General features: G+C 43.2%; 1 protein-coding gene across 2 annotated transcripts; it reads right to left on the reverse strand.

Moving 5' to 3' along the window:
- Positions 1-35446: 35446 nt before the first annotated feature.
- On the reverse strand, positions 35447-52149 carry LOC136486711 (plant UBX domain-containing protein 11-like). 2 transcript variants are annotated; one of them, XM_066483673.1, is made up of 11 exons: positions 51987-52149; positions 51764-51889; positions 48516-48615; positions 47455-47507; positions 47267-47348; positions 45799-45864; positions 45635-45702; positions 37850-38062; positions 37259-37754; positions 36021-36275; positions 35447-35892 (listed from the first exon to the last, which is right to left on the reverse strand). In XM_066483673.1, the coding sequence occupies exons 3-11, from the start codon at positions 48613-48615 to the stop codon at positions 35684-35686; spliced, it is 1542 nt and encodes a 513-aa protein (XP_066339770.1). In that variant the 5' UTR covers positions 51764-51889; positions 51987-52149; the 3' UTR covers positions 35447-35683. The 2 variants fall into 2 exon arrangements, with proteins under 2 accessions (XP_066339770.1, XP_066339771.1); XM_066483674.1 differs by having other exon boundaries at positions 51764-51903.
- Positions 52150-72089: the final 19940 nt, after the last annotated feature.

Here is a 72089-nt window from a genome sequence, read left to right on the forward strand (position 1 = left end):
GGCAAGGGGTTCATTCTCTAAGTAGGCATGTGCATAGGATGAGTACATGAGATTTGCCCCTACCATAGGATTGTACAACATATCCACCCAATTCCCTTGGATTTTACAACGAATAGGAAGGGAGGAGGCGTGAATCTAAATTTCTTCAGAAGAAAGCACTCCCTCATCTACCCATTCGCTACTCATGATAGCGGTCAACTCCTTGATTGATTCCCTAAGAAGTTCTTTATCTAGAGGATCGCAAGGAGTGACAGGGACCAGTGGCCTCTTTTGGCAAGCGTAATTTGAGGTATTTCTGAAATCTTCGAAAAACTCATCTTCGAAATACGGAAGGTCCAAAGGTTGGAAACCTTCCTCAAGATCTTCTGGTTTGGGCAAGGGTCTCTCTAGAGATGATATGGGTTCGACCTCAACCGAAGAGACTTCCTCATGGCTCAGGTCAGGCTCTACACGGATGGGTTCTAGCGGTCTAGGAGAGCTTCTCCTTTCACTATGGTTTTATGGGTAAATGAACCTCCAGCAGCTATGTCTTGCTATAGGGCAGATTCCTTGCTAAGCCCTAACCAGAAATGCTATAAAAGCACATGGTTGGGTATAGACAAGTCTAGGCCAGATCTTGTTAAAATTGAGAATTTGTCCCAAGCTGCACCTATGGGTTCCTTCTCTTTTTGTTGGAGGCTGAGGATCTCTTATTGTAGGGCAACGATTCAGGATATAGGGAAGAATGCAAGACAGAATATGTTCCTTAGTTCTTCCCAATCGCTAGCTACCTTCCCTACATTGTGAGCATACCATTGTTTTGCCCTCTCATCAAGTGAGAAAGGGAACAACTTCCACCAAAGAGTTTCTTGTGACATGCCTGAAATGGTCAAGCAAGCATAGAGTTGCTCAAACTCACTTAAGTGATGGTAGGGGTTTTCATAATCCAACCCCAAGAAGGTTTGTTCCCGAACCATGGCTATGAAGCCAGGGCAGAGTTCATAATGTGAAGGTGTGATTGGCTTCAAGGATTATGGAGATTCTACGAACTCACCCTTGGGAGAAAAAAGGTTTTGAATGGTAGGTTGCTCCATTGAAAAATAGTAAAAAGAAAAAAAGGTAAAAACAAAGGATACATGGGCAAACTAGGTTTGGAGACTAAAACAACAACCGTTCCCCAACAACGGGCTAGAAATGCTTGTTGGTTCTTCTTAGCATAAGCACAAAAGTCCACAAGCGCACAAAAGTACCATTGTAGCACTTCACCCGAAAGTATTCAGGGTATCGTATTTTCCCAAAGGAACAGAGGTGTAAGTAGTCTCTTGGCTAGTTTACCTAGGAGAACAAGGTGAAGTGTAACTTGGGTAGTGAGGTTCTTCTAAGGATAGAAACCTTAAGCGAAGGTAACTTTGCTACTACAAACTCACTTTGGGCACTGGAGCGCACCTAATCTGGCAAGCAATACCGGTGTATAGCTCTACGCCATACCCAAATGTGGGGGATTACAAAGGACAGACAGGGCTATCACCACCTACCGCCTACCCCTCAACCGTGGGATCTAAGGCAAACGAAGGTAATGTGTAGCTTAGACATCACATCTACACTAACCATTGCTACTCTAGCATTGGTCAGGAACTTCCGTCTTTATTAGGAGTCCTATACTAGAGCACCCACCGCGAGGACAAATGATGAACCCGCTAGTAAGTAGCAACAATGATAACTTTACTAACAACCAGGGAGATCTTAGTGTGTGTCCTGGGTGTGTGGTGAGGGTTGAGTCGATCGGGCAGGATCTTACGATGAGTCATTGGATGAATCTTGCCGAGGAGATGCGACCTGGGTATCCCCTATGAGAGGTACCTATGGCGGGTGCATGTGAGATGAGGAGGTCTAGGGGTGGAGTGTCTTTGTGGGATGAAGCATCGGGATGGAGGTGCTAGCCCATCGAGGCACGGGGTGTTGGTTATCCCCCTGAGAAGATATCATGTCCGGTCCCCCTAAGGACTAGTATGTCGAGAGAACCGGATCATAGGACCCTACATGCACACCACTCGTTCCTGAATGGGCGGGGGATGGATGCGGACCAGCTAGGATGGTGCCACAACTACTAAGTTGGAAGTGGATAGTGTAGGGAGGTACGGGCGTGTGGCCCACACCCTCCTAAGACATCATAGTGTCCTCTGGGGCCTGGTACTATGTCTCACAGTCTCAGCATTTCAGTGGACTCTTGGGTGGCCCATGGCTAAGTGGTAGGGTGGCATTGTACTGGTTGGAAGGTAGCCTGGTATCAACCTAGGTGGGGCACTGCCAATGATGGTGATCTTGTGGTTCCAGGTGTACACGCTCTGTAGAGTTGATCGATCTATACGTATAGTCATGTCCTTAGATATGGACATTCCTATGACCTATGCTTCCCTTGATTAGTGAACGGAGTCCTTTCTTCTCTCCCCCCTAGGTTCTTGTGTTGGATTCTGGCTTGGGACAATGAGGCAAGGCACAAGAGGGAGTCGTCCTTGTCGCCTAGAGAGTGTGAGAGTGGTGAGATGTGTGTGATGGGATGGGAGAACGTGTGGATGAGATGGGTAAAAACTTGATAAATTATTATTAAAACTTACATACTCTCATAGGAAACTATAGCCACAATAGGTCTTTTGCTCTACTCTTGCATTCCACTACCACAAAGCTAACACAAAGCATAGGGTGGGAGACAGTGGCTAGTACAAATCGTACTAATAATTGTTTGGTAGGTTCCAAGTCTGAGTACGACTACCAGGGAGACGGTTGGGAGGATTAGAGGTCTTGTTCCTGCACTCAAGTTTGGTTCGTGAAGATGGAATCAACGCCCGCTGCCATTCTACTTGATGCTATTCAAGATGCTTCATGCTCTGAGTGGTTCTGCCAAGTGGTGATGTAATAATGAGTAAACCTTGTTTTTTGTACTCTCTTAAGACAGGTATTCAATGTATGACTATGATATAGAATGTTATTTGATAATATGATGGGATGATCACCTGGGACTATCATGTTATACTTCAAATCTGTGGATTTCCCTTCGTAGGAAATCGGGATCGTTTCAATAAATTTGTCAAAAAACTAAAATTTTGACAAATTTCACTTCTTCAATGATGAAAGTTGTTTGTCATGAAACTACAAATTCCTAGTAGTGGGATATGGAATCAAGTACACAATTGCTCCACTATCCACCAACATGTTATGGACCGGTGTGCTGTTGATGTGACCCTTTGCATGCAATGTCTTGAGATGGTTCGTCTCATCTTCTGGCTTGTCAAAGATAGCACTCTACATAGCAAAATTGAATTGAACCATCCTTGCATGATCTCAAATAAAATCACCCTTGGATGAAAAATAGACCACATTGACATCTAGGCATTTCAGGGATGGCTCATAGTCAACCATCTCATCATATTGACCCTCTTGGAGCTCCTTAGAAACTGCAGAAACAACAAGAGAAATAGCGGGGAACAAACCACTTGGAGGCATATCAGTAGCTGCCAGAGCTAACAAAATTGGCCTGGCTAGTTTCGACCCGGTCTAGCTGGTTCCAGGCAGTGGAACAGAGGGGCCAAAGAAACTAGCCTAGCCAGTTCCTGCTGCATCGGCAGCCTTTGCTACATTCTTTGATGTTGGGGGAAAAGAGGATGTGTTGCATTGAAAATTTCCTCCCTCATCTTCTGTAGCCTTTCTTTCTTTTGTTGGTGATGCCTGTCATGTTGTAATTTGCACCTTTTGGTCTTTGCCAAATGTTGACACCTATGGTGGCATATACAGACAAAATCCACAAGCGCACGGGTATCGAAGTAATTTTCACCCAGAGTATTATCGAGTATCGTATCCATGGGGAAACATGTGTGTGTTGTCTAACAACTAGTTTGTCCAAGGATAGCAATCAAGGTTTAAGGTATGAGTAAAGAGGATTCCTATGGTTATGACCCTATGCAAAGCAAGGCTTATGATTCTAGTGTTCACTTTGGGACGCCGCTTAGATGGTAAAGCACCGCTAATAGACAACTCTACTGATGCGACTATGGTCCTACTAATTTAAGAAACTACTCAATTCAGCGTGGACTACAAAGGATAGACGAGGCTGTCACCTCCCGCTATGAAAGCACTAGTTTGGTTTTGGTGAATTAATGAAACCCTAAGTGCTAACCTAGTTTATCAAAGTGATCATGAGATAGGTAGCACATTCCAAGTGGTGAAGCAAATGAAGATCATGACATGATGATGGTGATGCCATGGTGATGATCAAGTGCTTGGACGTGAAAAGAAGAAAGAGAAAAACAAAAGGCTAAAGGCGAGGTATAAGTGGTACGAGCCATTTTTTATTTGGTGATCAAGACACTTAGCGAGTGTGATAACATTTAGGTTCGATAGCCGTACTATTAAGAGGGGTGAAACTCGTATTGAAATGCGATTATTAAAGTGCCACTAGATGCTCTAACTCATTGCATTTGCATTTAGGATCTAGTGGAGTGCTAACACCCTTGAAAATGATTGTGAAAATATGCTAACACATGTGCACAAGGTGATATACTTAGTGGTTGGCACATTTGAGCAAGGGTGAAGAAGACAGAGTTGAAAATGAGTTAGTCGTGCTGGTCACAGAGTGACCGGACGCGTCCGGTATGGCGACTGGATGTGTCCTATATTAATGACTAAACTCTGGCTCAGAAAGCGACCGAACGTGTCTGGTCGCCACACCAGACACGTCTAGTATGAATCTACAAAGTCGATGTTCAGTGTAATAATTGATCAGACGCTGGGAGCATCCAGTCCGGAGTGACCGGACGCGTCTGGTTGGCCCAGAGTGGCTCTGGGAGCTCTCTAGACTCGACCAGAAGCTGCATCTCCTACATCTGGTCAGGAGTGACTCGACACATCTGGTCAACCCTAGGAACTCTCTAGACTCGACCGGATGTTGTGGCTCAGTGTTCGGTCAATTCTTAACAACGTGTCCGATCACGTGGTACTTGTAGCAGCAACGGTTACTTTATTTTAAATTGGACACGTGGCGGTCAGGTAGCAATTGGACGCGTCTGGTCAACATACGGGATGCATCTGGTATACATGATCGGTGCGTCCGGTGCACATGACCTTAGTGTCCAGTCGACGCACAGTCAGCCCAATAATTGAGCCAACGGCTCTATTGTTTGGGGTGTCTATAAATATCGTTTGGCTGGCTCAAGCTCACTCTCTTGGCCATTTGCATTGACATAGCAACCTTGTGAGCTTAGCCAAAGCCCTCCCACTCATCTCCATCATTGATTCAACATCGTTGTGAGATTGGGAGTGAATCCAAGTGCATTGCTTGAGTGTTTGCATCTAGAGGCATTTGGTGTTCGTGTTTCGCTGTGGGATTCACTTGTTACTCTTGGTGGTTGCCATCACCTAGATGGCTTGGAGCAGCGAGGATTGTCAAGCGGAGGTTGGTTATTGTCTTTGGCTCTGATCGTGGTGATTGTGAGGGGTTCTTGACCTTTCCCCGGCGCAGAGCCAAAAGGTACACTAGTAAATTGTTCGTGGCATGTGTAATCCTTTTCTTGTGTTGGTTGTGTGGCACCCTATTGAGGGTTTGGCGTGTCACAGAACCATCCACTTTATAAGAGCATAAGTACAATAGCAACCACCAAGGCAGTCAAACCATCACACTTGAGCCCATATAAATCCGGTAGTCCGTTGAGTATCACGAAGGATCTTGATTCAACTAACATACAAGCCAAGATCGTACATGATTCAACATAACCAGTCACATGTTACATCATAGCTTAGAAATATCTCACATACATCGGAGTTCCCATAGTTATTACAAACAAAGTTTAAAGTAGCGAAAGCAAAGTAGTTTAACATCAACATCACACATAGTTTAATACAAAGCTAGTTTCATAGTCATCTCCAACCAAAAGAACAAGGATGAGATGGTATATAGAATGATCATGCACATGGTCCTATTCCTCATCCACTGTAGGAGCAAAGCAGTTCTTGTAGTAGCCGTGGTACATAACATTATCTGCAACAATGGGAATAAAACCTTGAGTACGAGAAGGTACTCAGCTAGACTTACCCATCCAACTAAAATACTAAGACACCAAGGAGTATGCAAGGCTTTATCAGTAGAGCTGGTAGACTTTATTTGCATAAAAGCATAAGTAGTCCAATATCTTTCAAACTATGAATCACAGATTATTAATCCTATCTCATACTACATTAGCAACTATCATATGCCAAACATGTTGGTACCATTAAGTCATCACAATAATAACCATATCTGGTTGAGTTCTTGCATGATCTTATAACCAACACTTCCATCAATTACTATGATGAAGCGTACTCCTGTCAAGTTCTCACTATCCAGGAGAGACGGTGATTCGAATCAATTCCTACCCAACTAGGGAATTATTCCTAACACACACCCATACTTCCCCCATCGGGGTAGCATCAGGTCACCTTTGGGACAACTCAAGTACAATCACGGGTAAGACCAGCGCCGCACCCTTAAAGATACAACCAATCCGCCAGGAGGCTCAGCACTCTAACCCACCCTTGGGCTTATGCCATTGGCTCTTCGCACATCTTTACTACCTCCAGGGTGTGCTCTTTAACTGCTCGTGTCCCAGGCCTAAGTCGAGCTACTTGGCTTCATGGTCAAAACGACTTATCTAGCCAACTATGTGAGAGGCATGCGTTCAACATGACAAGATGACCTCCAACGACCAGTCCTTAAACGACATAGACAAAATCACTATGATTACCACAACATAAGACTATGTCCGGTCTCTAATTATTCAACATCATTAGGTTATGTTCCACGATAGCATAATATAGCCAACCGTGATCAAGTTATCACCTATAGCTCATAGGTGATAGGAAATCACCCAACTTCTATCGTTCTAAGCATAGCTAAGCATAATAAGCGTTCCTGGACTTAAACAGGATTCAAGGTAGATATTTCTAGACAAGGAAAGGTAATATGCAGCAAGTGTTTCTAAACAACTCCTATCACGTAATGCATCAATACGAATAACTTTAGGTGACATTAATAAAGTAGGTAGACTTATAATGCTCTAGGGCTTGCCTTTCACGAACATTGCAGGCTGGTGATCCGGGCACTCGGGAAGGTGATCAGCTTTAGACTCTCCTTCTCTAGGAACCTCCTAGTGCCGCACCTCTTGGTTCTCCTCCTATGGACCGACGTTGAGTTCCACCAACGTGATCTCCTCGGTTGCACCTATTGCATGCATATGCATAAGTTCCATGAATGCATAAGAAAGATCATGGAGGATGTGATAGTGGAATGTACATGCTGCGATAATGAGGTTAACTAACACAATGATAACAATGCTAACTCCATGTTTACTAAGTAGGTGCATATCTCTTCTATATTCATTTCCGATATTCTACACAAGACAATTTCAGAGCTACACATAGCAGCTAAAAGTTTACATCATAACTATAGTTATAATTATCCAAATGCTATGATCTTGGACTTTATGGAAAGCTTATAAAACTTCCTACAACTCTTATTTAATCACCAAAAGCTAATTCAAATTCTATCCTAACAAAAATAGGCAATCTTTCCAATTTTGTCCAAAAATTCTAGAGAACCAGTATTTTGGGAGACCAACTTTAAACAGCTATTACTCCTAAACAATTTGGCCTATTGCCCTAAAATTTTGACACAAGATAGCTGAAAAAGTTATCTACAACTTTGTTATTAATCATTTCTACAGTAAACTTCATTTTAACTATGCAACATACACAACAACAAAATCTGTCCAAAAGCAACTCTAAATTGAATTATAGAGTAATAATATTTTCATTGCATATAAGCATTCAAAATTGGACATCACCAAGTATACCAACAGTTCAAGAATATCAAATAAACTCAAGAAAACATAATGGTCAATCCTAATCTATTTATTTAAATGCCTTTATTAATTTAATTAGATAATAAGGTGAAATAACAAACATATATGAAATGTGGACAATAAATTCTCAAAAAACTACAGTGGCTTACAAGTGCTCCCAATAGACTACTGTAAAAATTTCATACCATTTGAACATGTATAACATCCTCTACAAAAATGACAAGCTAGCAATGTCTATTTTAGTGAAAATAGTTAACCCTATAGAAAAGTGTCAAAAAATAGATTATATATTTTTCTTAGCTTCATCCTAGTGCCATACTACTGTACAAAAATTTTCATGGCCATATGTTACTTATTTTTATCCCTATAATTTTCCTCAGAAATTACCATTTATTAATAGATAAATATAAAAACCTTATTCTCAATAAGTTTACAGTAAGTTTATTATTTTTCCTAAATAGAGCAGGTCAACACAAGACCAAAAAAATTGGAATCACAATTTTATCACTTTTCTAACTCAAGATATACATTTTACAATATAGCAAACATTCAAAAAGCACTTATCTAGCTATATTTTATTCACCAATAAAAATACTAGAAACTGTAAATTTCATATTTTTATAAAATACTACACTTCATGAGGAATATAATAAAATTTGGTTCACCAAAATTAGACATCTACAACTCAACTTATGATTTTTCAAAGTTGGCATACATTTTAGAAATAAATGCATTAGAATTTAGATCTACAGCCACTAACAGCCGGGGCCCATGTGTCAGCCGGGCCCATGCGTTAGTGGCACAAAACAAAGCACCGGTGCTGACTGGCCAGAGTTCGCCAATGGCGAGCTCTTCGACGATGGCACCGGCACCGTAAGGTTCCCCATGACCTTCCGCACGCACTGGTGTATCAAGTTGGGTCGATTACTGAAGCTAAGAGCGGCACGGCGGGCGGGGGTCGACGGTGTGCCACCGGAGTTGGCCGAGATGGCACAAATTAGGGTTCGGCCGAGCTTCTACACCCTACGACAAACCTAGCGCACACATAAGTATGGCAAATGGTGGTCGGAGGCGATTAAGTGACCCTAGCATATGTAAGGCAATTAAGTGACAACACATGCAATATAAGTCAACATAGAGATACTATTTGAGATGCTCATGCTCATGAATGCTCAATGATGCTTGTGCTCATGCAATGTCAAGGCTAAATGCATGCTTAACACCTAGGGTGTTACATGGCATGTGATGCCAATTAGCGCATGAACCTCTAAGTGAGTGAATCACCACAACGAGGACTAGCTTGTTGGCAAGCAAGTGAACCTCGGTAAAAATCATTGTGTGATCATTTGATTCCGAGGTGATTGGTATTCATTGGTATTCATTCTTGTGATTGATTGGTTTATTCCTCGACATGGGTTTGAATTCCTTCTTTTTCAATCTTTTGTCATGCCATCTTTTTGTCCTCTCCATATAGAGTTTTGCATTATGATATGCCTTTTCTTGCCATTCCTCTAGCTCAGAGAGTTGCATTTTTCTTTTCTTTCTAGCTGCTTCAAAGTCCATGTTCCACCATTTTATGGCCCAATGAGCTTTGAATTCCAACTCGACAGGTAGGTGACATGTCTTCCCATAGACCAATTGGTATGGTGACATTCCAAGAGGTGTTTTGTAAGCTATTCTGTAAGCCCATAGTGCTCCATGTAACTTATCTTTTCATGCTATTCCTATTGCATTGATAGTCTTCTGCAGAATGTTCTTGAATTACTTGTTCGATGTTTCTACTTGTCCACTAGTTTGAGGATGATATGGTGTCACGATGTTATGATAGACCCCATGATCGGATAAGAAGTGTCAGAACTTTCTATCAATGAAGTGAGGACCTCCGTCGCTAATTACCATGCATGGAACTCCAAAGCATGGAAAGATAGTCTCAGAAAACATCCTCTTGGCATTATTGGAATCTGTAGCTCAACATGGTAAAGCTTCAACCCATTTTGAGACATAGTCGACTGCCACCAAGATGTATTCGCATTGCTAGGATTTTGGAAATGGTCCCATGTAGTTGATTCCCCAGACATCAAAGAGTTCAAACTAGAGGTTGGTGGTGAGTGGCATAGCGGCTCTTGCATTTATATTCCCATGTTTCTAACATGGGATGCACCTCCGTATAAATTCTTTGGTGTCATTGTACATTGTTGGCCAGAAGAATCCACTTTGCTAGATCTTAGCATTAGTGCGAAATGCCCCATAATGTCCTCCATATGGTCATGAGTGGCATCTTTCAATTATCTTGGTTGCTTCCTCAGCCAGAACACACCTCCTGAGTAGTCCATTGGAGCAAACTCGGAAGAGGTACGGTTCATCCCATAGGTGGAGGAGACTTTCATGAATGAGCTTCCGCTTATTCTCCCTTGGTGGTACATAACTTGCAACCATAAAATTAACAATATTTGCATACCAGGGGTCAGATCCTGTGAACTTTAGGAGCATGTCATCCCATAGAAAATCATTGATGGGCAACTCCTGTGGATTCTCGAACTGCATTCTTGACAAGTGATCGGCTACAGAACTTTCTATTCCTTTCTTATCTTTAATTTCTAAATCAAATTCTTGAAGCAAAAGGATCCATCTTATAAGCCGAGGCTTAGCATCTTTCTTAGTAAGGAGATATTTAAGAGCTACATGATCAGCATAAATAACAACTTTGGCTCCTACTAAGTAAGACCTAAACTTGTCAATAGCAAAAACAACAACCAGGAGCTCTTTCTCAGTTGTTGCATAATTAAGTTGAGGTCCTGACAAAGTTTTACTAGCATAAGAAATTGTATGATGCTTTCTATCTTTTGTTTGACCCAAAACTGCCCCCACAGCATAATCACTAGCATCACACATGATTTCAAAAGGCAGCAACCAATCAGGGGGTTGAATGATTGGTGTAGAGATGAGTGCTTTCTTAAGGATTTGAAAAGCATTTAAACACTCATCATCAAACTCAAAGGGAGCATCATTGGCTAACAAACTTGTAAGGGGTCTAGCAATATGAGAAAAATCTTTTATAAAACAATGATAGAACCCTGCATGACCAAGGAAACTTCGTACCCCTTTGACATTGGTAGGAGGAGGTAGTTTTTCTATTACTTCTATCTTAGCTCGGTCTACCTCTATCCCACATTCAGAAACCAAGTGTCCAAGCACTATGCCCTCTCTAACCATGAAATGGCATTTTCCCAATTAAGGACTAAGTGCTTTTCCTCACATCTTTGCAAAACTTTGTCTAGATTTTCTAAGCAATTATTGAAAGTTTTTCCATAAATAGAAAAATCATCCATAAAAACTTCCATGATTTCTTCTATCATATCAGAAAATATATACATCATGCACCATTGGAACGAAGCTAGAGTGTTGCATAATCCGAAAGACATCCTACGATAAGCATAGGTTCCATAGGGACAAGTAAAAGTAGTTTTGCTTTGGTCATCAGGATGGATTGGAATTTGATGATAGCCAGAATACCCATCAAGGAAACAAAAGAAAGAATGCTTTGCAAGCCGTGCCAACAACTCATCGATGAAGGGTAATGGAAAGTGATATTTCTTTGTTGCCTTGTTAAGTTTTCAGTAATCAATACACATCCACCATCATGTGACTGTTCATTGTGGGATTAATTCATCTTTTTCATTTTTTACCACAGGCATGCCCCCTTTCTTTGGTACAACTTGTACCAGGCTTACCCACTCACTATAAGGCACGGGATAGATTATCCCAGCACGCAAAAGTTTCAAAACCTCTTTCTTAACAACTTCTCTCATCGCATTGTTAAGCCTACGTTGGCGCTCCCTAGAAGGTGAATATGCTGGATCTATGGGAATGCGATGGGTGCAAAGGGCAGGACTAATCCCCTTGAGGTCTTCGAGTGAGTAGCCAAAAGCAAAGCGATGCTTTTCTAAAATGATAAGGAGCTGGAGGGTCTCGTCCTTAGAGAGTTTATCACTAATAAGCATAGGAGACTCCCTATCATTGTTTAGAAAAGCGTATTTCAAACCTGAAGGAAGGGGTTTGAGCACAATGGGGGGTTTTGGTGGCTCTTGAGTTTCATCCAAAGGGAAAGGATCTCGTGGTTCTTCTTCGTCTTGGAGGAAATCCTAGGCAATTTCTTCAAGATTTTTGTCGGAAGTTTCTAGGAGAGATGCTGCCATAATCTCCACCATTGGATCTTGCTCGGGACTCATCTCTATCTTAACATGCAATGAGCAAGTGATGGGAATAGATAGGTTTATGCTTTTCCTGAGGCTTATATTTATACTCCCCTTTCTTCCTTCATGGAGAAGTCTCTCTATTGGATGCCCTATCAAAAGATCGAACTCCCAAATATCGAAAACATAAAAACTAAGATACACCTTGGTTTCGTCTACTTTGATAGGGATGAGGTGAAAAATTCCTTCACTAGGAAGGATTTGCCCTAAGAGACTTTTTAAGAGTTTGGTTGTTTGAGTTATTTGCATATTTCCAAAAAGTGTATTTGCAAAAGATTTAGATGTAAGATTTACTCCAACAACCGGATTATAAAAAGCATCAAAGGAGGTTTTACGAATCTGACAACGAATGGAGGTAGAGGGATAATCTAAACGAATGACTTTTGGAGAAAACTTGGATTCTCCCAACCACTCATTGCTTATGATCGTTGTCAACTCCTTTACGGTCTTTTTAAGATATTTCTCTTTGGTTGGGTCAGGAAGATGTTGGTTAGGAGCTAACGGTGCTAAAGATTTCCTTATTGCATAATAATTCGAGGTGTTTCCAAAATCAGAGAAGAGCTCATCCTCGAATTCAAACATATTTTTCAAAGGCGGAATTTCTTCCTCCTTCGGTGGTTCGGGAACTTGGAGGATAGTTGAGGCTTCAAGTGGAGTAGTTAAAGGTTCAGGCTCAACTATCAAAGGTTCTTCCTCAGGAGTTTTCTCAACTACATCTTCTGGGTCATCATCACGCACGCTGGTGTAGGGGACGTTATCTAGGATTTTTCTAAGGATGTTTCTCCCTTCACTAGCAGAGCAGTGTAAGAAGGCGCTTCCAGAAGTTGTATCAAGAAGCTGTGAGGTCTCCCCACTAAGACCCATATAAAAGTGTTATAAAAGCATAGGGTCTTGAATGGCAAGGTCAGGGCCAGAATTGACTTGGTCATTAAAACGTGCCCATGCTGCACTAAGAGATTCTTTTTCTTTCTGTTTAAAAGATAGAACCTCCATTCGAAGGCTAATCACTCCAGAGATGGGAAAGAAAGATAAGCAAAAGTTAGAGCATAGAGCTTCCCAATCTCCTTGTACACTCCCTATGGTTCAGGTATACCAATGTTTAGCTCTTCCCATCAAGGAGAATGGAAATAGCTTCCACTTTAAAGTTTCATGTGACATGCTGGCGATATGCAAGCATGCACAAGTTTGCTCAAACTCTCATGGGTGGGTATATGGGTTTTCATCGCCTTCTCCTGAGAATGATTATTCCTGGACCAAATTTATTAAAGACGAACGCAACTCATAGCTAGATGTAAGGATAGGTTTCGAAGATTATAGAGGCTCTAGTTGTGCACCCATAGGAGCAGCAAATTGATTGATAGGCGTGATGTTATCCATGCTTAAAGATAAATAAAATAAAATAAAAGATACAAGGACAAACCTAGTTCGATGAAATCATAGCAACTGTTTCCCCAGCAACAACACCAAAAAACTTCTTAACACCTATGGTGGCACACAGAGACAAAATCTACAAGCGCATGGGTATCAAAGTAGTTGTCACCTGGAGTATTATCGAGTATCGTATCCATGAGGAAACATGTGTGTTGTCTAACAACTAGTTTGTCCAGGGATAGCAATCAAGGTTTAAGGTATGAGTAAAGAGGATTCCTATAGTAATGACCCTATGCAAAGCAAGGCTTATGATTCTAGTGTTCACTTTGGAACGCCGCTTAGACGGTAAAGCACCGCTAATAGATAACTCTACTGATGTGACTATGGTCCTACTAATTTAAGAACTTGCTCAATTCGTCGTGGACTACAAAGGATAGATGGGGCTGTCACTTCCTGCTGCTACCACACAACCAAGAAGTAGGGAACAAACACAGGTAGCCGATAAGCACCATGCTTTTGCTAATGATTACGACTCTAATCTAGAGATCTAACAAGGACTAGAGCACTAAAAAGAACTATGAACCTATGAATGAAAGAGAACAAAACTTACTTTAAATAGAAATCAGTACCAAAAGTATCTTAGATGTACACATGGAAAAGCCTAGATCTGGCAAAGTACAAGCCATAGAGGTAGCACCGACAGGCCGGTACCTCCTCCCAACTCCTCCCTCACTATCTAACTCACTATTTTCTAGGTACAAGACTATCCTATAGAGGACTAATCATCTCTTGAGAGCTGGCTCTGATCCTGATGAGGAGGATATGAATTAGGGTTTCAGGATGATCTTAGGGAGGGGGGTATAGGGCCATATATATAGGGGGTAGCGTCAATTCTGGAACCTCAAATCAAACCGACTTGAATAAACAACGTAGATGTGATCTTTAAGGTGGTGGAGAACCGACATAGCGAGGAGGGGCTGACAGGTGGGGCCCACTAGCCAATGAGCCTACACATGGGGCTAGCTGGTCCCCCATGTTAGCCTCTCATGGTCATCTTCGGTGGAGAGTCCTCTGGTGTCCACTAGTACCTTCTAGAGTTATTTACGCCGCAGAAAAACATGATTTACTTTGACGAATAGGTCCATCTTGATGGTTTTCTGGATAAACCCTGCTGAAAACATAGATTCACAAAAACTCATGAAATTTATTAGTTTAAATCCCTAAACCTATATTGGTGATGGAATTAAGCATATATGCAGGTTATGTTGACGGTTTATAATTGATGTTAATGACCGTCCACACCAAACTTGGCAGACACCACTTGGGTTGGCAATACTTGGAGTCCCTCTTACTACTCCCGGCCTCTTATTAGCAGCAGCACCTATGGGGACTTCCTTCATCACCACTGGAGTTGGATACTCAATCATAATTGGATCATTGATTTTGACAATGGGTACCTTCACGGAGCTGATTGTGATGGATGTGTGAGGACCGACTTCTTCTGTAGGGGTAGCAGAAACCTTTTCCTCTTTTTTAGGCACATACACTTGCTTGATTGGTGCCTTCCTCTTCTCTTGATCCGACAATGTTCTCGATGTAATTCAATGTTGTTGCCTCGCATTAGAGCTTGATTGATTGAACTTCAATTGGCTAAACACCAAAGGACGTGCATTAAGACCAACAACACCTCCTTGCATTGATTGCACAATAGGTATCGTTGGTGGATATGGCACTCATGCTCCATAGGGCCCCCACATGGGATATGTGGAAGGTTGCACTAGAGGACCCCAACAAGACACATGAGGAGCTTTCCTCTACTAGTCTAGTGCCAAAGCTAACACATTTTTTTTACGATGATTCATCTTGCTTTGGAGGTGAAAGCTCTCTTTTTTAAGGGCTGATTCATGGAATGGGTGAAAGCCCTAGTTTGGATTTGGATAATTGATGAAACCTAAGTGTACTAACCTTGCAATCTTAGTGATGTGTGAGGTAGGTTGGTACACCCAAGGTGTGGAGCAAGAAGGCACATGAAATGATGATTATGGTCACATGAAATGATGAATTGACCACATGTGATGATGATCAAGTGCTCCAACTTGGAAAAGAATAAAGGGAAAAACAAAACCCTATGGAGATCAAGGCAAATGTATAAATAGGGACTTTTGTTTTGCCGGTCAAGACACTATATATAGAGAGAGTGATTGGGTTTAGGATAAATGGTCATACTATTAAGAGGGGATCTCTACTAGACATTCAGTCATCTAGTGCCACTAGGTGTTGGACTTCATGCACTGCATTTAGACCTACTACACATCAGAGAGCAAGCAGAAATATTCATTGAAAATGTTTTTGAGAAATGCTAACTTGGCTCTAACATGTTTTGGACAAACACTTTGAGAGTTACATCGCTTGTGAGAAGTTGCTCGGGTTACCGTGAATTGAAATGTGGCAAAAATAGGCTCGGGGTGCTACCTCTGGGGGCACTGTCGTAGCCTATCTGGTGCGCCGCCGCCCCTAGGGCAGTGGCTAGTAGGGCTCGGTCCTGACTAGGAGCAGTGGAGGTGGTCAGTGTCGTTGATGGTGTACACCGCCATGTGCAGGGCGGTGCACCGCAAGGGAGCATCCAGTGCCACCACCAGGGAGCATCCGGTGCCACCGCCAGGGAGCATCCGGTGCCACCGCCGCTTTTTAACCGAGGCTATGAAAACTAAGTTAGGGTCGAGGGGGCAACGCCCTGGTCACTGCCCTCCCTAGGGCAGTCCACCGCCCTATTTTTCCAAAGCGCAGGGTTTTTGGGGGGTTGGCCTGGGTGGTCACTTCCACCCCTAGGGTGTTGCTACTGCCACCCCTGTCTAATGCCCAACTAGCTGTTGGAAGACTATTGGAGGGGGACCGCCTCCCTTAGGGTGGTGGCACAACTCCCTGTCCGGTGCCCTCGGAGAAACAGCTCCAAGGGGTATAACGGCTAGTTTTGAGTGTGAGCTTATAAATAGAGGTGGTGGCCGGCCTTGACCTCTCTCTTGGCACTTCATACTCTTGAGAACACCCTTTGGGAGCTGAGCAAACACAATCCACTCACTTGCACACTTGATTTCATCATTTGAGTGAGATTGGTGAGCCTCTAGTGTATTGCATCAAGTTGCATCATCTTGTGGCACTAGTTGGGCACATTGGGCTGGTCGTGATCTTGTTACTCTAGGTGTTTGAAAGGTCCTAATGGCTAGGGGGTGAATAGCCTATTAAAAAATTCTACAACAATACTTAGCAAACCGGTTAGACAAATATGAAGCGAAGCAAGTGTTGCGCTAGCCTACCAAAAATGCAAGCCACCTACCATAATTCTAGTTTGTATAGTCTCTATCCACACAGTGGCTATGTCACTATACTAAGTTAGTGTGCTCTCAATGGCTAACTAAAGAGCCTCACTAACCAAACTAACAAGCTCTCACGACTAGTTACACTAAAGAGCTTGATAACTAGTTTGCGGTAATGTAACGAGAGAGAGAGCAAGATGGTTATACCGTCGAGTCGAGGAATGAACTAATCAATCACAAGAATGAATATCAATGAAGACCAATCACCTCGGAATCAAATGACGACACAATGATTTTTACCGAGGTTCACTTGCTTGCCGGCAAGCTAGTCCTCGTTGTGGTGATTCACTCACTTGGAGGTTCATGCACTAATTGGCATCACACGCCAAACCCTCAATAGGGTGCCGCACAACCAACACAAGATGAGGATCACACAAGCCATGACCAATTTACTAGAGTACCTTTTGGCTCTCCACTGGGGAAAGGTCAAGAACTGAAAGTGCATCTAGCCCTTTAGTGGGTTTTGGATGATTGAATGACAATGTGATTAAAGAACTAACCCATTTGCTAAGTGTGGACAGGTAATAGGTTATCTCACAGGTACTTAATGAAAGCCAAAATGATGTGTTGTTGTATAAACAATCTAGTTCAAGCACAAGACAACAATGCAAATGGAATTCATGCAAATGCTTGTTTATTGTGGGATTTCCATGTACTATGTGAAAGCAAGCTCGTGAGTTTTAGTTAATGAGACATGAGGGATTGCATATGGAATGGTCTCATATTTGAAGCTTGCTAAATTGAAATGAAAAAGATAACAATACATATGAATGGATGATTCAACACAAGATGTGACTTAATGGCTTGAGATGGTGAAGATAGCAAGGAAAGGCTTTGAGGTACTAAGCAAGGGTGAAGGGCAAGCGACGGCTTGGCGGCCGATGAACCTAGCTAGGGTGAAGAAGAAAGTACTTGCATTTAGTTGAGGTACTAATCAAGCTAAGATGGTCATATTGATGTGAAGGATCAAATCTATATTGGACAAGTTGATTAAAGTGACTTGATGCATTTGGAGTTATTCATATTTGATGAATGGAATCAAGTCACGTGCTCAAGATGGCTATGCTCAAGTGACAAGATCAATATTGACATGTTGGCACCCTCACTTGATGAAGATTGAAAGACACGGCATCAATTTAAAGAAGATCAACTCAAAAGGTTTAATTTCATTTTTCTTTTGATCTTGAGTTAATAGGTATGCCATACTATTAAGAGGGATGCAAGTTTAGGTGGTCTGAGGAAGATAGAGTGCTCAAGCATAATAATAAAATCAAAAGAGAGACACTCTAGCACTTCACGTGCACAAAGAATAATTTTCTGTGACTGTCGGTGTCGGAAGTCCCGACGTAAGCCGGAACTCCCGACAGTCGGAAGTCATGACTCTTGCCGGAAGTGCTGACTCCCAGTCACAGCCTGCGCGGTGACTGTGGACGTCAGAAGTCCCGACGTGAGTCAGAACTCACAACAATCAGAAGTCCCGACCCAAGCCGGGAGTCCCAGCATCGATGGTTCTACTGACCTGCTCACTGTGCACGTCGGAAGTCCCAATGTTCGTCGGAAGTTCCGACCGTCGGAAGTCCCGACGTTCGTCGGAAGTTCCGACGTTGGCTGTCTCTGGTGGACTTTGACCTCGCATGAACAGTGTTTTCTTCATACGTCAGAAGTCCCGAGATCTGCGTCGGAACTCCTAACGTAGATCTGAATGGTTAGATTTTTGTCTTGGAGTATATATACCCCTCTCCTCCTTTCTAACTGTTGTCCACTCATTTCATTGCAACGAACACTCGGCCAAAACAGCCCCCAAGCATTCTAGGCTCGCCACTCTTCTCTCCTTTGCCTCCAACTTCAATTCCTAAAGGGTTTGAGTGATTGGAGAGTGGATTGAGTGAGAAAAACACTTTGAGCAAGCTTGAGCACTTGATTTCTTCGTCAAGCCGGTTTGATTTGCATTTGTTACTCTTGGGGATTTTCCCCTAGCCGGCGAGGCGTCACCCAAGAGCTTCCATCTTGTGGAAGAGCCTTAGGAAGTATGTATTACCCTTGATTTCTAGTGAAGAAACTCAAGTGACCTTTGTGGTATCCTTGAGTGAGGCAAGGAGTTGGAAGAGACTCCGACCAAAGTGGTCACCTCAACAACGAGGACGTAGGAGCTCCTTTGTGGGGCTACCGAACCTCGGGATAAATTCTTGTCTCTCGCGTGCTTGTTGTTGTTGTGATTTGCTCAAAATTACTTGTATTTGGTTGTCTCCCTCTCTCTAGCTATTTCTTAGGGTTTGGGACTCGATCTACGGAGTGGTGGCTTATCAATGTCAAGAGAGTGCCCCAACACCTTACCTTACCACTAGGAAGTGGGTTTGTAAGATATCGGCATCACAAAGTTCATTTTAGCACTTGTAGTTCATTTCCCGTAGGGGTCGGAAGTGCTGACAGTTTACGTCGGAAGTTCTGACCCAAACTGTCGGGACTTCTGACACGTTGGAAGTTCTGACCCAAACTGTCGGGACTTCTGACACGTTGGAAGTTCTGACCCAAACGTTGGGACTTCTGACACGTCGGAAGTTCTGACCCAAACTGTCGGGACTTTCGACATTAACTGACTAGTGCATTTTGTTTCAACTCTTTGGTTGCTGCTGTTTGGCTCCCTAGGTTTATCTAGTATCTTTTATATACTTTGTGGCTAACTTGTGAGGGGTGGTATTACTTTGTTTTGGAGTTTCCATTTTGGAAACTCCTATTACTAATCATTTCCGCTTTTAAAGGTGTTGATTTTTTAGAAACGCCTATTCACCCCCCTCTAGGCGGCATCCTAGGTCCTTTCAATTGGTATCAGAGCGAGGTTCTCACCTAAAGCTTCACCGCCGTGAGAAAAGGATGTCGACGCCTATCGAGTTGGAGCCGATGCTTCTCCAAAATTATGGTTCAAACTTTCTACCTTGGTCAATTCATGTACTCAATGCTTTTAGAGATATTAGTCCTCTTGTTGAGCATATTGTGTTTGCAAGCATACGTCTTCCTATAGTTGATTGGAGCAACTATAAGAATTTATCAAAAGAGGAAGAAATATGCGTGCAACTCAATGCTCAAGCTATTAATATCATTTTGAGTACATTGAGTGCAGAGGTTCAAGATGAGGCAATATTCAATGGACAACCACCTCCTGAGAGTGCTCATCTCATTTGGACCAAACTCGTTGAGGTATATGGAAAATCCAAATGCGATGATGCACTTGAGGTTGAGTCAATGGAAAATATGTCCATTATGTCTTCATGCGGTGAAGAAGCCTCACAAGACCTCAAGAGCGTCGAGCCAGAGCTAGAGGTGCAAGCCAAGGCGACTGCGCTGTCTGCAAGCACATACCGGACGTGTTCGGTATCCCTACCAAACGTGTCCGGTATGGCTAAGGCAGCCGGACAGCAGGCAGTCTGTGATGATGAGGCTCAAGCCCGGTGGCGGCCAAGTGATGAGTTAACCTCAGTATCTCATGATACTCATCACTTGTGTCTCATGGCCAAGAAAAGCAAGAAGAAGACTAGCAAGAAAGATCAAGCCAAGGAGATAGCACGAGTAGATGATCAAGAAGAGAGTGATATTGAAATTGAAGATAGCTACACTCTTGATCATCTAAGCAACAAAGACAAGCTCATTCTCATGAAGCTAGTTGAGAAGAATGATGAGCTAGAGGAAGAGAATGAGAAACAAGAGCAATCACTTCAAAATCAAGAAAAGTTTCTCATCTCCAAATTGCAAGAGCTAAAGGCCATAAATGAGAGGTATGAAAAATTATCAATTGAGCATGCTTTAGTTACTAACTCCTCTTCTAGTGTTTCACAACTAGAGAAGGAAAACTTTGAGCTCAAGGCAAAATTAGATGAACTCTCAAGCAAATATAATGTGCTACAAGCAAACTATGTTCATCTCAAGTGCTCTCATGAAGAATTAGTAGAATCAAGCATCATGCTTGAGGTGGCTCATGAGGTTGTGATTACAACGGTAAAATCATCTCAACCTCCCACTCACACACTCACTTGTACACAATCTCAATTGAATATTTCTTGTGCTAATGAGTGTGCTTCTCAAGCAAGCCAATCTTCGATTGAGCAAAAATTTATAGAAAATGTAGAGCTTAAGGAAGAAGTGGAAAGGCTAAGAAATGATGTGATTCGATTGAAGGGTAAGGAGAGAGCACAACCTTCGCAAGATAACCATGTTAACATGGTCAAGAAGCTTGAGAAGGGTTCAAACCTTGCTTCCTCCAGATCCCAACAAAAGAATCACATTTCAAGCAAGGCCAACACAACCAAGAGCAAGAAACATGGAAAAAGACTATGCTATGGTTGTGGAGTGAATGGACATGAGATTACCATGTGTCCACACAAGAGTTGGGCCGACAAGTGTGAAGTGGCCGATCAAACGGCCTCAAACAAGTTGGCCAACCAAAGGAAAAGTGATGGACAAAGCACTTATCTCATGTGCAAGAAGTTGGGGCATCCAACCAAGAAATGCCCAATGTACAAGGAGGCAAGAAAGGAAGCCCAAGTTGCAACAAGAAGATGCTATGGATGCAATGAGATGGGCCACAAGGTTGATGGATGTCCATACAAGCAAAACAAGCATAGAGCAAACAAAGGTCGCATATGCTATGCTTGTGGAAGAAAGGGGCATCTAAGCTATGATTGCCCAAATGGTAACATCCCTAAGCCGAACACATTTGTTTATGATAATATGCTTAGGAAGACCACAAATGGAATTAGCACTAGCAAGGTGATGTGTTCACCACAAACTAGTACTAAGGACATTTGGGTGCCTAAGCACTTGTTGACTAACCCAAAAGGACCCAACAAGAGTTGGGTACCAAAATGTGCTTAGGTTGATAATGTAGGTACTTGGTGGTGAGATGAAAGCTTCGGGGTGGTTGAGCAAGCAAATTGAAAATATTCACTCAATCTATCAATCAATTCTTATCATAATCTCATATATGGTTGACCCGAAGATAAATCAATGACCATATCATTTACTTCATCTCTACCATTGGTAACAAGTACCTAAAAACCTTATAGGATAGCCACTTTGTGTTTAGTGCTCAAAGGCTCACAAATAAGCATATTTGTGAAATAATCGGAAGTGACTAATTAGTTTCATTTAATAATTATCATGTTTGCCATGTGATGCTTTTAATGGCTCTCTAGTAGAGCAATGCATTTGTTCAGATGCAGGCATACAAGAAGTACTAGAGCTAAAACGAAGAATTACAAGCAGCGCTTCAATTGTTTCTGTCCTGCACCTACCGGACGTGTCCGGTATGGCCAGGGCAGAAAGGAAAAGTGTTTATGTTCTTCACATGCCGGACATGTCCGATATGTCTACCGGACGTGTCTGGTATGGCAGGAACCAGAGCACTAATTGGGATGCAATTGAGGTTTGATCCATATGATTTCATATATCCTTAATTTGCTCAGAAGCTTGTGATCTATCAAACCTAAGTGGGTTGTGAGTATGTCTCAACGAAATTTAATATGGCAAATTACTTTGTGTTAGTCAAAATAGAAAATTGACTCCCAAATTCTTAAAAGAGTAAAGTGCTTGTTGAAAGTCATTCAAATTACTTGTGGTACTTATTTAGGGGGAGCTCAGTTTCTATTTTGCACCATTGTGGACTAACAAATTTATCTAGCATTATTTGTAGTCCTTTGGATGAAAATTGATTTCATATATGGTATGATTATTTGACAAGTGAGGTCAACATGATGTTGTCATGCCATGTATTATCTCAGTGGTGATATTGTGGGCTCAAGGCAAAGGTATGTATTTACATACATGCATTGTAAGTGCATCTAAGGCCCTTTATATGCTAGTGTGTGCATTAGTGTGACATAGGATAGATGTTTTTCAAAATCCCTAACTAGCATGTGTAGGTGGTGTGGTTTTTGAAAATCATGTGGTTTTTGGGTCTTTGTGACCTAGTCATGTCATATTGTGATTATTGCTACCCTTGGTTGATTATTTGCCTAATCACATGTGACATGGTTCTCTCAAGTCCATAAAAATCCCTATGTCCGTCTAAAATCTCTCTCAAGTTTTTGAAAATCATAAATTTGCCAAATATTCAAAAAAGAGAAAATCAATTCTTGGCTAATTCATGTCCCCTAAGTGAGAATCCTAAGCCTATTTCAATTGATGCAAATATTATGCCTAGGAAGGTTTGTTATTGTACCTTATTGGTTAGTATTGTAAAAATTCCGCTATTCATACTAAGGCTATGCCTAAGTATGTTGCATCTAACATGAGAGGACCCAAACTAGTTTGGGTACCATCGAAAAGTGGATGATCGTTTGTAGGTACCATGGCATTGGAGACTTGATTCAATGAAATTATTATTGTTCATCTTATGTTGAGTCAAGTATTGAAGAATAGTGCAATTCTATCCCAATGCCAAGTCAAAATTGAGTGAAGTCCATATGCTATCAACATACAAGTGTCATATTCAAGTTGTGGAAATTTATTGATATATTTGAAGGCATGCAAATAAGTGGAGTTGAAGCTTGCAAAGATGATCATAAGCTATCAAGGTATATCTCTTGTTGATCAAAGTTTATTTGGGTGCATATGAGTTAATTGAATTGGATATATATGCATATGTTGCTTGCTATGAGATGTTTGAATGGATTAAATGCTTAAGTAATCAAGTTTGAAGTTGGTTTGATTGGATATGTTCATAAGATTTCTTCTAGTAAGTGGTTTGAATGGACATATGTCTTGTGAGAGTATTCAAACAAGTTGATTTCAAGTTTGGTTCAATTTGGAGAAAAATAGCTCAATTATTGAAATCTGTCTAATATTGAAAATCTGAGCTAGCAGTGATCATAGACATGTTTGAGTAACCAAAACTATTTGTATTGGCTTGAAATTTGGTCTGCATGCTCTACACTTATGGTATTAGTTTCTATGCAAATTTCATGAGATTTGGATAAGTGATACTTCGGATTTGGAGTAGATCTCGTCAGCTATAGTGCAGCAGTTTTCAGCATGTAGCAGTGTGGAAAGATATGAAATCTGGTAGCAATATAGAAGTCAAAAGAAGCTAAAATTTTTTACAGCTACTAGAAGACTTAGTGTGTCACATCTTCACCAAATTTTGTGGTTTTTGGATATGTACTTTGGGAGATATGATTTATTCTTTGAAGAGTACAGAATCTGCTAGGAAAGTGACAATTATTGGATTGATCAAAAGTCACTTAGATTCAAAGGTCCTCAAATTAGAATCATATCTATAAGTGATTGAGGTACCTATGTTTTGGTTTTGGTTTGAGATAGAAGCATGACAAATGATGAGTACAAGACAATTTGTTTGAAGAGTGTATCTGGTACACATTTGGTACTCAAGCTAGAGATCAAGACCAAGACCAAGATCAAAATTAAGATGAAGTTTAAGTTCTAGTGATAATTGGAGATCTTTTGATAGAAACAAAAGGACTTAAACAAGTAGAAAGAAAAGGACTTAAAGAAGGATTCAAAGTTATTCATCAAATTAAGTCCAACAATATGGATCAATCAAACAAAATCTTTCAAGTGGATCAAGTGATTTTCTTTCAAGTTATTTCAAGTGAGTGTCAAGGATGGTTCTTTGGAGAGAGGTCACTTCGCCCTAGGCTTGGATGGCTAAAATCAAAGTGGTAATCTAAAGGGACATTTGAGGTACTTGGTTGAAGAAAATCAAGAGATTGGTCTAGAAAGCAAGCAACACCCAAAAGAGAACAAGTCATGAAATTTCAAGTGGTATCATGAAATTTCAAGTGGTATTACAAGTGGTGCATCTTTTAGTTCTCTCAAGCAAGCAATGATCAAAGAAGAAGCAAGCCAACCACAACAAGAAGAGTGCACTTGATCATTAGTGATTCTCAATTCATATGGGTGAAGAATAGGAATTCAAAGAATTGGTATCTATTGGTCTTCACCAAGCTTATAATTAGACTTCATGGTGCTATTGGAGAAATGAATTGAAATCTATATGACTATCTTCCTCTCCAATATAGCAAAGGTATCATTGTATTGTGCATGATCATTTTTTCATCCCTTACTAGTATGCGGTTAGTGCATATAGTACATGCTTATAGGATCATGCATTATAAATGAAAATTTTTAGATTCATAGACTACCACTATTGCTTGAATGATTATATGATCTAGTGGTTAGTGTATGAGTTTGTTCATGAGCTAGTAAACCCATGTACTTGATCTATTTTGAATTGCAAACAAGTGACAAGTACAACCTCTTTAAGATGACAAAGGGGGAGAGTTTAATACAAAGGGAGAGATTAGTACAAAGTTTGAACCTTAAGCACCCTTTGTGCTTTGTGTGACAGCTTGTAGCCCCTTTGTCCTTAGTATGTCGTTGTTGGACCTTTGTGGTGATAGATGACAAAGAGGGAGAGAGACTGATTAAAGCTTCAGGATAGTTTCATTTGCTTATCTTTGTACCTGAAGATATGTACTGCAGGCTATCGTTTCTTGTTTTTGAGCTTCATTGATGTATCTTGGATTTGAGATAGATTGTATCATGTGAGAGATGAGACTTACTTATGCTTTATCTATGTATCTCTTGAGACATGATCTTTATTTATATTTTAGTGGCTTGTGGACTTGAGAAAATGTGTAATGAGTGCTATGTGTGAATTACTTGTGTAATATTTATTTTCATAAGGACTATGCATGCTAGAATGAAAATATTTGATGTGATGCCTTTATATTTATTCTTGTGTGATATATCTTGTCATATGCATCATGGTTTCACTTTGTCACACACACATGCACCCCACGGATGCAATGATTTAGGGGGAGTCTCCTATATGTTTTAGTATGTGCAATTGACATTTGAGGTCATTTTGTGAATTCTAATCATAAGCACATATTAAGGGGGAGCCTCTCATAAATCATTAAACCCAAAAGTTTAAATATTTATATCATTTTGTAAGCTTTAATCAAGTTGTCATCAATCACCAAAAAGGGGGAGATTAAAAGTGCATCTAGCCCTTTAGTGGGTTTTGGATGATTGAATGACAACGTGATTAAAGAACTAACTCGTTTGCTAAGTGTGGACAGGTAATAGGTTATCTCATAGGTACTTAATGAAAGCCAAAATGATGTGTTGTTGTATAAACAATCTAGTTCAAGCACAAGACAACAATGCAAATGGAATTCATGCAAATGCTTGTTTATTGTGGGATTTCCATGTACTATGTGAAAGCAAGCTCGTGAGTATTAGTTAATGAGACATGAGGGATTGCATATGGAATGGTCTCATATTTGAAGCTTGCTAAATTGAAATGAAAAAGATAACAATACATATGAATGGATGATTCAACACAAGATGTGACTTAATGGCTTGAGATGGTGAAGATAGCAAGGAAAGGCTTCGAGGTACTAAGCAAGGGTGAAGGGCAAGTGACAGCTTGGCGGCCGAAGAACCTAGCTAGGGTGAAGAAGAAAGTACTTGCATTTAGTTGAGGTACTAATCAAGCTAAGATGGTCATATTGATGTGAAGGATCAAATCTATATTGGACAAGTTGATTAAAGTGACTTGATGCATTTGGAGTTATTCATATTTGATGAATGGAATCAAGTCACGTGCTCAAGATGGCTATGCTCAAGTGACAAGATCAATATTGACATGTTGGCACCCTCACTTGATGAAGATTGAAAGACATGGCATCAATTTAAAGAAGATCAACTCAAAAGGTTTAATTTCGTTTTTCTTTTGATCTTGAGTTAATAGGTATGCCGTACTATTAAGAGGGATGCAAGTTTAGGTGGTCTGAGGAAGATAGAGTGCTCAAGCATAATAATAAAATCAAAAGAGAGACACTCTAGCACTTCACGTGCACAAAGAATAATTTTCTGTGACTGTCGGTGTCGGAAGTCCCGACGTAAGCCGGAACTCCCGACAGTCGGAAGTTATGACTCTTGCCGGAAGTGCTGACTCCCAGTCACAGCCTGCGCGATGACTGTGGACGTCGGAAGTCCCCACGTGAGTCGGAACTCCCGACAGTCGGAAGTCCCGACCCAAGCCGGGAGTCCCGGCATCGATGGTTCTACTGACCTGCTGACTGTGCACGTCGGAAGTCCCGACGTTCGTCGGAAGTTCCGACGTTGGCTGTCTCAGGTGGACTTTGACCTCACATGAATAGTATTTTCTTCATACGTCGGAAGTCCCGAGATCTGCGTCGGAACTCCCGACGTAGATCTGAATGGTTAGATTTTTGTCTTGGAGTATATATACCCCTCTCCTCCTTTCTAACCGTTGCCCACTCATTTCATTGCAACGAACACTCGGCCAAAACAGCCCCCAAGCATTCTAGGCTCGCCACTCTTCTCTCCTTTGCCTCCAACTTCAATTCCTAAAGGGTTGGAGTGATTGGAGAATGGATTGAGTGAGAAAAACACTTTGAGCAAGCTTGAGCACTTGATTTCTTCGTCAAGCCGATTTGATTTGCATTTGTTACTCTTGGGGATTTTCCCCTAGCTGGCGAGGTGTCGCCCAAGAGCTTCCATCTTGTGGAAGAGCCTTAGGAAGTTTGTATTACCCTTGATTTCTTGTGAAGAAACTCAAGTGACCTTTGTGGTATCCTTGAGTGAGGCAAGGAGTTGGAAGAGACTCCGACCAAAGTGGTCACCTCAACAACGAGGACGTAGGAGCTCCTTTGTGGGGCTGCCGAACCTCGGGATAAATTATTGTCTCCCGCGTGCTTGTTGTTGTTGTGATTTGCTCAAAATTACTTGTATTTGGTTGTCTCCCTCTCTCTAGCTATTTCTTAGGGTTTGGGACTCGATCTACGGAGTGGTGGCTTATCAACGTCAAGAGAGTGCCCCAACACCTTACCTTACCACTAGGAAGTGGGTTTGTAAGATATCGGCATCACAAAGTTCATTTTAGCACTTGTAGTTCATTTCCCGTAGGGGTCGGAAGTGCTGACAGTTTGCGTCGGAAGTTCTGACCCAAACTGTCGGGACTTCTGACATGTTGGAAGTTCTGACCCAAACTGTCGGGACTTCTGACACGTTGGAAGTTCTGACCCAAACGTTGGGACTTCTAACACGTCGGAAGTTCTGACCCAAACTGTCGGGACTTTCGACATTAACTGACTAGTGTATTTTGTTTCAACTCTTTGGTTGCTGCTGTTTGGCTCCCTAGGTTTATCTAGTATCTTTTATATACTTTGTGGCTAACTTGTGAGGGGTGGTATTACTTTGTTTTGGAGTTTCCATTTTGGAAACTCCTATTACTAATCGTTTCCGCTTTTAAACATGTTGATTTTTTAGAAACGCCTATTCACCCCCCTCTAGGCGGCATCCTAGGTCCTTTCAAGAACCCCTCATAATCACCACAATAAGAGCCGGAGACAATCACCAACCTCCGCTCGACGATCCTCGCTGCTCCAAGCCATCTAGGTGGCGGCAACCACCAAGAGTAACAAGCGAATCTCACAGCAAAACACAAACATCAAGTACCTCTAGATGCAAACACTCAAGAAATGCACTTGGATTCACTCCTAATCTCACAAAGATGATGAATCAATGATGGAGATGAGTGGGAGGGCTTTGGCTAAGCTCACAAGGTTGCTATGTCAATGCAAATGGCCAAGGGGTGAGCTTGAGCCGACCAATGGGCTTAAATAGAGAGCCCCCAAGAATATAGCCGTTGGCTATGTGTTCACTGAAAAATCAGGGCGACCGAACGTGACGGTCAGATCGACTGGACGTAGGACCCTAGCGTCCAGTCACGTGATGCATGCCACGCATCCCCTGCTTCAAATGCTGGTCGTCCGATCTCAACGGTTATCAGTACATTTAAGTTATGACCGGACACTCTACAGTGTAGGACCGGACACAGGACCCTAGCGTCTAGTCACTTCCAGTAAGGTTCCACTTGTGACCGAACGTGTCCAATCATGCCCGACTGGATGCATGACATCAGCGTTCGATCACTTCTAGTAAGCTTCCAGAGGTGGAATTTCACGACCGGACGTGTCCAGTCACGTCTGACCTGACTCACCCAGCATCCGGTCACTCATGGTCTTCTCTATGCGCCTCCACATCAGCAGGACCTGACGCTAAATAGTGTTCAGCCAGAGTCTGGTTGCCTGCGTTCGGTCAAGAGACTGAGGGCAGCCTTCACTGCGTGCAACTGACCAAATGCAGGACCCCAGCGTTCGATCACTATGTGACCAGTGTCTGGTGACACTCTGTGGGTGAAGTTTCGAACCCTTGCTCAAATGTGCCAACCACCAAGTGTATCACCTTGTGCACATGTGTTAGCATATTTTCACAAATGTTTTCAAGGATGTTAGCACTCCACTAGATCCTAAATGCATATGCAATGAGTTAGAGAATCTAGTGGCACTTTGATAACCGCATTTCAATACGAGTTTCACTCCTCTTAATAGTAAGGCTATCGACCCTAAATGTGATCACACTCTCTAAGTGTCTCGATCACTAAACAAAAAAGCTCCTATCAATTTCACCTTTGCCTTAAGATTTTTGTTTTTCTTTCCTCTTTTCCAAGTCCAAGCATTTGATCATCACCATGCCATCATCATCATCATGTCATGCTTTTCATTTGCTTCATCACTTGGAGTAGTGCTACCTATCTCATAATCACTTTGATAAACTAGGTTAGCACTAAGGGTTTCATCAATTCACCAAAACCAAACTAGAGCTTTTAGTGTTTGCCGACACCTAGACGGCCCGATGATTGGAGGATCATTGAGCAGAGTTGGTGATTGTCTCCGACTCCGATCAGTTGCTTGTGTGGGGTCTTGTGTCTTCCCCAGTGAAGAGCCCAAAGGTAACTCTAGTAAATTGCTTGTGTCATTGAGTTACCCTCACTTGTGGGTAGGTTCTTGTGGTGCCCATTTGTTGGGCTAGGTTTGTGAAACACCTATTAGCCGTTGAACCACCAAGTGTGTGGTCGACACAACGGAGACTAGCATGTCGGCAAGCACGTGAACCTCGGGGGAAAAATTGTGTGCTTATTGTCTCTTTGGAATTCTCCCGGCATTCACTTGGTATTCATTTATTGATTGATCATCTCTTGCCGCGTCTGGTATACCCCTCTCTCTACCTCTTGTATTTACTTTCCTAGATATATCTTGTGTATAGAGGTATTTGAGTAGCTAGTGTAGCTTAGCTTAGTTGGTAATCTAGTTGTTTAGCTTACTCTCTAGTGTAGCTAAGTAGTGACATAGCAAATTGTGTGCATAGTGATCATAGCTACTAGAATTGTTGGTGTAGGTGGCTTGCAACCCTTGTAGATCTAGAGCAAAATTGCATTTCACCATTTAGTGTACTAACCACTTGCTCTAGTGAATTTGTAGAGAATTTTTATAGGCTATTCGCCCCCTCTAGCCATTTAGGACCTTTCAATGGGACTTTTCTTTCTTGTATTTGTCCATGTGCTTATCAATAGTGAAAGGATATCTCGCCACCTTCCGTGCATTCTTAACCTTGTTGGACTTCTAGGTACCAATTTCCAGACGATGGGGCTTAAAAGTGCGCACCATGTGCCCCCCCAAAGCTGCTGGAACTAGCCAAACTAGCCTGGCCAGTTCTAGAGGCCGGCCTTGCCGCTTCTGCTGGTGAACCATCCTAGCTAGTTTATTGAAAGCGGCCTAGCTAGTTTTGACAGGGCTACCGCGGCTTCACCATCGTTTGCTTGCTATTGAGGCCACCTTTTGTTGGCCCCTTGCGCAAAGAGGTCCCAATAGTAATCTTGAGTTTGTTCTTGTCGGCCTCATCTTTCTCAATAGCACCTTGATGGCCAATATTTCTCTTTTTGTCCTTCCTTGGCTTACCATTCACCACATTCTTCCCAACGGTGGATTTAGCTTGCCCTTGCCAAACCAAGATGTCTGAGTTTTTGCACTCAAGCACATTCACCAAGAAGGGAGCCTTGCCAATCTACATTTCATCAAGACTCAATCGTCACTCATAGAGAGCCGATTTGACCTATTGACAAAAAACATTACAACCATTAGTCACATGAGAACCGGAATCATGCCATTTACAATAAGTTCTTTTCAACTCCTCGTGTGATGGTAAAGGATGATATACCCATTTCTAAGCAAATTCATAAAAAATGCAATCACACTTAGCCAGGTCAAATTTAAACTTCATATCATCTTTCTTATTCTTTTGAATCGGCTTAAGAGATGGACAAGTAACATTTTTTGAAGTAGGAGGCCATGCAAACTCAGCAAGATAGCATTCATTAGAATCATAATTCAAACTATCCGTATAGTACACTATGGCATGCATATTAGGATGATGTTGTTTATGATGTTCTCTAGGTTCTTTGTTTCGTTTTCCAATGGCCAAAGCTCGTTGAAAACTTGGTTCATGCTAAAGAACTCAAAGCCTTCAAGCTTTTCTTTCAAATGAGAGTGCAAACCATTAAGAGCCAAGTCAGATAAATCTTTTTTAGCAATAAAAACATTGAAGCATCGATTTTTAGTTTCTCTAAATCTTCTAATGTAGTCAACAACAGATTTGTCATGTTGTTGTTTAACCGATGTCAAGAGAGAATGTTTAAGCTCATTAGTGCCAGAGAAGAAGTGTTCATGAAATTTCTTCTCTAAGTCACACCATGAGCTAATCAAACCAGGAGCCAAAGATGCAAACCAAGAAAAAGCAATTCTAGTTAAAAGGCAATGAAAATAAGCGAACTTTAATAGCATCAACCAAACTAGCTTCCCCCAATTGAGCTAAGTATTGACTTATATGCTCCCAAGTACTCCTACTATCCTCCCCTAAATTTAACAAAATTAGGCAAACAAAAATTAGGAGATGGAGCCCAATCAAAGTGAAAAGAATAGGGCTTTTGATAAACTAATGTATTGCCTTAATATCAACATTGAGATTTTCTTTAGTTCTCCTAGCCATTGAGGCTTCATGGTTGGCGAGAACTCTCTGACCTTTGGAAAGATCACTTTACCTTGGGGAGGATCAGCATGTCCAACTTGAAAAGTCGGTCTAGCCGATGATCCCGCATTAGGTTGGCCAATTTCTTGAACTGGCCTTCCATGATTTTGTTATGCTTGCCAGCTATTCAATTGTTGATTAAAAATATAAGGAGGGATAGGACCAAACGGTTCACAAGTGCCCTCAGGCGGTACACCAAGCCCACAAGATACAGAAGTGTATAGAGCCTCAAACCTATCCAATTCACTAATTGGTCATCATTGCCTGAATTGTGCACATCATAAGTTTGTGGGACACTTGTAGTGGGGTTAGAGTATGTAGGATGAATGACCACAGCATTAGTCCCTACAACGCCTATAGAAGGGCCTACTTGCCCTTTAGGGTAGTTCATTGGCATGCCATAGGGAAAATTTGTGGTCTTAGAAGCCGATGATACCACTATAGAGCTACTAGGAAAAACAAGCATAGGCTCAACATGTTTCTTGGGATAGGCTCAACATGTTCCTAGAGATTAGCATTACTGTGCATAGTATTAAACCTATTTATCCATTCCGCTTCCATATCCTCCATGAGTTTTTCACTTGATCCAAAGTAACCACAGAAGATGAAGATGCTTCACTTACGGGTCGGGTTACCTTGGGTGTAGTAGTGGTTGGAGCCTCAAGCGTCTAGACATTGATAGGCTTGAATCGTGCTGCTACAGTACTAGACTGTCATTCCATCAAACAACTCGCTAAAGCGGCCCCTAGGTTAGAGGTGTTCTTCTCCTGTACCATATAGCGAATATGCTCTGGGAGTTGATCAATAGTAGTGGGATAGATGATGTTCTTCTCAATGGACGCATTAGTGAGATCACTCGCCCATTGTTGTCTTGATCTTCATGCATCTTGAACTCATATTGATCTTCAATCCCTAGCGGAGTCGCCAAACAGTGTGTTCACGTCAATTAGGGTCACACACCAGCAAGGGCTAGCATGCCCAAGGTTGCAAACAACCTATCACACGCAACAATTAACTCCAATGTCAGCAAAACCGATCTAGATATTGATTAGACCAATTTAGAGCCCATCCTTCGCCACAAGAACTCGGGAACACCTCCCGAGAGGACCCGTAGGGGAGATGCACGCTGGAGGTTGTCCTAGGGTCAACAAGGCCACCTAGAGCACCATTGGATCTCGCGGAAGACACAACAAATAGGAAGAGATTAGAAAAGTTGAGTAAAAAGGTGTAATAGATGTAAAAACTCGATTGGATGTTGGATTCCTCAATTGGCCATGATCCTCTCATATATAGAGGGGGTGATCTTATTCCAGTAAGAAACAAGTCCATACCGCAATTTCCAAGTTTTCCGCGCCAAAATAGATCCAAAATCAATTTGAAACCTATCAATTGGAATAGGATAATGAAACCGGCTTGGCTGGATCCCAAGCTAGCTAGGCCGGTTTTGTCGGGGCGAGCCGCTGGGCCTAGCCGAGCACAGCAGTAAAACTGTACTGGCCGGTTGGCAAACCGGCCTGTTTGGCAAACCGGCCTGTTTGGTGCAGAGAAATTAGTCTGGCTAGTTTGGGAACCGGCCTAGCCGGTCCTGCAGGCTGTGTGCTTCTCCTTCCCTTCTTTCGCCTTCCTGACTTCAAAATCATGATCCAATATATCTTTTACGATCGTTTATCGCTAGGAACATTGTCACAAAATTCTTTTCATGCTTTGGCCACTTTTGGTCATCAACGGCTTGTTGGGTTCCTTGTGGTATAATCTATCCACCTGGATTTGAGTCTTCGACTTAATACGGGTGCTCGCATTTTCCTAAACTTATTTGAGGATTTAATGGTGCTGTTCAGGCATTGTTGCTGCAGGGATCACCTCCTCATACTCCTTGATGACCTCTCCTTAGTCTTGGCCGTCAGTAGGAGCAGTCTCGGTATTGCCTGCCTCTACATGTATCCAGAACGAATATATGATGAGGAGACGCCAATGTCACAATGCGGTGAATGTATTTGGCTTGGGAAAAGTTTTCAGCGTTGTGGTCATGGCAAGGGTAAGTTAAGTTATACTTTACCTTGGAAGATATAGCTCAGGCTTGCACCTAGAAGCTGAAATAATGCTTAGTCTGGTGGTCCAAAGGAATTTGTGTGTTTGGAAGGTGAAGAAGGTTTCTAAAAGAACCGAGTGAGAATAAGGTGACACATGGGCGGTCTAGGGGTCATCAAGGTGGAGTTTGTTTCATGACTAGGGTTGAGATGTCTCTGTAATTTGCTTGGCAGTGACACATGGGCAACTCTGCATGTAGTGGAGCATTGGCGTGAAGGCCGTGCGGCATAGGACGCCAGGCAGCTTGCCAGGCGTTGGCCAAAGCTTGTGGGACTACGCCATATGGCACGGAGTGCTCAAGGTGGGGTCAAAACCATGGGCATAGCGGTTTGACAGTCTAAATTGACTAAAATATGTCACTAATGGGTCAGTTGGAACCAGTTTTAACTAGTTGAAACTAGTTGCCACTGGCTCAGTCTGGACGGGTTTCGTTGTCTTCCAATTGAGTTTAGGCTAGTTACAACTGGATGCAACTGGTTGGGACTCAAACGTCGGTCAAGTTTAGTGGAGTCTGAATGTGAGTTTGAGACAGTTGCAATTGGTTGCAACCGAGGCCAAGGCTTGTTCAGGTCGAGGCTGATTCAGTGCAGTGCAGTTTGAACTAGTTGGAGTCAGTTAGAATCAGTAGCTACTTCTTTAGAAATTCAGGAAGGCTTGATTCAGATTGAGGCTAGTTCAAGACAATTTCAATTAGATGGAATTAGTTGGAATCAGTAGATACCTCTATGTAAATTCGGTAAAGCCTGGATTCAGTCGAAATGGGCTGATTCTATCAGAGTTGGAACTGGTTGCATAAAAAGTCCAGCATAGGTTGGGTTTCACCTGGTTAAAACTAGTTGCAATCAGGGGTTGCTTTATTCAGGGCTTAGGGAAAAAGGTTAAGGCAAGTAAATAAAAATTAATTTCAGTCAGTTCTGAGCCATTTGGTTACTGTCAATTATGTAATACTGATGAACAGAACTGAAACACAGTCAGAAATATATTTTCAAATTTATTCAGGATTAAGTTTCTGAATCCCTAATGCAGAGTTAGTTTCCTTGTATAATTTGGCATAACATTTTATATAAACCAGCACATGCAATAACACATAATGCCTAAAGATGCTTAAGGATGATTCCTAAAAATGCATGTGCTCTTCCCAGCTTAACAGCAGCATCTCTCTTATGGAGAGCTTCTACGTGGAGCAAGGGTTGGCAATCGATATCTTCTGCATCGCACTTGATTCATGTGGCCTGTACCGTTTGTAGATTAACAGAGTAGCACAGACTAGTTAAAAATATTAGATCTAGATCTTATGCTGTTAGTGTAAAACACACTAAAAACCGTTAGTGCACGTTGTGCAAGTTAACTTATGGCTTTTCTAGTTATCAAATTTGTGCCTAGATTTAGTTTTAAGTGACCCCCTCTTTGGTTCCAAAACTCACGTGTCCACCTTTCATCCCAACTCAGAAGCTGTTTCATGCGTTATGTGTTGCTGCGAATTTTGTTCGTAGCCCACCAAAACAAATGTCGTTCGATCAGACAGTAAAACCAAGCAGTTCGGATTTAATATATCTATATACTATATATATAACGAGTACACTTATCCAGCGACCGTATAATGTTTCCACGAATGTAAACGTCACAATTTAGCGATTACTTTCGCCACTATAATCTCAACACTTTATTCCTCAATAAGCATGTTGAGGCATTTGTTTCAGGTGTCTGTTCCCAACTTCGATTCTGCCTGATTGTGTCGTCCGTGGCCCTGCCACACCATAACTTATTTTCTGTCATCGCCTCCAAACTCTGTCGAGTTCCCATTCCAGAAAACATTTCTTTCATCAGATGGACCATGATCCTCGCTCCCCAGAGTGTGGACATTAGCACCAAATGGTCTGGGCCGCCTTCGCAGCGTGTTTGCAGAGTCTGCATCAGTCACTTCATGGTCCCTATTGCCAACAAGAGGCCGTGGCTGACCAGATCCATGTCCTGTTTCAGAGATGTAGAGATAATTGCACTGATTAGAAATTACATTACAGAACTATAAAAAGCTTAAATGAAAATGCCAATACACTTCGGTCACTGACTAGAAATAAAATTTAAATAAGAAAACATACTAAGCTGCTGTAGGCCTTCATTTGACTGTAGCTCTGGATTTGATGAGTTCGTATTTCCCCTCAGGTAGGAGAGTGGATTCACATAAGACAGCACGGTTCTCAGGTAACCAAAGTATCCCCCCGCACCTGAATTGCCACCCACATCATAAGATGCTGATGACTGAGGCCTTGTTACCTGACCAGGCTGCCGATGTGGAACAACAATCATTGCATGACGGTTTTGAATACCCAGCTCAGATAGTGTTGCTTCCATATCTGGACAAGATTTGTTGACAATTTAACTAGATATATTAAAAACTTCAGCATCCAGAAAAAAAGATAAAAAACTTACAAGGGCAATGGTCATCATGCAAAACCAAAATACAGAAAAGAAAAAGAAAATTCATGGTACATCAGTACGAGAAATGCAACTTCAGCATTCACACAACACTGCTTTCAAATTATTGACTCATGGACTTCATGCCTTTCAATTTACCAAGCCAGCCAAAATTGATAGTTCTGGTACTCCTTTTATTTCTTCTAGGTTCAATTGCGGTGTAGTTTGGTTTTGAAAACTGTGCTAAAGGGCAAGGGGAAAAAATAGATACATAGTTATATTAGAGAAATACTTGGGTTTTAGAAAGACACAAGGTGTTTGGATGCAACAAATTTTGTTTTAAAAACCATGATATTGCAAAAAAAATGTAGTCTTTTTGGAGCTTTAAAAACTCCCCTCAGGACCTCCTTTGTTGAAACAGTGGCATTGCATGCCTCTAGCTTCTAAACTGCAATTTATTGATATGATGGCGTTTTGGAAAAAGCGAGTCAAGGGTTGATAAACCTTCAAGGAAAGGCTTTAACGATGCTGCAAAATTACGAGGCTTGGACTTTGTGGCTCCCATAGAAACAAATGTGTTTTTGAGGGTGTATCTCCTCTCATGGAGGCCCATTGGTTTTTCAGGGAGGAGATGAACATGTGGTGCCTGCCTGGAGCTAAAAAGCTTCAGGAGTTGGGCACAATTGTCAAGATTTAGCATTAACTTGATTAGTTCTCCATTCTTTCTCTTTTTAATACAAAGATACACAGCTCTCCTATGTGATCGAGGAAAAAATGGGATTTTAGAACTACAGCATCCAAATAAGCCCCAAATGTTCTGTGCTGATGCATCATGTCTATCAGGTCAAAAACTTGAGAATGAAGAAGAAATACAAACTGATCTCAAGACAAATGATTTCTACCAAAAATAACGATTCAGTACCTTGTTCAGAGAAAACTCTTTTTGGATAAACCAGAGAAAGATCATATGAGCCAAGCTCATTGCCTTTGTTTTCATCCACGAAATTCTTCACTTTCCTCAAAACATCTTGTTTTGTTACTTTGATCTCCAGTCTATTTCCACTGGGCATACGAATACTAAGCTGAACATCATCTGAGTGCACAGAAATAAGAGGGGGGCCAGAAGTTGTTGCCTTGTCTTGTTCCACAAGTGACTGGGAAGAAAGTCCTCTATTAGTGAGTGTACTAGGAGTATCCTCCAAGGGGACAGAAGTGTGACTTCCATCATCTTTGTTCTTTCTTTTCGCTGATGGTGTAATGTCCTCTCCTTTTGGATCTGCAGAACTGACCGTATTTGACTTCCTTGAACTATCAACCAAATCACAATTAAATTCAGTATTTGTTGAACCTAACTTCTCAACAGTTCTATCACCCGAGTCTGATTTTGAACCTTCTTTTTCATTTATCTCAAGAGGTTCCTGGTGCAGATAAGCAGAGTTTTATCACCTTAACTTATGTACATCATGGGGTGAAACACCCGGGTAACAGAATACGGGTAAGAAAAACAACTTACATAAAGGGTGGTGCTACTAGGAACTTGTGACACCAGATCAGTTGAATGAGCAACTCCACTGGCACCAGAAACATCTGGTGATTGACTGGATGAATCAGAAGGATTTTCTAAAGTAGAAGAGCCCCCTTGAGCTACCAAAACAGTAGTTGCATTATTCACAGATTCAGCATTTCTTGAAGCAAGCGATGCTGTCAACAAGGTCGCCGCTGTCTCCTACAAAAATTCACAGGTATATATCTTTAGAAGAGCACTACTGGTTGACTGGTAGTCAAATCACATGGTATCTGATGGGATAAGTTTCTGTGTTGGCTGGTCTCTGTGGGGCTGCAGCATATGGTCCTTGTGGCTGCATGGTGGTCTTGCTGCCCATCAAGGACAGCATCCTTGACTGGCTAGGACAACATCTAAGCATCTAGAACAGCATCTAGGACAGCATCTGTTTTAGGACAGCATGTTAGCATCTAGCATCTTGACATATACTTGGCTGGCTAGCAGCCTATAAATATGTATCCCCAACCCCTCAGGTTAGCATGACATTTGTGTGAGAAATAAACCAGAAAATTGCCCCAACTCCTAGTGTCATCCTCTCTCGATGATAGTAAGAATTCTGCTACTACCAAGAGTAAGAATTCAGCGACTAACAACTAGTATCAGAGCCAAACTATCCTGTAGCTTGAGCATCTCCTGCTCATCTCCTTTCCCAGCCTCGCAACAGCCCCAGCTGGGAGCAGCAGCAGCTCCGGCCGCTCCTGCTCACTCTCCCTCTGCGCGTCTGAAGCAGCCCTCCCCCCACGCAGCAGCCCCCGGTAGCGCGTCATGTCCGCAGAGCAGTCTCAGCGCTCGGTCGCCTTGAGCACGCGGCGTCGGCAGGAGGCCGAACTTGCCGCGGCAGAGGAACGCGAGCGGCAGCAGAGACCGCTACGGCGGCGGCAAGGGCGTCGAAGTTGGCAGCGGCGGAGCTGGCGGCAGCCAGAGCGGAGGCGGAAGCGGCGGCGGCGCAGTGGGCAGCCGCGCACGCCCACGAGCGCGGCAGCAGCCCAGACAGGCGCGGACGCGCCAGCGGCGCTCCTAGAGGAGGCGCGCACGGCAACAGTGGCGGATGGGTCGATGGAGAGCGCGGCCTTCACAGGCAGCGTGGCTCTCTCTCCCCGGATCGGTACCGTGGTTACCACGGGCTCCAGGCTGTTGTTAGGGATGTCGGCCCCGGCGGTGGGTGGCCTACCTCACTAAGACCAACAACGTCGAGTGGGTTGCGGTGACGAGGGTAAAGCTCCAGGTGCGGCACATGTGGGAGGCAGTCTGGTACGGCGACGTCGACTACGACCAGGATCGACGGGCGCTGGATGCCCTCATCGCTGCAGTCCCGTCCGAGATGCAGTTCTCGCTTACCAACAAGCGGACTGCCAAGAAGGTTTGGGACGCCATTGCTGCGGCACGCATCGGCAGCGACCGCGCCCACAAGTCCACATTGCAGGCACATCGCAAGGAGTGGGAGAACCTGGCCTTCAAGCCAAGTGAGGATGTTGATGACTTTGCTCTCCGTCTCAACACTGTTGAAGAAGATGGTGCAGTTCGGCAATGACACCTACGGCGAGGAGAGCTGTCGAAAAGCTCTTCCGCTGCGTCCCCGAGAAGTACAAGCAGATGGCTCACTCGATCGAGTCTCTGCTGGATCTCTCCACGATGTCGATCGAGGAGGCGTTCGGTCGCCTCAAGGTCGTCGGCAGCGATGAGCCACAATCTCTCTCGGGGCCCATCACCACTGGCGAGAAGCTCCTTCTCACTCGGGAGTAGTGGGTTGCCTGCCTTGGTAACCAGAAGAAGGGGGAGCCTTCTTCCGCGACAAGCGGCCGCAAGCGTAGCAAGCCGCGCAAGGCGCGCAGAGACGCCCAGGCCGGGGCGCGAGGACGTGTCGAGGGTGATGCCCGCGGAGGCGCCCAGGGCGGCGCCACCGGCAAGCACAAGCCGGCACGAGATGAGACCTGCCGCAACTGCGGCCAGCTTGGCCATTGGGCCAAGGACTGTCGACAGCCACGACGCGGCCAGGCCCATGTCGCACAGGCGGAGGAGCCGGCTCTGTTCATGGCACATGCAAGCATCGAGCTACCTCCAGCGGCACCGGCCGCAGCGGCTCTCCTCCACCTTGACGAGCCAAAAGCACACGCCCTCCTCGGCAACGGCTCCGGCAACGACAAGACTGACGGGTGGTGCCTCGACACCGGCGCCACCCATCACATGACCGGTCGACGGTAGTTCTTCACCGAGCTTGACTCCAGCGTCCGAGGCTCCGTCAAGTTTGGGGATGCCTCCAGCGTGGAGATCAAGGGCGTCGGCTCTGTCACCTTCACCGCCGTGTCTGGTGAGCACAGGCTGCTCACCGGAGTCTACTACATCCCCGCGTTGAGGAGCTCTATCATCATCTTGGGACAGCTGGATGAGAACGGTTCGCGCGTAGTGATTGAGGATGGAGTCATGAGAATTTGGGATCACCGTCGTCGCCTTCTTGCCAAGGTAACCAGAAGCGCAAATCGACTCTACATCCTTAACGTGAAGGTGGCACAACCCCTCTGTCTCGCTGCTCATCGGGATGACGAGGCATGGCAGTGGCACGAGCGCTTCGGGCATCTTCACTTCGAGGCCCTGAAGCGGCTCAGTGCCACGGAGATGGTGCGAGGCCTACCGTGCCTCGACCATGTGGAGCAGCTCTGCGACGTCTGCATGTTGACGAAGCAGAGGCTACTCCCCTTTCCCCAGCGGGCGAGCTTTCGAGCCAAGGAGAGGCTCGAGCTTGTGCACGGGGACTTGTGTGGCCTGGTGACACCGGCCACACCGGGAAGACGACGCTACTTCCTGCTGCTCGTCGACGACCTCTCCCGCTACATGTGGGTGATGGTCCTCGGCAGCAAGGGAGAGGCTGCGGACGCCATCAGGCGCGCGCAGGCTGCTGCTGAGGTGGAGTGCGGCCGCAAGCTGCGCATGCTGCGCATCGACAACGGCGGCGAATTCACGACGGCTAAATTCTCGTCGTACTGCGCTGATAAGGGCATTCAGCGCCACTACTCCGTGCCATATAGCCCGCAGCAGAATGGCGTCGTCGAGCGGCGTAACCAGACGGTTGTGGGGATGGCTCGGGCCCTTCTCAAGCAGAGGGGGATGCCGGCTGTCTTCTGGGGAGAGGCGGTGGTGTCGGCCATCTACATCCTCAACCGCTCGCCTACCAAGGCGCTCGACGGCAGGACGCCGTATGAGGCTTGGCATGGGCGCAAGCCGGCGGTCTCCCACTTGCGGGTCTTCGGCTGCCTCACGTTCGCCAAGGAGCTTGGCCACATCAGCAAGCTCGACGACAGGAGCACTCTGGGAGTGTTCATCGGCTACGCGGAGGGCTCGAAGGCCTACCGCATCCTCGACCCAAAGACATAGCGTGTGCGCACGGCGCGCGACGTTGTGTTCAATGAAGGGCAAGGATGGGCGTGGGACAAGGCGGTGGACGACGGCTCGGCTCCGACGTACGACTTCACTGTCGAGTACGTTCACTTCGAGGGAGCTGGGGGAGTAGGCAGCTCTTCTTCGACAAGCGCGTCTACCCCAGTCCCCGAGCCTCCACCGACCCCGGTGCCTGCTATTCCGACAACACCACGCCCTCCAGCCAGGACCTCGACTGCGATGAGTTCTTCGCCGGCTCCACCACAGTCGGCACCGCCACGTACTCCAGCACCGACAGGCACCTCTCCGGGCACGTCTACTCCAACACCAGCTCGTGTCGAGCACAGCCTGGTTGAGCTCGCTACTCCGCTCTCTCACGACGAGGAGCGCATCGACGCGTACCACGACGGCGAGCCGTTGCGGTACCGTGTGATGGAGAACCTTCTCGGCGACCAGCCGGTGCCGGGACTGGTGCCTCACGACCTGGAGGCGCAGTTGCACCTTGCGTGTGACGATGGCGAGCCTCGGTCGTTTGCTGAGGCCGAGAGACACGCGGCATGGCGCGCCGCGATGCAGTTGGAGATGGATGCGATTGAGAAGAACCGCACCTAGGAGCTTGCTGACCTTCCTCGATGCCACAGCGCGATCACCCTTAAGTGGGTGTACAAGCTGAAGAGGGATGAAGCCGGCGCCATCGTCAAGCATAAGGCTCGCTTGGTGGCACGAGGTTTCGTGCAGCAAGAGGGGGTCGACTTCGATGACGCCTTTGCTCCCATGGCACGGATGGAGTCCGTGTGACTCCTTGCGCTAGCTGCCTAGAAGGGCTGGTGTATTCATCACATGGACGTCAAGTCAACGTTCCTTAACAGCGACTTGAAGGAGGAGATCTACGTGCACCAGCCGCCGGGATTTGCTATCCCCGACAAGGAGGGCAAGGTGCTCCGCCTGCGCAAGGCCCTCTATGGCTTGCGGCAGGCACCGAGGGCATGGAATGCCAAGTTGGATTCTACGCTAAAGGGGATGGGCTTCGAGCAAAGCCCACACGAGGCGGCCATCTACCGACGGGGCAGTGGAGGAAATGCTCTGCTGGTGGGTGTCTACGTCAACGACTTGGTGATCACCGGCACCAAGGATGCGGAGGTGGCGGCATTCAAGGAAGAGATGAAGGCCACCTTCCAGATGAGTGACCTGGGGCTTCTCTACTTCTACCTGGGAATCGAGGTGCACCAGGATGACTCCGGGATCACGCTTCGACAGACCGCCTATGCCAAGCGCGTCGTTGAGCTAGCCGGGCTCACCGACTGCAACCCAGCTCTCACTCCGATGGAGGAAAGGCTGAAGCTGAGCCGCGACAGCATGACGGAGGAGGTAGACGCTATGCAGTACCGGCGTCTTGTGGGGAGCCTTCGCTACCTCGCCCACACACGGCTGGACTTGGCATTCTCCGTCAGCTACGTTAGTCGGTTCATGCAGCGACCGACGACGGAGCACCAGCAGGCTGTGAAGAGGATCATCCGCTACGTTGCGGGGACTCTCGACCATGGCCTCTACTACCCTAGGTGCCCTGGGGCGGCACACTTCGTCGGGTACAGCGACAGCGACCACGCCGGCGACATCGACACCAGCAAGAGCACGAGCGGGATCCTCTTCCTCCTCGACAAGTGCCTCGTTAGCTGGCAGTCGGTCAAGCAGCAGGTGGTGGCCCTGTCCAGCTACGAGGCCGAGTACATAGCGGCCTCCACCGCTTCAACTCAGGCGCTCTGACTCGCTCGACTGCTTGATGATCTCCACGGCAGAGACACTAGAGCGATAGAGCTCAGGATGGACAGCAAGTCCGCTCTGGCCCTGGCAAAGAACCCCGTTTTTCATGAACGGAGTAAGCACATCCTGGTGAGGTACCACTTCATCCGAGGCTGTTTGGAGGAAGGGAGCATCAAGACAAGCTACATCAACACCAAGGACCAGCTTGCGGACCTGCTTACCAAGCCTCTTGGGAGGATCAAGTTCCTTGAGCTCTGCTCCAGGACCGGGATGGTTCAACTTTCCCACAAGACGACGCACAAGACTTAGGGGGAGAATGATGGGATAAGTCTCAGTGTTGGCTGGTCTCTGTGGGGCTACAGCATATGGTCATTGTAGCTGCATGGTGGTCTTGCTGCCATCAAGGATAGCATCCTTGACTGGCTAGGTCAGCATCTTAGCATATAGGACAGCATCTATTTTAGGACAGCATGTTAGCATCTAGCATCTTGGCATATGCTTGGCTGGCTAGCAGCCTATAAATATGTATCCCCAACCCCTTAGGTTGTCATGGCATTTGTATGAGAAATAAACCAGAAAATTGCCCCAACTCCTAGGTTCATCCTCTCTCAATGAGAGTAAGAATTCTGCTACTACCAAGAATAAGAATTCAGCGACTAACAGTATCTTTCAAAAGCTCTAGTGACAGGCCAAATTCTTCAAAACTTTCATAAAGAAATGAAAGGCCATATTATTTTCTTTCCTCAAAGATATGATCTTAGTATGAGAAAGTACTCTGTAGTAACATGCTAGCACGCATGATCATGGCTGAATAGTTACAGTTTCCACAACGGGAAACCCAAACTTCATGACCATAAAGCAACGAAATTACAGCACAATTTACCACTTCGAGGTCAAACCAACTGCAGAACAGCCTACAGTATATGAAACCAGCACAGCCTGAATGGTTACAGTTGAGCAATGAAATACAAAAACTCAGTAAGACTTGTCACTTGGAGTGGCCTAAATTCAATAATAGAGAAATAGGTCTATTTGTGTAGGCTGTACAGGTGGAATTGGAGCCAGACCCTCCAATTACTGTGGAAAATGTGTGTATCCGACAATGTCCATGCCCTAAGCAATTATCAAAAGTGTGTTTTTAAGCCAATAAAACTACACACCCTCGATTTATGAAATAGACAGGACCAAATCAAACAGATTCAGAGAGCTGCTGAACTGAACAGTACACAACCTCACTAAAGGCAGGCACTAGCATGCTATAGATCATCTCAAGTTGGTTCTCAAGCCTGCTGGTATCCATGATGCTCTATTCTCGACTATTTTTTTCTTACTGAAATGAAACCATACTAAAATGAATTGTGGAACCTAAACCTCAACTATCAGATATAAGACTATCTAAGTGAGTCATGATATTATGTTAAAGATGATCCAAAAGGGCAAATTCCAAATATGTTGGGCAAAGGAAAACGGGTTAGTATGGTTCCATCAACAGAATCTGAAGGGTTCTCTGTAAAATTCCAGAGAAAAGAGACAAATTTGAAAATACGGAAGGGCGGAAGGCAGTAGAATTAGCAAGGATCCATTCGCTACCAACGGCCAACAGCAGGATGGACATAAAATGATGCAAGGACACAACCAACCAACTAACCCCCCCCCCCCCCCCCCCCCCCCCCCCCCCCCCCACCCCCCTTTTCTTGCACTGAGAGCATGGGCAAGAAACAACTCGACCTGCGGGGGTAAGGTAGCACCCGGATGGCCGGATATTGAATTAAGAAGAGCTTCACATGTAGGTCGAGGAAACCCCCGAACCCCTTCCCCACCCCTACACAACGGCACCGTAGCCCATTTGAGAACAACCGCGACCAGGGCCAAGCCTCAAACCTATGCTTTGCATGGGACCGACGAGGGGAATTTTTTTACCCAACCTGAAAATTCGCTCCCATGGGGAGTCGAACCCCAGGACCTGGGAAGTGCTACTCAAGCCACCTAACCAACTCAGCTAGAGGCCCTTTCGTAGGACCTGAGATCATGGGTAAGGCAGCCCACAATTCCATTTCCCGGACCCTACCTTGTTGGCGAGTCGGTACACCAGTGACATAAGGTGTGCATGGCTCCCATAAGCAAAAAATAGCTATAGCTAGAAATTGCTGAGAATGTCACTCAGAAACTGACAACCCTGTGTGCTGCTTAATCTCCACCCAGCACCTTGCAACTTCCACCTCTGATGCCTGTTACTCCCTCGACTATCCAATTATGTTCTCATTCTAGTAAGGTGGAATCTCTACCCCCTCTCCAAACAAATGGTTTGACGTTAATTGTCTCAATTAATTCTGTTAACATTTATTGGGACTTGGGAGTATATACCATCAACCACACCTTTCATTTGATTTATGATTTAAGTATCGGATGTGTTATACATTAAAACCACACAGGATATGAGACAAGGAAAGAATTCACATATGACTCAACTATCAAGCACTAACTGAGCAACACCACGTGTTGGTGCAACATATACAGGCAGAAATGGATCCATCATCCACATCATAAGCATTTCTGGAACAGGATAGTAGAATTAAAACATGGAACTTGTATTGTACATACCTGTAGATGAAGGGCAGCCCAAGCTTTCTTGATACTTTCTTTCAGATTTTCAGAGTTGATATATCCCTCTGAGAAAATTACTCATATTAGCACTTGGCCAAAATCATTACCTATTGAAGGACTGTCTTTTTGGCCTTAAGTTCTGTGTTATATTATAGTCATACCATGATTCCACAGCAAAACTCCATTCAGTCCAATCACTGATATACTTGGTACAGACTTCTGGGGATCTGATTGAAAGACTTAAGGATGAAGTCAAATATTCATCAGAACACACATGATGTTAGAATATCTGCAATAGATTGTCGCTAATTTAACTGTGGGACCTCTCCACTAGATAACTAGTTTGTCATTTAAGTATCATTCAGCAAAATAGTTGCATTTTGAGATGCTATTCAACACACTAACCAAATAAAGCTAATACCTTAATTACAATTCCCTACTCTGATCGATTAGATTGGTCATTGGTAGCTTCTCCAGTTGCAACCTACTAAATTTCAAAAATTTGCAAAGAGAAAAGTGTGAGGATATTCAAATCTAGTAACCAACTCTCAGACAAGTTACAGCCATTCCTATATTGTTGGGCTCTTGGCAACAAACAGCCTCTTCCTCCCACACCTACCTATGTATCAAAATGGCTGAGAGATGGAAATTATATGATTGTCATTGCCGTGCAGGTACTGGCACCTATGTGCTATGTATTGGCACATTTGACACTGAGTGTAAACCCACGAGTGGCAACTGACCTGATTTGGCCATGTGAGCATGGCATTAGGGCAGTTTGTGCTTAAGATAGGGGTGTGACATTGACTAAAGGTGCAGGCCCACCTCAGCAAGGCAGGTGCTATGCAGGATTGAGTGTAGCTCTGCATGGCAGAGCTCAGTGCTAAGCAAGCAGACAGAGGTGCAAAACAGGCAACACAGCAGTCGAGGCTCATGGCGCTTCCACGCTTGCTTAGGCAGTTAATACCTCTCTGGTAGTGGGATTAAACCTGGCAGACATGAGGCAGTGAATACTACCCATCTAGACTGCTAGCATGTGGCTATAATTAATTCTCCATTTTTACTTCCGAGGACTGCCAAACATTGGCTTGTAACAAATCATAACTATGGACATGTAAGGGCTGAAACTCAAAAGCAAATACTAGGATAAAATGCAAAATGTTTGTTGGTTTAGGAAAATACTAGTTTTTCTTTTAACCATTAGAAATAGAAACGCAAAGACATTGAACAGTTCAAAATTTTTGAAAAAAAAAATCACATTCCAACTAATCAATCTAATGCAAGGAGACAAATTTATAAAGTTAGATCAGTTTGCTAGCCTTCTGCTGCTGCTCCCAGTGAACTTTGAAGAACATCACTAATCACAATAACTAAACATCTTTCTCTTCTATTGCCAGACGTATATCTCATCACAGTGTTAATATTATATCCTTATCCTTACAACATAAACATGCTAAAGAATGCATAAGCACATTTCACCTTTAGAGAAAAAGGCTCGCCAAAATTTATAGGTAAACCTTATCATAGAGTTGATAGCCGAGTACCGAACAATGAGGGCATTATGTCAAACACAGCAAATCCAGAGCAAACATGAATGTTATAATTCATAAGAAACATATAAAAGGATACAGATAGCTGAAAACTGTGATGCATCAACATTGCCTTGCTTGAGATGCAATAAGATGCAACATCTACCGATAACTTCAACCACCTGACAGTATAAACAAACACAAATACATGGGCAATATCGTAATGTTGATACTTAATAATACGACAGAAATATTTCTTCAACTTCTAACAAAAGTTAAAGAGCATACGCTTTCGGCAATCAGTGTTGACTGTTCCAAATTACTCGAAGCCTCATCTTCACCTGAAATGTAACAAAGATATATTGTTCGATTAATAGGCTCGGCTGATCACAATCCAATGTGTATAGTGTTGGATTTTCCAAAAGAGCACTTTGTTAACGAAGCAGGAGAAACAAACTTTGGCAACATGATAACTTGAGCTTATTTTCAGATCAGATAATAAAAAGAAACAGAAACACCCCAGGATCAAGCAGGCCAGCCTTAGAACTAATTGGCTTCAAATCCAGTAAATTCTCCACTGCCCATGAAAAATTAGCACCACTGAAACATGAAACATGACAGCATAACTTATTGCCTTTAACCTCATAAACCCTAACAATTGCAAGGAGTAAAGGAAAAAAATAATATCATGATTATACATGGCAATAACTTTTGTTTACTGATCCCCTCCAAGTGCAAAGTAAGCTAGCCTACTGAACAGACATGTTGGTTAAATTAAAAAACTTTCCACTCACATGAAAAAGTAGCACCACTGAAACATGAACCATGACTAGACCATGACAGCACAACATATTACCTTTTACCTCATAAACCCTAACAACTGCAAGTCAAAAAATTACATAAGATTATACATGGCAATAACTTTTGTTGTTTACAAGTTGCCTCCAACTGCAAAGTACAATGGCAAGTTGTTCTAAGGCACTGAACAGGCAGACACATCAGTTCAATTAAAAACTGCATAGGTTAATATCCAACAGGCGTGGGGAAAACTCACATAGCTTATAGGAAAACAATTAGAACAGAGAGGTATCAAAGAAATATAGCTAACCTAGTAATATGTATACTAGAAGAAAACAAGATCAGATTTTGACAAAAAGGACTGCACAACTTTCAATTAATTTATCCCAGCAAGAAAAAAAAAAGAAAAAAGTTGGCAACCTATCTTCCTATTCGACTAGTGCAAGACTGACATGAACATTGTCATTCATAATTAGGATATCAAACTAGAGAATTGGCATAGATATTCTTCAAGAGGTGCAAAGTATAGCTGGGAAGTGAGGACAAATCACCGGATATGTAGACTACAAAGAGCTTCTTCTCCCTTCTTGATTGATTAATTGCATCGGGAATAGATCCTTTGTACATCAAGGAATTAATTGTTCTTGCCATCTGTACTTAGAAAAAGAGTGCCATACAAAAGGTGATTACATTGAATCGCACACATATACTTGCAGACTACAGTTCAAAAGGGGAAGCAAAGTAGCAAACTATATGCATTAGAACCAAAAACAATAAACGAGATCTTCAGTTGGTTATTGATGAACAACATGCTCCCACCCTTTCCATTACCAACTAGAATCGAAAACAAGATGGAATACAATGCCACAATATTGTATCATAAATCATTCATGGATAAGGCTGAGCATGACCAATAATATTTGGCATCAAAATCCTCACAAGGAGCTAAAGCATAATTTTCTGAAAACCAAAGCTCCCACACTGTAGCGAATTCAATTCACTTATGTAGGAAGGATTATATTTTCCACATCAGAAAATCCATAACCATGTCACAAAAGGGCCCACGCCAGTCATCAGTGTGACAATCCTTGACATCAGTTCTTACGAACTTCAATTTCAAGTTTACCCAATCCTTTGTTGATACGACTAGAGAAATGACAAAAGGTAACAAAAGCAAGGGCTGTGTAGAGAAGAAAACAGCAAAACCATCGGCGTTTTCTAAATTCTACTAATTAACAATCAAGCACTCCAGTGTAAAAAGTATAAGGCCCCACCACCACAAGCTCTAGCACCAAATTATTGCAAGATCATCAACCGAGTCACTACCATTGCAATATCCAACTAAAGATGTTGCTGACTATGTTGCGTACCCCCTAGGGGGTGGGGGGCAGTAAAGGGCATGTATTGATGCAGTGGCAGATCTAGGATCAGGACAAGGGGGGCTAAATAAGCCGTATTTGGGACCACGGTGCGGCAGCCATGGCCTCCAACCCACGAACAAAAAACTCGAGCACTAGTTCAATTTCATACACTAATAGATATAATCAACTTTTAGAGTTAACTAGATAGCGTGCCCGTGCGTTGCTACGGGATAACTAACAATTTATACTAAAAACACACGGATCACACGATAAGATAACAATACTGTTAAATTAAATACCAACATTAAAGTGACATTTAATCCAAAAAGCAAAGTTTATGAATTTAACACAGTCACGGAGTGCGCGGCGTCGCAAGCTTATAAACTCTAGAGCATCCAGAGATTGGGTCGAATCCAACCTAGAGCCTCGGAACCCTGCATCTTTTCCTAGACGGTCTTCACTTCGGATGCGCCGGTAGCAATATCAACGATCTCCAGTCGATGGACCAAGTCGTATGGATCCCTATACAATGGCTCAGACGTGTAGATTTTGTTCTCCTTGTACTTGGATATACTTGTTCCACTGAAGCTTTCATTCAAATGTTTAGACACGAACAGTGTCTGATCACCAATGTCCCTCACCCTGGACCACTCCGGCATACGGTCATGGAGGTTGCACTTGTAGATCGTGCTGCTGTAGGTGAAGCTCTGTGTCTCGTGGAACGTGCTCACCATGGCACACACAATGTGCAGCTCACCGTTTGATTCCAGGTAGCTGCGGTGGCAGAGCCCTGTAGGTGGCGACAACGATGGTAGCAGCGTCACGGTTGGAGTAGCGCCGGCGGCGTTGCTGCTGCAGACGGAGATTTCTCCAGTGCAGTCAATCGCCAAGAACTTGTCTTGGCAGTGGACGATGGACCCCACGGAGAACTCCAGTTTAGTGTCGAGCAGCGTTCATGCGCTGTCGACTCCAACCCGGCAGAACGTGACCTCCGTGGAGCACCCAAGCATGGCCATGGCCACACACTCGCTGCCGGCGGCGTCAGGCGGCGCCGAGAGCACAATCTCACGGAAGAACACGTCCCTCATGTCTTCTAGCTTGATGGCTCTGCCTGCGGCATCCACGTCCCCACAGCCGTTGGTGGGATGGAGGACCCACCGGCCATGGACCCTAGACACGTGTTCCGATGAGGACGCCGCCGCGACGTGTTCGCCTGCTGGCGGGAGCTCAACGCGGGGGGCACGGGCACCGGCGAATGGATTCAGCAGCGTCACGGACGCCGCCTCGTCCATGAGTGCCAGCCACCCACACGAGAAGCCGCACGCCACCTTGCCACGCACGTCGGGCAACGTCTTGGACAAGACTTTCTTCTCCGGGACGCAGTAGAAGCCGACACGGTCCGAGTCGGGGTCGAACGGGAGCAACAGGAGCAGCCCGAAGGTCGCGAACGGACGGCGGCGTGCCATGGGGAGCAAACGGATCGGAAGGACGCCGCATCATGGCCTGACGCGAGACGCTGCCTGATAGACTCGAGGAGATCCTCTGGCAGGCCGGATCTCCAGTCAGGGAGAGGTAGGGACCTTCTCTTGGGATTGGGAGGCTGAGCCATGGAAGACAGATGACATCAACTATGGTTCACGTAAGAAACAACAAGCGAGGACGATGGAACACGTGAGCGTGAAACCAAATGAAAAGAGGAAAAAGTTGTCCCTTTTGCAAATGCAAAGAGGGGAAGTAATTAAATGTAGGCAGATTTGGCAAGGTTCTCAGAAATGCAAAGAGGTTCCTTTTGTCTTAATTCTCTTTCCGTCTGTGTTAATTCTCTTTCCTTTTGCTCGTTGCCATGTATGCTGGTGCATGCAAACATGCAATGTGTATATGGATAGCACAATAATTTTCTATTTCCTATTTTGCCGTGATTCCTCTATCACATGACAGGCAATATTCAATCAAGGAGAATGGCACGATCAATCAGTAATTAAGATGTCATGGAATCGCAGGCATGGGCAGACGGACGAACCAAAACAAATGTCGCACAAAAAAATGTCTACACGTTGTTCTTTTTAGTTGTAGGAGATTATAAAAGGCCATACCATAATTGGAAACACAGCCATAATAGAAGGCTACAAATCTTAATAGCCACACACTAATAGATATAACAATCAACACAATTGATGATATCAACACAATTGACTATATCAATTCAAAGTGTTAATAAGTAATACATAGAGGAGGTATTGTGTGGGATGTCATCAGCACAGAAGGCAGATACATAGCAATTGATCTGTTGCCAATTTGCATCCACAAATTTTTTCAGCAAATTACTGAACACATGCTACCGATCTGATGAAAGTTTTCCCCTCTCCTAACTCTCTTCAGCAGTACTAAAAGAATGTATTCCCATAGTAGCTTCCTGAACAAATAAGCACTGATCTTACCGTGAGCTGTGATGTGCTGCAGTAGGCAGCAGGCAGCACGGGCAGCTGGCACCCGGCGCCGGGGGTGTGCCGGCGCGGTCGCTCGTGGAGGACTCGGGAGCGAGGGGGCTCCTGAAGACTTGCTCCCTGGGATTTTTGGGCTAGATCAGATCGGAATACAAGTAGCCAAATAGTAAGTTAGGGTTCGGGTGTCTACAGAAACGGAAGAGAAACAGTGCGATACCCTTGTGGGTGGTCGTCACCGGCGAAGAATGCGACTAAGGCCTGGGAAGGTACTGATGAAGGCCTGGACAACTGGCGTAGGGCGCCGGCGTCGGCGGTCGCCCAGTTGCCGCAATAGAGGGAGAACACGGGATGAAAAGGCTGAGCCGCTGAGACGTGGCGACAGGTAGGGATGGCAATCTGTAATGGCAAGGTGATGTCCGAGTTTTTTTTTTCCTAATCTAATAATAGTTTTTCAGCATTTTTTTTCCTTATAGTAGATGTATAAAAATCTTTCCTGTATTTCCTCCGTCCCAAAATATTCCAGAATTATCAAAAAATAATTAATATTTTAAGTTTAGATGCGTGAATTAAAAAATTGCTTATGTTTATATGCAATTTTTGGAAAACTATTTTCTATTATATTAGCTTTTCTGATAATCACCAAAAATGTTGTTTGTTTAGGTGAGCACAAAATCACGATAGATACCAATTGATTTCTTCAAAACTTGAAATAACTAGGCATTCCTCCGCGAGTTGCGCGGGCATGAGCAAGAGAAGAGCATCCTTATAAGAGGATCTAATGAAAATTAGAGAAAAGCGTGAGCTTTTTCAATACCTATAGAAAAATATCGTCTTCAAAGGTTATTTTTATCACTACGTCATTTATTCTTCTGCCCTTATTTGCATTCCTTAGTTGTGTGCCTTACATTTTTATTCTAGCTTGCCAGGTGATGAGATCCTAACATATGGGTATGTTAAGCCTTGAGATCAATGGTTCCCAACCGAAGAGACCCCCGACCGACCTCTCTAGGATCACCCGGGGGCTCGGGGGCTATACCCATCGAGTATGCTCACGTGCACCTTCCAACGAGGAAGCCAGCCCGAGCCTGAGCACGTCGCGACCCCCGCTCGGGGCTCGGGGGCCCACCCGAGCCTCAGGCTCCCGATCGACGACTCGCCTGAGCTTGTCCCTTAGCTCCTGCTCGGCCAACAACGCCAGCCAAGGCCCGAGCACAAGAAGACGCCCCCCGAGCCGCCGAGGCTCGAGGACTCCTAGACGTAGCACTTCGGGCGTGGCCTTTTTCCATGGGCTAAGCAATTCAACCATTTTTGCCAAATGTACTTAAATGCTACATTCATGCTCAATCTTCGGATCTTATACTAGAAATATCCACTTCTATGACGAATAGATTTCGTCACTGAAGGAGCCAAATTCATCATAATTTCAGTTTTATGACGAAAATCGGTTCGTCATAAAAGTCGCGTCACTCTTGCATATCTCTGATGAATCTGACAAAATTGTCATAGAAGTGCTTTGATCTGTGACAAAAAAAACAAATCGTCATAGAACTGTTTTGACATGTGTGGCATGGGGCTGCCATGCTTGTGGGTGCTTCCTTTGGAGATGCTTTCCACGTATACATGCTATAGCCCAAGTGTACATGCTATAGCCGGTTGCATTCGAGATAGTTCGGGTACATGTCACCTTCTTATTGCACAACGTGGTCATCTCTGGTTCTTGCACGTTTCAGGTTTTTATTGCACCACGTGTCATTTCCCTATTGTTCCACATGTCAGTTTTCTACTAGTACACGTGTCGTGTTGCCGTTGGATCACGTGTCACTTCTTCATTAGACCACATGTCGTATTTTTATTGGTCCATGTGTCACTATGTTGGCTGTCCACATGTTGTTTTTTTATACTTTCACGTGGCTTGATGATTTCTTTCCATGTGTCGGATTTTTAATAGCCCATGTGTCATGCACTGGTTCGTCCATGTGTCACATTTTTATTTGATCACGTGGCCTGTCCTGGTTCTACCACATGGAGTACAATCAATTCGTCGTAGAAGTAATTTGAGATCGTCACTACTGTACAGATTGACAACATAACTATTTAGCCTAGCAATCAAATAACAACAATTTACATTTCACAGGTCAGCAGCGAACTACTAACAAAGTATCACCACATTAAACCGACATACGAGTCCACACATCAAACCAGCACATAAGTCCACACATTAAACCATAAATGTTCACTACATCAAGCCACAGGAGTTGAAGACTGAGAGTTACCAGAACAGCTAAAGCGCGTGCATAGCTCACGGAGATTGTTGTACTCCTCCTGTTGTCGTTTCTTGTATTCCTCAAGCTCCCTTTCAATCTTTTTTGTCTTTCTCTTCAGTTCATCCACTTGATCGATGAGGGTAGTGGAACTTTCCTATTCAGTAGCAAGCTATTCCTGAAGCATTCTCTCTGCTGATGTCTCTATTCTGGTGGAGCTTGTCTGGATGCCAGCATTCTTCAAAAAAGGTTGTTGTCGCTTCCCATGGAAGGGGCCTTGCCCTGGTGGATGTAGAGGACCTAACAAACAATATCAACACTAGTAATTGGTTCCTACCCATCAGCAATAGGTTCTACTTGCATAGTTTCCATAGCTTTCTTCGAAATCCAATCAGTAAAACATTAGGTTATAGATAGTGTAAGAGGACTTCAATTGAAAACCCAAGAGATTGATTCATAACAAGTAATGCATAGGTCTTCCTCAGCCTACTGCTGATAGAGATTACATAAGCTTTAGTAGATTTTAGTATATTTCCATAACATTAGGCTCCTGCTACATTTCCTTCTTTGATGGCAATGGCTTTAGTAGATTTCAAGGGAAGCAAAAGAAGGTACCTATAATTGCAGCTCTTGCAGCATCGCTCATGCCATTTTTCCTACTGGTATGGAAGTCCCTGAAGACTTCTACAACATTAACATCTTCATTAGGTGGACCATTTTCTTCTTCAAGTCCTTGATGATTGTTCTGCGGCATTCCTCTTGTTCATCTTTTGTTCACATTGCACATGAGTTTCGGTTTATATTTATACAATAGCAAGAGTAATAATAAAACACAACCATCACTTACAAATTTTTGCATCTGGACAACATAGGAGCGAGATAGCAAGAGTAATAATAAAACACAACTATCACTTACAAATTTTTGCATCTGGACAACATAGGAGCGAGATCCTGTAGCCTGGTGGTACTTCACTTTTGCATGGTTTTGCTTGTTCTTCTCAGATATTTCCTATAGCTTCATTTGTGTTAGACTACAGCACAAGTAGACCATAGCAAGACTAGACATGAAATCAATGGGTTCACACACCTTGTTCTTAGCACTAGACCAAATCCTGACAAGTTCACACCACTGTGCATCGCTCATGGACGAGACAGAAGAGGTCATACGGATCTGATTAGCAAGGACGCCATTGAAGTATGTTCTCTTCAACCTATAGCGTTCCTACCGTACCACAGACTGTATTACATTCCGGTAAGATTTTTTTGTTGGTGAGTGAGCACCGTTAATGCGCAGCCTTCCCTGCACACAGTAGTATGAATGAAAAGTAAATCTATTAAAGTTGCTCAAAGTAGAGTTGAATGTCAAGAGGGGATACGCATACATACATTTAGCCTTTCCACAAATCTTGTGCAATAGACGGCGCTGGGCTTCTCCCCCATGTATTCTTTCTAATGCGTCAAAATTGGTACATCCTTCTTGACTACTACACCTACCTCTAAGGCAAACTTGGCAGCTTGCACTAGATCATGTGGCCTTCTATTCCCCTCGGCAATAGAGATGCGCATCCTCGCTCCTCCTAGTGATTTGCTCATTTTGTCAAGCATAATTCCACGAGTTTGAGGCCTTGGCTTCCTCGCTCTTCCCGGCAATGATACTACACAGTTTTCATACATTCAGATTGTTAGAAAAGTTACATGGATATCAAAAAGCTAGTGCAAATTGATTGATAGACATCTGTAAGGTAATACCAACCTAGGCAACTTTCATCGATCTACGGGTGGGGGGAGACGGGAGTTTGCTGAGAGGGCTCCTCTTCAGCAGGGCTATCATCATCTTGCTATGAGGAGTCTCTCAGGGCTAGGTAGGGTGTCGTCTCGACCAATGTCTCTAGTCAATTGATGAACTTGGAATTGATCCCTGGGTCTGGGTGTCGGCTGTGATGGAGAATTATGTTCACCTACTGCTGCTACCTCCACCCTTTTGCCAGCGGAAGACCTCCGAGTACAAAATCCATAAGCAGCCTCTTCTGGTGTGTTGACCTCACTTGCTTGGAGAGCCTTCGCCTAGGACTCATGGCAGCGCTTGTCACACCCGATTTTAAGGATAAAATGGGATGCATAATCTTCTATGCGCCCAGAGATCAGTCACACACATAAGCCGACAAATTATAGATAGTATCATCACAAGTGTTTAGTACATCATGAATAATATGACATAGTCTTCATATAAATACAGCGGAAGTATAAAGATAACTATCTCACAGAAGCTCCATAGCATAGGGACGTCAACTAGTTGACCACAAGTCTAGTAATCCTCAGGAAAGTCGTCATTACCATTGCAATCTGTTACCCATCCGGCATTTTTATCCAAATAATGAAAATAAACAAGCGTACATACATCTCGTACTCAACAAGTGTAACATGAGGGTCATGAGGCTCAAAGGCTTGATACAAGTTTAACAACATTTAGCTTTTAGTTGTCATAATTTTAGCATAAGAGTAGCAACAAGATGTTTTAATCCCAAAGTAAAATACATGATCAATGTAAACATGAGTAATATATAGCAAAAACAATTACTTAATAGTGATCATCTATTCCATAAGGGTTCCAAGGCCGCTCATGACCGTGAGCACGGTTATTATAATAGTTTTATACTCTGCAGATGTTGTACACTTTCACTGTGACTCGTGATACCCATATGCCCGGGTTTATAACTCCTAAAACACTTCCAAGATGAGCAGGCAGGGTAGACTATGAAGCCTTTCAAAGGTTCATCTAACAAGTTAGGGCTGCTAGGTTTCCAATTGGCAAGCATATATAGGAACCCCCTATCGATTGTCACAACTCCTTCACAGCTATATGCATAAGAGTAGAGGCTGTCCTATACCCCTCTCAGCTTGCCCCTCTTGCGCCATAAAGGTAACCACTAACAAGCTAGAAAAGGTCCTCATACTTGACTAAAGCCAGAGCCATATGGCTGTCACAGCTGTACTGTAAGTCCTGGATGATCACTTACAGATAAGTCCTTAGGGAGATGAATCTGAAGCATTTAGAAAGTAGCTAAACACTCTAGCCCCCTTTTTCCAAGTTGCTAAAAAGTCATGTTTTAATGTTTATTGCATATAACATTAGTCAAGTTACAAGATCATGGTTTAGTTGTGCACTAGCAAAGCTACCCAATGCATATCCCATAGGAGAAGGCATAAGTACAATTCTAGGAAATCCTTATCAAGGTGACACATGCAAATATGGATTGATTGTTAAAGTGAATAGGTAACAAGGATGATCCCATGCTATACTTGTCTTGATCAAAATGTTCCTGTTGATCCTGCTCGTGAAAGTAGTACTCTTGATCACCCACGAATTGCTCACTGTCTATACTCGATAATCACAACAACATACAAGCATCTAGAGCAATCATGCATTGCAAACAAAGACTATAGATTAGAACAGTATACCAACAGCATAAAATCAAGATGAAAAGTTTGTAAAACGAATCTATATCTTGCTATGAACACACAGATGCAAAGATAACAAAAATCAGAGCTAAAACGAAGAATTTATGAATTAAACAATATTTCCTTTAATAAAATAATAAATTAAATCTAACCTTAAATTTCAAAAGTTGAAAACATACTTAATAGTAGTATAAACATGTAGATTACGCAATTATGAATCTAACGCAACTTGAACGGATCAAATCAGAGTTAAAACAAAGATTTTATAACAAAACAATATCAGTGGCAAATCTATAAATAAGGAAAATGTATTTTGAATCTAACAGAGGAATTCGACGCTTTTTGAAAGAGAAAACATATTATGTGAATACACTATAGATTATGGGTTCTATTTATATAATACAGAGGGTCCCTTTAGCAAAAGTAGCAGGCGAAAGGGTACGATGAGATCTAAGCCATTAGATCGAAGTTGGATGGTTCAGATTAGAAATAGGGAGGAAGAGAGAGAGGCTGTCGGCTGAAACAGTGCCGAGCGTGGAAGCTTCCATGGCCAACGACGAAGGAGCTCGCTGGCAAAACTGATTAGGGCGCTACAGGGCTCGGTTTGGCTCAAAAAAAGTATGAGGGGGCAAGAGGGAAAGACAGCGAACTCACCACGACAACTTACAGCGGCGAGGAGCAGATGGAAGCGGCACGTGGCTTGGGACGGTGGGCAGCGGAGTTCCTGTGAGCAACGTCGATGCGGCGTGAGCAATCTAGAGCGAGAAAAAGAAAAAGAAGAGGTTCGGCGGTTTCGCAACCTCGATGCGAAGCTTGGAAACGGCTTACGGTGGCGGTGGGGCGGCAAGGCGAGCACGGCGGTGTCGAGCTTCTACTCGGTGAGATCCAAGTGGTGGTGCTAGGGCTCAAGCTGGTGTGGGGGCTTGCGTTAGGGCTCGGTAGGGACGTAGTGGACATGGGGTTGCTATTTAAGGGGGCCTCGGCGTGTGGGTCACGCCAAAACACCGTGGAATCGGGGTAGCGGCGGACTTCAATGAGAATAGAGTCTGGTTCCAGGATGAGTGCGAGGTGGCAGATGATGCCGACATGTGGGCTCAGGTGGCAGTGACACAGGGCATGGGACCGCGGTGTCAACGAGGGAAGAGAAGGGAGCGGCATCCGTACTGCTGGCTGGGGCGGCCTGCTTGCGCGGCCCACGGAAGAAAGGGAAAGGGAACGGGCTACCACTACGGGAGGGAGAAATAGGCTGGCGGGGCACACTGGGCTGCGTGGGAAAAAAAGGCCTAGCGGGCTGGAATCCGTGAGAGAGAGAAAGAATAGAAAGAAAAATTATTTTTCTTTTTCTTGAACACATTTTCAAATCCAAATTCAAATCTAATTTAATTTCTTTTGAAATTTTGATCAAACCCAATCATCACAAAATGAATGTGCAGCAGCATGTATGTATAAACATGTAGCTGGACCTTATAGTTGATTTTAATTTTAAAAAAGTTATTATTTTTCTAAGTTTAAAAGCACACAAAATGCATAAATAAATCATTTTAAACTATTTTGAGAACATGCAAATTTTAGGGTGTTACAATTCTACCCCCTTAAAATGAATCTTGTCCTCGAGATTCGGCTGGTGCTTACTCAAAAAGTTGCGGATATGTTTTTTGTAGATCCTCTTCTCTTTCCTAGGTAGTCTCATCCTCAATATATCGATTCCACTGAACCTTACACATCTTTATAACTCGACTCCTTGTAACCGTTTCTGCCATCTCCAAAATCTTTACCGTAAATTCCTCATAGGTGAGATCTTCCTTAACTATAAGCTCCTCTAACGGTATCTGCTCCTCAAGTACACGCAAACACTTCTTTAATTGAGACACATGGAACACATCATGTACACCTGACAAACTCTCAGGCAATTCTAACTGATAAGCCACTTCTCCACGTCTCTCCATAATTTTGAAAGGCCCAATATACATTGGTGCTAATTTTCCTTTCATATTAAACCTTCTCACACTTCTCATTGGTGACACTTTTAGGTAAACATAATCCCCTATTTCGAAAACCAATTCTCTTCTCCGAGTGTCAGCATAACTCTTCTGTCGAGACTGCGCTACTCTCAAGTTATCTTTAATCATCCTAACTTGCTCCTCTACATCTCTTAAAACATTCGGTCCAAACACTTGAGTTTCTCCCATTTGATTCCAAAATAATGGGGTTCTACACTTTCATCCATACAAAGCTTCGAAAGGTGCCATATTGAGACTCTTTTGATAACTGTTGTTATATGAGAACTCTACATAAGGCAAACTCTTGTCCCAACTTGTACCGTACTGCAACGCGCAAGCTCTCAACATATCCTCCAGTATCTGATTAGTTCTCTTAGTTTGTCCATCCGTCTAAGGGTGATGTACTATACTAAAATTCATCTTTATCCCTAATGAACTATGTACTTGCTGTCAAAAATAAGATGTAAATTGAGTACCCCGATCAGACAAAATTTTCTTGGGAACTCCATGCAGACACACTATCTTCTCCATATATAATTGGGCCAACTTTGGTCCATTATAAGCAGTCTTGACCGGTACAAAGTGAGCAACTTTAGTTAACCGATCCACTATCACCCATATTGAATCGTAACCTCCCTGAGTGCGTGGTAACCCAATAATGAAATCCATACCAACTTCTTCCCATTTCCACTTAGGTATCTTCATTGGTTGTAATAATCCTGCAGGTCTTTGGTGTTCAGCTTTAACTCTTTAACATGTATCACATATAGCAACATATTCAACAACATCCCTCTTTAGTCCATACCACCAATACTTGTCTTTTAGATCCAAGTACATCTTGGTACTCCCGGGATGAATAGAATAAGTAGACTCATGTGCCTCCCGAAGAATTGCATCCCATATAGCCTTATTCTCAAGCACACATAGTCTTTTCCCAAACCATAGAGTTCCATTATCATCCATACGGAAACCTGGTGCCTTACCAATCACTATGTTCTCCGTGATTTCCATTAACCTCTTATCCTATAATTGACCCTTGCGTATCTCTAGCTCCAATGTAGGCTCTATTACCAACTCTACTGCATTAGTGACAAAACCCAAGTTTAGTTGCTTAAGTTTAGCACACAACTCACTTGACATAGATGCCACTTGCACCTCATTGGCATAACTCTTCTTGCTAAGAGCATCGGCAACAATGTTTGCCTTTCTAGGATGATAGTGTACTTCCTGATCATAATCCTTAATCAACTCCAACCATCGACGCTGTCTCAAGTTCAGATCTATCTAAGTGAAAATGTACTTCAAACTCTTGAATCAGTATAGATATCACTCTTATGTCCGATAAGATAATGCCTCCATATTTTCAAAGCATGAACCACTGCTGCTAATTCCAAATCATGAGTAGGATAGTTTAGCTCATGCTTTCTCAACTATCGGGATTCATAAGCCACTACTCTTCCTTCTTGCATAAGAACACATCCAAGACCTTGATGAGATGCATCACAATAGATAGAAAAGTTCTTGCTCAAATCTGGCAAAACCAATACTAGGGTTGTAGTCAACCTCTTCTTCAATTCCTCAAAGTTAGCCTGACACTTCTCAGACCACGCAAACTTAGCATTCTTCTCCAACAGAGCTGTCATAGGCTTGGCAAGTTTAGAAAAGCCTTCTATGAACCTTCTATAATATACAGCCAATCCCAAGAAACTACGAATCTCTCCCACATCGATCGGTGGCTTCTAGTTCAACACATCTCTCACCTTGCTTGGATCTATGATATTCCACCATTAGAGACAACATGGTCTCAGAAAGAAACTTCCTTCAACCAAAACTCACACTTGCTTCGCTTAGCATACAACTTGTGTTCCCTGAGCTTCTGTAGGACCAACCTTAGATGTTCAGCATGCTCTTCTTCTATTTTGGAGAATACCAATATATCATCAATAAATACCACCACAAACTTATCCAAAAACTCCATGAACACCTTATTCATTAAGTACATAAAGTATGTAGGTGCATTGGTCAATCCAAAGGACATAATGGTGTACTCATACAAACCATACCTCATAGTAAAAGTTGTCTTGGGTATGTTAGTTGCACGAATCTTCAACTGATGATAACCAGAACGAAGATCAATCTTAGAGAAAACACAAGCACCTCTCAACTGATCAAACAAGTCATCAATTCTAGGTAGAGGGTACTTGTTCTTGATAGTAACCTCATTTAGTGACTGATAATCAACACACATCGTCTAGGTACCATCCTTCTTATCAACAAATATAATTGGTGCTCCCCAAGATGATGAACTAGGACGAATGAAACCTTTCTCCTGCAACTCCTTTATTTGTTTCTCAAGTTCCTCTATTTCATTAACCCCCATTCTATATGGACGCTTAGCTATAGGTGAAGTTCCAGGTAATAATTCAATAATAAACTCAATGTCACAGTCAGGTGGCATACCTGGCAAGTCATCAGAAAACACATCTAGAAACTCATCCACTATTGGGTCCTCCTTGTTGGCGCTATCATCAAGCTGGTTCACTGTGGCTGTCGGCTACTTCTTCACTACAACATCAACACTGATTCTATCCCCATTCAGTGTGGTCACAACAAGTACCTTCTTCTGACACTGAATTACTGCCCGGATTTGCTTCATTCAATCCATACCTAGAATCACATCAATGCCAGATGTTCTCAACACAATGGGGCACACTTTGAACTCTACCCCCTTAAAGATAGACTAGTTGGAGGACAATGATAAAAAGCTTGCATACTACCTCTTGGTGAGTTTACTAGTATAGGATTTTTCATGGCACATAAGGGTATGCTATGCATTCTAATAAATGCTTGAGATATGAAAGAATACGAAGCTCTAGAATAAAAAAGAATGGTGGCAGAAGTGGAATTGACATCAAACGTACCAAGCATGACTTCTGGTTTCACAAGCGCCATCTCTATAGACACATGATTCATCTATCCCATGTTGGGTGCTAGCTTTTGAGGCATTCCTTTCTGATTACTGTGCTGACCCTAGGGTGTTAGCTGATTCTATTTCCTAGGATAATGGTTAGCATAATGCCCAACTTCTCCATAATGATAGCATACGTTGGGGTGCTAGGTGCACTTGTTTTCATGGGAGTGTTGTTAGGTGCTCCCTATTGTGGTGTCTACTAGGCACTCTGCTGCTAGGGGCATTGATTGCCATTCTGCTGCCGGTACAGTGGATGCTGCTAGTTTGGGTTGCGATTCCACTAATTAGGTGGCCCTAGGTGCCTCTGCTTGAAACTTTGCTACGGATTGGTGAGCGGACGAGTATTACTCCTAGAGGCCTATCCCTAAAGCCTCCTCATCTTTGCCTCTATCTATTTGCGCTTATTGTCAATAACAATAGCGCGGTTCACCAGTGTTTAGAAATTGGGGTATGTATTGGACATAAGCTAGAGTTGTAGACCATCATACAACCCCTTGAGAAAGCGGCATTGCTTATTAGCATCATCAGCCACCTCATTTGGAGCGTAACATGACAATTGAGTGAATTTGTCACTATACTCATTCATAGACATAGATCTCTGCTTCAATGCTCTGAATTCCTCCTACTTCAGCTCTATCAATCCTTTGGGTATGTGGTAGGATCTAAAATTCTCTCTAAATTTCTGCTAGGTGATAGGAGGAGCATTATTGGGACATCCATACTCGTATGCCTCCCACTAGTCTTGAGCTTCTCCCTGGAGTTGTCCTGACGCATACAACACCTTCTACTGGTCGTCGCACTGCGCTATGTTGAGTTGCTTCTCCACTGCACAAATCTAATCATCTGCTTCTAGTGGATCAGTGGCATGAGAAAACACTGGGGGGCGGCCCTTCAAGAATTCACCATGCTTGTCACGTGGTGCCCCACCAATTGGATGATTCTATTGATTCTACACCAAAGCTTGCATAAGCTGTGTCTGCACTGCCAGAAGCTGCTCAATAGTAGGTGGTGGTGGTGGTAGATTTGGGGGAACACCTCCATGACCCCTACCTCTTCCTCTTCCGGACATCTACCATCCAACACTAATATTCAAATTTTAGAGATTTTCAAGTTATAGACACTTATAGAGATAGAGAACACATTCTGAAAATTTTCTGGACGAGTTCCAACATCAGCAGCTTGGTAAAATAGTTATATCTTGAGTTCTAGATATCCAAAAGAGGTGTTCTTTATATAGTTGGAAAGCTTAAGAAATTATATACAACTTTTATTCAGATCACATGCCCAGATTCTGTCGTCATGTTAATCAAAAATAGAACACAACCGAAACTATTCCAGATTTTAGACTGCGCAGAAACTTGAACTTGAAATAGCTATATCTCTCAAACCAGATCAGATATAGGGGTGATTCAAGCGACATTAGAAATATACTTAAGTCTAGTTATTCCCATAAAAATTTCATAATTTTTGGTTGAGTAGATTTAAATGGGCATTGAGATAAAAGCAGATTGCTCTAAAAAAAGAACCGAAGAACAAGATATACCAATCCAACTATTCATTTATTAACTCGAACTTAATATTCTTAACTATGGAACTTGCTGACATGCCCACAAGGTTCCAACACGCATTACAAAAATACAACTCAAACATAAACATAATAATAATAAACTAGGCACACTAAAGTTCACACCACACTACTAGACTTGACTTGACTTGACTCAACTTGACCCGCGCTACTAATGTCTTATTACATAGAAAGGAACTCCAACACCTATGGGCGATGTTTATGGGGAAGCTTCTCATAAATCCTTGGCAGGCTGAGGCACTCTCTTTGGTCATCTATCACTTGTTGGTACCTCTTAAGAGACTCCTCTTGTGCCTTCAACTGATCTTCCAGCCACCGATTCTTCTCTACTAACTCACAGACAAAGTGTACCATCACTTGAGTAGTTGGATCCGTGCCTTCAGGGTCCATTATTGCCCACTCCAATTCAGGGTGTTGGCGAGGGAGGAATTGATATTGATCCTACTTCATATCATCAAAGCGACAGCCATGGAGACCCATGCAGGCTTCAGCGGCTGCGTCTTCGATGCTATCTTCCATGGTGGCACGATGAGCATGATGCACACATAGTTTGAGTCTAGCAAATATGCTTCCTTCTCTTCATCCCTAATGTAGATGCACACCCTAGATTTCCAATAAGTGTCCTTCAGAGGGTGCGTATGCTCATTGCAGACATACTCCATAGCTACATCCCAATCAATGTAGTAGGTCTGAAGGATCCCCTTAAGTCGGTGGTACGAAACAGAGGATTCACACCCTGGCTTGTAATAGAACTTTGTAGTCCATCCCATGGCAGGGGCTGGCTCATCTTCTTGAATGATGTCCTCCTCCTCCTCATCCTCCAATTCAATGACCTCCACATCTTCCTCAACTTCGGGCTCTTCCTAGAGTGGCTTAGGCATAGGTGCAGGTGCAGGTGCAGGTGCTGGCGAGTCAACTTCCTACTCCATGGGCTCATACAATCCACGAGGTGGGTAGTAGCCTTTGGTGCTGATGCGGGTGGTCTTATTGACATGAGACATCTACAGAGTTAGATTTAGTTAGAATAGAAGCAATAATTTTCATAACAGAGTGAGGCGAAAGAAGCATAAAGTTTTGCAATTAACAAGAGTGGAGTAGTAAGCATGAAATGAGTGAAGCAAAAGAGGCTAAAACGACCATTACTAACTAGGCTTGCATCCTATAGTCAACATAGCTCTGATACCAATCTGTCACACCTGATTTTAAGGATAAAATGGGAAGCATAATCTTATGTGCGCCTAGAGATCAGTCACAGACATAAGCCGACAAATTATAGATAGTATCATCACAAGTGTTTATTACATAACAAATAATATGACATAGTCTTCACATAAATACAGCGGAAGTATAAAGATAACTCTCTCATGGAAGCTCCATAGCATAGGGACGTCAACTGGTTGACCACAAGTCTAGTAATCCTCAGGAAAGTCGTCATTACCATTGCAATCTATTACCCATCCGACATTTTTATCCAAATAATGAAAATAAACAAGCGTAAGTGCATCTCATACTCAACAAGTGTAACATGGGGGTCATGAGGCTCAAAGGCTTGACACAGGTTTAACAGCATTTAGCTTTTAGTTGTCATAATTTTAGCATAAGAGTAGCAACAAGATGTTTTAATCCCAAAGTAAAACACATGATCAATGTAAACATGAGTAATATATAGCAAAAATAATTACTTAATAGTGATCATCTATTCCATAAGGGTTCTAAGGCCGCTCGTGATCATGAGCATGACTGTTATAATAGTTTTACACTCTGTAGAGGTTGTATACTTTCACTATGACTCATGATATCCATATGCCTAGGTTTATAACTCCTAAAACACTTCCAAGGTGAGCAGGCAGGGTACACTATGAATCCTTTCAAAGGTTCATCTAACAAGTTAGGGCCGCTAGGTTTCCAATTGGCAAGCAGATATAGGAATCCCCCTGTCGAATGGCCCAATTCCTTCATGGCTATACACATAAGAGTAGAGGTTGTCCTATACCCATCTCGGCAAGCCCCTATTGCACTATAAAGGTAACCACTAACAAGCTAGAAAAGGTCCTCATACTTGACTAAAGCTAGAGCCATGTGCCCCCACAGCTGTACTGTAAGTCCCGGATGATCACTTACACATAAGTCCTTAGGGAGAGGAATCTGAAGCATTTAGAAAGTAGCTAAACACTCTAGCCCCCTTTTTACAAGTTGCTAAAAAGTCATGTTTTAATGTTTATTGCATATAACATTAGTCAAGTTACAAGACCATGGTTTAGTTGAGCACTAGCAAAGCTACCCAATGCATATCCCATAGGAGTCAAGGCATAAGTACAATTCTAGGAAATCCTTATCAAGGTGACACATGCAAATATGGATTGATTATTAAAGTGAATAGGTAACAAGGATGATCCCATGCTATACTTGCCTTGATCAAAATGTTCCTGCTGATCCTGCTCATCAAAGTAGTACTCTTGATCACCCACGAATTGCTCACCATCTATACCCGATAATCACAGCAACATACAAGCATCTAGAGCAATCATGCATTGCAAACAAAGACTATGGATTAGAACAGTACACCAATGGCATAAAATCAAGGTGAAAACTTTGTAAAATGAATCTATGTCTCACTATGAACACACAGACATGAAGATCACAAAAATTAGAGCTAAAATGAAGAATTTATGAATTAAACAAGATTTCCTATAATAAAATAATAAATTAAATCTAACCTCGAATTTCAAAAGTTGAAAACATACTTGACAGTAGTATAAACATGTAGATTACACAATTACAAATCTAACGCAACTTAAACGGATCAAATCGGAGTTAAAACGAAGATTTTATGGCAAAACAAAATAAGTGGCAAATCTATAAATAAGGAAAACGTATTTCGAATCTAATAGAGGAATTCGACGCTTTCTGAAAGAGAAAATGTATTATGTTAATACACTATTGACTGTGGGTTCTATTTATATAATATAGAGGGTCCCTTTAGCAAAAGTAGTAGGCAAAAGGGTACGGTGAGATCTAAGCCATTAGATCTAAGCTGGACGGTTCAGGGCTCGGTTTGACTTGGAAAAAGTACGAGGGCACAAGATGGGAAGACGACGAACTCACCACGGCAACTTATAGTAGCGAGGAGTGGATGGAAGCGGTGCACGGCTAGGGATGGCAGGCGGCGGAGTTCCTGTGAGCAACGGCGATGCGGCGTGAGCAAACCAGAGCGAGAAAAAGAAAAAGAAGAGGCTCGGTGGCTTCACAACCTCGATGCAAAGCTCAAAAATAGCTTATGGTGGCGGCGGAGCAGCAAGGCGAGCACGGCGGCGTCGAGCTTCTACTCGGTGAGATCCAAGCAGTGGTGCTAGGGCTCAAGGTGGTGTGGGGGCTTGCGTTAGGGCTCGGTAGGGAGGCAGCGGACATGGGGCTGCTATTTAAGGAGGCCTCAGCATGTGGGTCATGCCAAAATGCCATGGAATCAGGGCAGCGACAGACTCTAATTAGAACAGTGTCTGGTTCCAGGATGCGCATGAGGTGGGAGACGACGCTGACATGTGGGCTTGGGTGGCAGTGACACAAGGCATGGGACCACGGTGTCAGCGAGGGAAGAGAGGGGAGTGGCGCCCGTACTGCTAGCTGGGTCGGCCTGCTTGCGTGGCCCATGGAAGAAAGGGAAAGGGAGCAGGCTGCCGCTACGGGAGGGAAAAATGGGCCGGCGGGGTGCACTGGGCTATGCGGGAAAAACATGGCCGAGCGCGCCAGAATCCGTGAGAGAGAGAAAGAAAAGAAAGAAAAAAAATCCTTTTCTTTTTCTTGAACACATTTTCAAATCCAAATTCAAATCTAATTTAATTTCTTTTGAAATTTTGATCAAACCCAATCATAAAAAATTGAATATGCAGCACATGTATGCACAAACATGTAGCTAGACCTTATAGTTGATTTAATTTTAACAAAAGTTATTATTTTTCTAAGTTTAAATGCTCACAAAATGCATAAATAAATCATTTTAAACTATTTTGGAAACATGCAAATTTTAGGGTGTTATAGCGCTGCCTTTTGTCCTGCTAGCAGAGCCTCCTCTATGGCTTCTTCGACCCAGACACTAAAATTGGACATATAAACTAAGTAGCAAGCATGTACAAATTCCATTGATATCCAAACAGTAAAGCATTACATTGCTAGCTACCCCCCTCGCCCCCCTCTGAACTAAATACAAGATAGAACAAGTACCTCATCAATTGATAGGGGCATTGACTCATCTTCTAAATCCAAATCTGTTTCATTTGTATCATCAAATCTCTCAACTACCTCCTCTGGTTTAGGGATATATTCCAAATCTTCACCGTGTCCACCCTTTGTGCTTGAATTTTTTGCCTTTGGAGACAGGTTTTGGGCCCACATGCCGTATTCCAAGTTCTTCCATCTTTCTATGATTGCTTGTGATTTGTACATCCCTTGCTCATTCATAAGCAGTTAGTGGTTGTTCATCTAGATTACAAAGGCATTTATTAACTAAAGCTTCTATGGAATGTCAACACAACATAGCAAGAGTATGCAAATAAGCGCCTAACTAGTAACTATAGCTTATACAGAAGTCATTAATCCAATAAAGCACATGTTAGCTACACTCAACTATAGGAAATATGTAACCCCATAGCTATCTATATATCCTTGGTTCAGCCACTACAGTAGGGAACACATCATAAAAGGAATTTGGGTACCTCTTCCTCCATGTTCCTTGGATTTGCTTTGTCATTGGCATCGCCATCCTGTCATCGTGGTCGCAGAGCTAGTGCAGCTAGCGTTGATGAAGGGGTACCAGATCTGGCTCCGGCTAGGGATCAGATCCGGTCGGTCATGATAGGTGCCGAGCTAGGTAGGGGATCTAGATCTGGCTTGTACCATCATCGAGGCAGTCCGTCTGCCATCAGCTGATCGACCTACTATTGACAAATCAAAGGGGATCCGACTCCAGCTAGGGTTCGGAACTGTATGAGAGAGGGTGTGGCTGGAGAGTGGAGAGAGAGTCGAGCTGCTGTTTCGATGGCACCTAGGGTCCAGAGCGGGTGGCAGAGGGGGCGGCTTTATAGTGGAAAGGGAGGTCATGGGACTAGGATTTGGAGCTAGAGGAGAGACGATGCGGTTGGAGAATGGAGAAGGAGGCAGAGACGGTGACTCTTTGTGCTTTTATGTGGCCATCACATTATCACAAATGCCCTTGTCTGAAATTGCTGGCATAGTAAACCTATTTTCTGCGCGGAGGGCAAAAGAGAGAGATCTAATTTTCAATGCGTGTTGGCGGGACTGCTCGGCGCAGTGCGAAATCAAATTTTTGGGCGGGCAGACCGCCCCGTCTGCTCAGTAGATGTTGAAATTTTCGAGATCCTAGACCCTAAGATAGTCCGACCCTACAAAATATAGATGATCCGGATCACTACGAAATACAGGGGCCATCCAAGTAGTCCATAGAACCTGACTACTAGGGGCTAACAACTAGTTCTAATCTATATAACCCAACAATTAGTTGAGGATACAAATAGGTATGGACTAATAACACAACTAATTGGCTGATTCTTAGTTAGCTATTTTTAGCCTTGGCTAACTAGTCGTAGTCCTTCCAAATAGGGCCTAAGACAATCCGATACTAAAGAAATCTTGACAGGCCAGATCATAGTTTTGATGAAACAATAAAATACTGATCGTGTCAACTCTTGCACCGGATATGTGGGGTCGTGCGCGCGCAGCTGCGCGCGCATGGGTCATGGGGTGGTCCACGACCCATGATCTATATAACAACAAAGACAAGGGGTGAGAGGAAGGCTCTCTAGAGCTCTTGCTTCAGTTCCATCCCAAAGCTTTTGCCCTCCTCCCTACTACTGGGCATCTTTGTTCTTTGTTTTTTATGCATATTGTTTTCTTTTTTACTATGATCATTCTTGTGATATGTCTGTGTATCACTATGTCTTCCGCGAGCTTCGTGTTAACCATGGCCTACAAACAAGGATTGTAGTGCTTGTAGTGCCTTCTAACTTTACAGTAGGTGGTACATTGCTTCTGTATTTGTTCATCAAGTTCTTGGCCATCGAAGCTACCATCTTGCCGTGGATCATCTAGGACCCTATGTGTTTGTTGCAGTTCGTTCAAATGTAGATCTCTAGACTTTGTTTTCATACCGCTATGAGTTTCGTGGTGCAGAAGTATTTTCTCATCGTATCCGTTATCTTACAATCCGTCCAAATGATCCAGAGATTGGTGGAGTTGATGCAGTTCCTCTCAACTGAGCAGTAGCAACATGGTTCGATGATGTTAACGTTTAGTATCTCATAACACTAATGTTCTGATTTGTGTTTTCAATGTCCACTGGAGATAATTGTGATGTTCTTTAGTTTATCTTGTTGTAATAATATCCATGTAAATGGACTTTTGTTGAACTTTGTATTAGGTAGGTTAAACTCTATTGACCAAATATATATAGACAAGTATAGTATTGACGAAATGACGTTTACCTATTTCTTGTAAATTGTATGCACACCTCATAGTCTGAGTCATATAAATTTGACTAACCTAGACATTTTACTCTGCTACTGAGCTGTGACTAGAACTTTTGCTAGATTGGCTATGCTATAAAGAACAGCTGCACTAGCTGTGGCTGCATGCATGAAGTACTAGTAAGGTAGTTGGATTTGAAGCGGCATCTTCAGCCACAACCGAGCGAGTGCAGACGATCAGGACCTATGAAACTATGTAGCCATATGTTTACACCAAAATTTGGAAAGAGGAACGCGGGAACTTGAAGCTTCCAAGATTGTGTCATCAATGAATCGATTAGATATGAATCGGTATTAGCTGATTTGGATGCGATATCAGAATTGGCTATTTTGTAGATGACGTCAGTAGACGGCGTCAATGGGCTATGCTTGAATGGTGTCAAGAAGATATGTTAGACTCTATAAATAAGGAAAATTAGGGTCTAAGTTATTGTTAAGTTAGGAAGTTTTCTTTTATTCCAATAATTGCAATGAGTTGTATTTGAGTAGGATTAATATTTAGGTTTTGGGTATAAATATTAGACCCTGGTTTTAGTACAAGGACATGAACACTCAATCAATACAATCTTTCTGGCTTTTGCCATCGTATTAGGAGTAGGAGTGCTATAGATCTCAGTGAGTTCTTTAGCAAACAGGGTTGCATCGACTGATCGACCACCAGCTTGCTTGTGAGTACCGTCACAACTTGTATTGTGTTTGTAAAGCTGCATCAGCTGATTGATGTTTTATGAGCTATAATATAAGTTAGTTATCGATCCATACTATTGTTTGTAAGGCTACATCAGCTGATTGATCTCTTATGAATCATAATATAGATCAAAGTTACCGATCTTGTGTTAAATAACTTGTTGTTTAATACAATATCACCAGTTATCAAATCTGCTAAGATTAGTAAGATTTTCTTTGCTGTTTTTGGTTGATTCACCAGTTATCGATCTTGTTATAATTAATGTCTTATTAATTATAAAAAATCATCTGATTGAGATAGAGATAGATCGACATCATATTATCTTAATTGGTCATCTCCCAATCTGGTCACGCTTTAAATCTTATGATTGATGACTTAATTCCGCTAAATTGGTTGTTTTATCTCTATTTCAATCGAACATAGTATGCATTCAAAGACACATTTCAATCTTGAATGAACTCACTAGTTAATGAGATCTAATTTAATGACACTACTATAGCTACATCGATCTGATCGAACCTCACTGGTAAGACATTAGATTAGAAATAATTGATTAGTGGCTTTGTTCATGATCAAGAAATGTACTCTGTTTGTTTGCTATGCCTGCATTAGCTATTTAGCCGATTGCTTATACCTTCACGCATATAGCATGTTTTCATGAATCTGTCGACATATAGATGGTTTTATAGATTCTTCGTCTTTAGTTTGTTATCATTATCATAGCTGCATCGATCCGGTTGAACCTCACTATTGATGATAATAGATTAGATCCAGATTGTTTATGGATTCATTTACATTAGACAATCGATTGTTTGCATGT

Source organism: Miscanthus floridulus, chromosome 10, assembly GCF_019320115.1.
Source record: "Miscanthus floridulus cultivar M001 chromosome 10, ASM1932011v1, whole genome shotgun sequence".
NCBI lineage: Eukaryota > Viridiplantae > Streptophyta > Magnoliopsida > Poales > Poaceae > Miscanthus > Miscanthus floridulus.

Excerpts from the sequence above, each read along its gene's own strand:
- LOC136486711 (XM_066483673.1), bottom strand. The coding sequence starts at position 48,615 with ATGGCAAGAACAATTAATTCCTTGATGTACAAAGGATCTATTCCCGAT. Across the intron at positions 45,865-47,266 it reads ATCACAGTTTTCAGCTATCT|ATCCCCAGAAGTCTGTACCA; the intron begins GTATCCTTTTAT and ends TCTTTCAATCAG. Across the intron at positions 38,063-45,634 it reads GGGCTGCCCTTCATCTACAG|GAGACAGCGGCGACCTTGTT; the intron begins GTATGTACAATA and ends GAATTTTTGTAG.